The 53978-nt window shown below is 41.0% G+C and overlaps 1 protein-coding gene across 3 annotated transcripts; it reads left to right on the top strand.

Moving 5' to 3' along the window:
* The first annotated feature begins 420 nt into the window (after window positions 1-420).
* On the top strand, window positions 421-31661 carry OTC (ornithine transcarbamylase). Of its 3 annotated transcripts, XM_009686321.2 has the most exons (11): window positions 433-483; window positions 570-675; window positions 4764-4902; window positions 5487-5568; window positions 13300-13387; window positions 19328-19481; window positions 26855-26977; window positions 27797-27850; window positions 27963-28112; window positions 29204-29341; window positions 31394-31661. In XM_009686321.2, exons 2-11 carry the CDS (start codon window positions 599-601, stop codon window positions 31451-31453), a joined length of 1065 nt encoding a protein of 354 aa, XP_009684616.1. In that variant the 5' UTR covers window positions 433-483; window positions 570-598; the 3' UTR covers window positions 31454-31661. The 3 variants fall into 3 exon arrangements, with proteins under 3 accessions (XP_068772858.1, XP_009684616.1, XP_009684617.1); XM_068916757.1 differs by lacking the exon at window positions 26855-26977 and having other exon boundaries at window positions 421-483; XM_009686322.2 differs by lacking the exons at window positions 433-483; window positions 26855-26977 and having other exon boundaries at window positions 490-675.
* The last annotated feature ends 22317 nt before the right edge of the window (window positions 31662-53978 follow it).

Here is a 53978-nt window from a genome sequence, read left to right as displayed (position 1 = left end):
TGCAGCATGAAGTCTTACTTGACAGAAATATCTGAAGATAAAAATTTTAAATGGAATCACATCATTATTTAGGAATTGACCAACACTCAAATGTACAGAGAGCTTTAACATAAGGGGGTATGCAGGCCATAATATTTTAAATTGCTAGGCTCACTGAGTGCTGCTTAATGCAAGCATAGCACAATTTAAAGCTTATTCCAAAGAAACCTCAACAACAAAATTTGTTTTTAATATGATCATTGCCCATTCTTCTCTTGCCTTTTTCTGCTGGGGCATGTTCCTGTACAAGTATTTAACAAGCATGAAATTGCTAAGAAATGATATTGACACAGCTGTAATAGAATGGTCCCAGACAGACACACACAAACTGGGAGTTGTGCAATGGACCCTGTGAAAAATCCTTATCTGTAGAATTTGACCAACTAAAAGATTTAGTTTCAGCCCTCACCAGGCCCAGCCCCGACTGAAAAAATCAAAGATAAGGTTGTCGGTTCTTCCTACTACAGTGCATAGCAGTACAACTCATTCCCTGCCTCTTACGACCTCATTTCTCTTGACTTTATTTGCAGGACTAAGAGAAATCTAATACAAAAGGAAGATGCTTTTTAACTTGAGGAACTTCTTTGGTACTACAAATGTGTTGAAGAACAGCAAGCATCTGGTGCGACAATTTTGGTAAGCCTATCCTTTAGATTTCTCTGGCATTTGGTGACAGTCAGTCAGAAACCTAGAGATGAAAGCGCTTGAATTCTGTGAACAAGTAAGTGTTTCAGATAAAGGCTTCTGTTAGCCTATTTAGTCCCCCTTTGCCCTCTGAGGCAGCAAGTTCTGAGTCTTTGTGAGACCGGAGGATTTTCCTTTTAATATTTGTGAAATCTTGTTTATTATTTCTGTGGGGTTTAGCAGCACATGAAAAAGGTGTTTCTTCTTGAGTTCAGTGTACACTGCAGGTACTTGTAAACATAAATAACTATCTGAATAAAGTATAGGAAATTCTACTGTGTTTAGACAAGTGTTCAGACCAGTACTGGGGAGGAAATTCCCTCCCTGAAGCTGCAAGGTGAATCTCAACTTCAGCATTCATTTATCTGTATACACACTCGATGCATGCAGGAAGAGCAGTATGTGATAGGAACTTCAAAATTAATCACGTAGACCTGAAAACCTGACTTTGGATTCTTTCTTCAGTGGCATAGATTTGCCCATTCCCCGTGACTTCAGAAAAGTACCTATCACAATGTTTCGGTGAGCCGCTCCTAATGACAAGTCTCATTTCAATAATCAAGTTAAAATTAAAGACTTGAAGCTTAATTCCACATTCACATCAATTGGAAAACAAATGTTTTCCAATTTCCGTGATTCAGTTGCTACAGTTTTAAAGTGATCCTGAAGCCTGGGTGATACTTTCTTTGTGGATTTTCGGTTTCCACTGCTGGCAATTGGCGGGAAGTTTCTCTGGTTAACACAGATGATAAAAAAGCAATTGTGGAAAACAACTACAGTAAACCTGTTTTTCGGATAAAGTCAGCTAACTTACTAGGCTCTCCGTGTAATAATTGAATGTTACTTTTAGGGTTCTGTTTTCATACTTCATATCATATCATTAGCATAAGCTATCATCACTGTCTCTGAATATTACAAGTTAAGCACACAAAGGTTGATACTGCAGGATAACCCGGGATCTAGCAACCTATGCTCATGTTCCAAAGTAATTGCTGTCCCTACTCAGAAAGGAATAAACCAACTGTTTGGCCTTGCTATTCTGCCTGTTACATTTTAACTTTGGTATGTTATCTCATGCCCCTTCTCTGGAATTTATTTGTCCACTTCTGTCTCTATTTCAGAAGATGTGGATGGGAGGGAGGAGAACACATTTCTGAAGGTCATAGCAATAAAACAGCATCATCCTGGGAACACAGGAATGTTGTCAGGAAGGGATCTGTAGTCCAACTTTCTGGTTGCAGCATGACAACAGCAGATCAGGAGATCAGTTATGGATTTGCTTACCAAGTCTTGAAAATCTCCAGGGTTGGTAATTCCACATCCTCTGTGGGCAGGCTATTTTACTGCCATTTTATCTACCAGTGCAGCAGTTACAGAGATGGATGCTTCTCAATACACTTCTCAGGAGGGCTAAATAGTAAAACAAGAGGTCATGAACAGAAGTTGCTCTTTGGGAGGTTCAGATTAGACAGTCGCTGTAACTCCCTTGAAGTAACCATAGGCTGCAATTAGAAACTGAAAAGAGCAGTCCTGAGTACTAGAAACAATTCACTGAAGGGCATCAGAGTGACCAAGCAGCAATCAATTGCATAGACAAAAACAGTACAGGTGAGTATTTTTCGTTCTCCAAAACTGGACAAAGTAGCAAATCCTTTTATGTTCTGGCGGTGGGGGAAAACAAGAACACACAATTATGAAACTACATTTCCTACAGAATATACACATTAAAGTTAGAGCAAATCTCCTGTAAACCTGAGTTCTCAAGGACTGATTTCAATAGTTTGCCTTGGTAGGCTATTTTTCATTCTATGGCGGAAGCTGCCTGACACATATGAATGACCAACCTTTCTTCAAATGCCAGGTCTATTCCACTCTATGAGTATTAAATATAGAAGTGCAGGGAATCGTTTTGCTAGCCTTATATTTTGCTATCACTTCCACATTCCGGAATGGAGTGTTTGGGTGCTTTTTAACTTTTTCTAGGTTGTTTACCTCAATTTGAAGACAGATATGGAGACAGGCATGGAGAGAGAATTATAAGAGATATAGCAAAATATGTAATATTATCTCATTGAAGATTGTCATGGTGTCAGACTTACTCTTTACGGCTTGGAAATGTACATTATTACCTTAAGCATTAATGACAAATATTTATTACTGAAGTCATATATACAATTTAGACTGTATTTTACTTAAGAATCAAATTTCAGAGACGCTGTAAGAAAATACGTACGCAACATTACTCTAAACTTTGAAAGCAAGAAATCAATTCTTTTCTCTACTTAGTGCTGCAGTCAGGTCCAGCCCTCCAGCAGTTTGGGGCCTGTGTGAAGATTGGCTTCTGATTGTGTACATTGATGGGAATCTTTGTAGTGCTCTATGCTAGCTTAGCGGTGAATCCTCTGGTAGTCAGCCTAACCTCTGGAGCACATTGCCCTCATATATGACAGTATATACTGACTTCCAGTGGTATTAATCTCCAAGACATCTGCATTCCATGTTTTACTTCTTTAAATCTTGTCCATGCTTCTGCGGTTGCACATAAGCATTTTCACTGTGAAAAAAGTCTTCATCATGGAGGTGGTATCATGTGTAGCTACAGCACTTTTAAGGTGTCTAGATGGAAAATATACAGTATTTAAATGTTTTCAGGTAAAGGAAAAATCCTGCTATTTGTTTTGAAAAGTCATGCAATTTGTGCTGGGATGTCAAATGGACAGCGATAATGTGTATCATTACTTTGAGAGCTGTGTTCTTCCACATTTGGTTTCAGTTTGAGCCTATTCCACAAAATTCAAAGGAAAAAGAGTCCATCCTTCTAAGTTTACCTGAGAAAAATGCTAAAATCTCTAGAAGCCACCATAGGCCTATGTACTACCTGAGCTTTTGATTCATTAGAATTGACTTGGAGCATGAACAGAAATTATCATTTTTTTCCTGAGTTTTCCTGGCAATGGGCTCAAAGGCTTGATAATTGGCAGGTGTCATAACCGAGCCTGGCCTCAAAGATGAGCTGAAGAGGAGCCTGCTTGGAAATAAAAGAAAAAGTTGCTTTCAGCCAATTTGTGTTTCTTTGACTTCCGCTCTACCAGATCAGTTCAGAACTGAGGCCTTTAATTAAGAAGGTATGTTTAGCTTGTACCCATCCAAACTTTAGCAAGAGTACAGTACAAGCTGTGTTATTTTAAAGAGGGCTGTAGATACAGTGCCAGGGAAGGGGCTCAACTCTCCATTACTAACCTTAAGCCTCTGGAAATATTGACTTTAACTCCACTGTTTCATTAAGACATATCATCTAAGCTAACAGAAATCTCCTTCTGTGGGAGGTTATCAACATTCAGTTTCACTTGATTCTAAAACTAGCTTTTCACTTTCATACATCTGGCTGGATGCACTGCGCGCATACTGAATAAACACATTGCACGGACTCTGAATGTCATTTGTGTGACAGGAGAAAGGCCAGGGCCTGTGGCTATTTTCCTCTTTTTAAATTTGGTTACCTTATTCCCCAGTACCAGGTATGACCAAGAGATTTCATACACATTTGTAGAAATGCCATCTTTTATATGCATGAGAGTGGGATGTGGCAAGTGTCCTATCTATACACAAAGGCAGCAGAGAGAAAGAGCACTAAGATCAGTTCCCCGTATTTTGTAGCCCTGAAGGACAGCTATACAGTCTAGTCATAAGTCATTTCACTAAGCTCTGAATGGCTTTATGCATTTAGATTTGATTAGACAGCACACAGTCAAGTCATACACATATCAGAAGGCATAAGATACTACATCTAATGCACAGATTATGATACAGTTTGAGAGGCTGTTACTGCGGTCATCAATAGAGTAAATTGTGGCATGTTGCTTCTGTGTGACAGTAAAAATTATTCAAACTAATCAATGCAGGCCATCAAGTTTATCCAGCTGGGTCAAATGAGGGGAGTCAAATGAAACACATTTCAGCTGCTTGCTCATTGGCTTTAGCATGAGTACAATTTAGTGCCAAATGTCAAAAAGCATACTTTTGTTGCTCTTTTGATGCAGGTGTGGGCAACCAGCTCAAATGAATGTTCACCTGAAAGGCCGTGACCTCCTCACTCTACTGAATTATACATCAGATGAACTGAGGTATTTGCTATGGATGGCCTCAGATTTGAAACAAAGAATAAAGCACAAAGGAGAGGTAAAATGCTTTAACTGTCATTTAGGTCAGTCAGGTGGTGAAATAGAGGTTGTTATGAAAGATATTGATAATCAACAGTTCAGCTGGCTTGTCCTAAACATCATCACTTAACCCTTTAAATACTGTAAGTCATGTACCGCAAATCAAAGAACCTCCTGTAAAATGTTCAGAGTTACTCTTCAGATACTTCAGAGGACTTTGCTCATGAAAAGGTTACACAGCCTTATGCAGCTAATTGTTATTGGCTAGCCCCATTCATCCACATGTGGTGTACATACAGCACTAAATGGTGTAAGAACTAGAAGACAATTTCCTGTGCTGTACGTGGACAGAATTAGTATAAGAGCTCTCCTGAATGCTAATTCAAATCAAGCCCCAAAATGCAGTTGCTTTTTGCTCTGAATTAGTTCTTTCTCTCTGACCTTCCCCATTGCTAGTAACTTACTTGAAGGACAGGAGAACAAAACTATGGTAAAGAAATTTATAATTAAACTAATGATGGATTAAAATGTGAAAGAAGTGTTTCACACTGGGAAGTGTGTAATGAGTATAAAACTGAAATGCCTTTGATTCTTGTTTTCCAGTATTTGCCTTTGATGCAAGGAAAATCTTTGGCCATGATTTTTGAGAAGAGAAGCACAAGAACAAGACTATCTGCAGAAACAGGTGGGTCAGAGCAATGGTCAGGTTTATTTGAAACTCAGTACTGTGAATATGTATGTATGTACTGAAAAACACTACATAATTGTGTATTTTGGAGTTTCTACTCAGAAGAAGTCTAAAGTTGGAAACCATAAATGGGAAAAGAATGGCAGCTAATTGTGTTTCCCCCTGCCTGTTAATATCACAGGCAAATCCCTCTGATCACTGAAATTCCCCAAGATCGTTCCAAAATGAGATAGATCAGAAATAAAATAACAGGGAGAAGTAAAGTTTCCTGATGTAAGCTCCCAGTTATTTTGGCAAGATAAACTTTCCTAACATACATTTTAGTAAGCATCTCAAATTTAATCCTGAGCGAGCTCTAACAAATATCTTTATAATGTATTATGCATTACCGTTGTCACATTCCAGAGTATGCGTTCAGACTGGGAATCACAGTAATGCCTTGATGTAAATTAGGGAAAAAAGAAACCTAACATGATTACCAACAGGGGAAGATAACTTGATGGAGACTCCAGGATATTAGTCTAATAAGATCAGTCCCTGGAACATTATTCTTTCAGGATACAGTCCTGCAAATGCTGAAACACAAGCACATCTTTATTTATAAGGTAGTTGCTCTGAAGTCAATGGGACCACTGAAATAAATCATTCATGTGTTTTTGTGTAAGCAATATTGTCCCTGTGTTTTGTTGCTACACATTCTAACTTCACACCTCAGGAATCACTACGGGTTGGTGTCTGTCTTATGGGAACATTTTTACTCATCAGAGAAGGAGGACCTTGCCCTTCGCACGTTTAAATTGACACAACATCCCTTAGACTGACTTCTTCCTAGTGAGGGGACAGGAAATACACTGAGTATTCGTGTTTCTCTACAAGGTAGCCAGAATGTAAAAATAACGGGCGGAAGATGCAGATAGGTCATCTGCAACCAATTCTGAGTTTGCCTTCATGTGCTCTGTCACAATGCAGTGCTTTGATTGCTGATCCTGGTCTCTATATAGACTTGTTGCCTCCAGATAAGCAAGACAGGTATGGGTTTTTATCTTGACTTCCCTCCCTGTGAAACCAGCCCAGCTTTGAACTCTGGAGTTTTTAGGCCAGTTTATAACTGCCTGCCATCCCAGTATATGAGCAGGAAATCGTGAGTCCTCTGAACCTGTTTATCCCTCTTGCTTGTATATTCTGAGGGAAGCATTATTTAGTCCTTGACTTTTGAAGGCTTGTGGAAGGGAGACGCTCAGGAAAGTTCAAATGAATTAGCTTAAGGAGGGGGGTTAATGCACGTAAATTCATCCAAGGATTAAGCTCCAGTGAAAAAAGACCATTTATTTCTGAGTAAGAGCTTCCACAAGGGAGTTTAATGCAGTTTAACTTATATGAATTAACTGAAGGTGTGAAGTTAATGGGTCTTAAGTCCCTTAAGCCTGAAACTTTTCTTCGAAGGCAGACTCAAATTTTTTTCAGGCCATGGATATTCTATACATTTCAGCTGCATTTTAAGATATGTGACATCTTGACATCTCCCTTGGAATTTCTAACTGAAAGCAAATGTAGGGTCACACACTTTCCTTTGAGCTAAGTAAACTGATTTCATACCAATTTTCTAATGTCCAGTGAAAAATTGAAATGTTTATTTACAAAATGCACGAGTCGTCTCAAATAGCATTTCCCAAGAGCTGCACTTTCAAGATCTTGAAAAAGGTCACTAGTGGGACAAGGCTTTGGTGATCAGATTGATATGAATAAACTTTGCAACACTCAGGAACAATTAGATGAAAATCAATGTATTTCATTAAAAAGTAGAGTCTAGGAATGCATTGGTTACAAAATCTGCTCTGTGCACTGTCTCGGAGATTACTGCTATATATTAACACGGTGAAGGTCTTTTCAATAGTCCTGTTGTCCCTATGCCTCTAAAGAACTCCATATTTGAAAAATAAATAAACATTAATTTGTAATGTAGTGTAAAAAGAAGAGTTGACATTTGTGTGTTTTCTAACATATTGTGTCTCTAAATTCTGTTATTATGATGGCATTGGAACTGTACTGAATAATGTACTGATCCTTGTAGTATAATTCTCTGATGCCTTACTCTTTTGAACAAATATAATCCTGTCCTAATGAATATTTCTGAAACTCATATTATTTTTACATTTTTAAGACTAGTAATAGTCTTGTAAGTTTAATGAAGACCTACAGATAACTTCCACAGTGCATTGGCAAAACAAATCCATCCCGGGAAAGGTGATGGAACAGCTCATCCTGGAGGTCATCACTAAGCATCTGGAGGACAAGAAGGTGATCAGGAGTAGTCAGCATGGATTCACCAAAGGGAAATCATGCTTGACCAATCTGATAGCCTTCTATGACAGAATGACTGGCTGGGTAGATGAGGGCAGAGCAGTGGATGTTGTCTTTCTGGACTTCAGCAAGGCTTTTGACACTGTCTCCCATCACATCCTCCTAGGTAAGCTCAGGAAGTGTGGGCTAGATGAGTGGACGGTGAGGTGGCTTGAGAACTGGCTGGATGGCCGAGCTCAGAGGGTTGTGGTGAATGGCGCAGAGTCAAGTTGGAGGCCTGTGGCTAGTGGTGTCCCCCAGGGGTCAGTCCTGGGTCCAGTCTTGTTCAATATATTCATCAATGACCTGGAGGAAGGGACAGAGTGCACCCTCAGCAAGTTTGCTGATGATACTAAACTGGGGGGAGTGGCTGACACACCAGAAGACTGTGCTGCCATTCAGAGGGACCTGGACAGGCTGGAGAGGTGGGCGGAGAGGAACCTCCTGAAGTTCAACAAAGGCAAGTGCAGGGTGCTGCACCTAGGCAGGAATAATCCCATGCACCAGTACAGGCTGGGGACTGGCCTGTTGGAAAGTAGCTCTGCCGAGAAGGACCTGGGAGTGCTGGTGGACAACAAGTTAAACATGAGCCAGCAGTGTGCCCTTGTGGCCAAGAAGGCCAATGGGATCCTAGGGTGCATTAGGCAGAGTGTTGCCAGCAGGTCGAGGGAGGTGATCCTGCCCCTCTATTCAGCCCTGGTGAGGCCTCACCTGGAGTACTGTGTCCAGTTCTGGGCTCCCCAGTACAAGAGAGACATGGCACTCCTGGAGAGAGTCCAGCGGAGGGCTACCAAGATGATTAGAGGGCTGGAGCATCTCTCCTATGAAGAAAGACTGCAAGAGCTGGGCCTGTTCAGCCTGGAGAAGAGAAGATTGAGAGGGGATCTCATCAACGTGTACAAGTATCTGAAGGGGGAGTGTCAAGAGGATGAGGCCAGCCTCTTCTCCGTGGTGCCCAGCAACAGGACAAGAGGCAATGGGCAGAAACTGAACCACAGGAAGTTCCATCTGAACCTGAGAAAAAACTTCTTCACTGTGAGGGTGACAGAGCATTGGAACAGGTTGCCCAGAGGGGTGGTGGAGTCTCCTTCGCTGGAGATATTCAAAACCCGCCTGGATGTGATCCTGGGCAATATGCTCTAGGTGACCCTGCTTGAGCAGGGAGGTTGGACGAGATGATCTCCAGAGGTCCCTTCCAACCTAAACGATTCTGTGATTCTGTGATTCTGTGATTCTGTGAAATCCAGTTTTGCCGAGCCTGCTAAATTTATTACTGTCATTGACTATTATATTAGAAAATGGGTCATCTGTGCTCTTATAATGGAAAATATGTCATCTGTTTGCAGCCAGAATCCAAAATCCATTTTGTGTAAAATCTTGCATAATTTTTGAAAACAAAGGTATTCCACATGGTCATATATTACTTACAAAATAAACATTCTCAGGCATGGCATAAAGGTGAATGCCCTATTTTTGCTACAGCTTTGGTGTAAAACATGGTGGTTGTTACTGATAGTCTTAAAATACATAGCGGCAGTTACTTCTTTGTGAGAAAATTGGAAATAAATCCAACCATTTCACAGATGCTGAATGTAGACAATGTGTCACAAGGTAGAAATGGAGAGGAAACAATACAGGCAGAAAAGCTCTGTATACCTTCTTTCTTTGTGTACTGGAGACCCAGTTTCTAATACCCTTTATAGAGATGTACTGCCACTGGCTTTAGTGGTATTACTGCCAACTCACACTAGGATGAGAGGAAAATGAAGTCCATGTCTGAAGACTACTACATACAGTGACACAAATAGTTGCATCACTTCATGTATTCTAATGATGGTAGATGACCATCATTGCATGGCATCTGATATGATCGTATTACATGGCAGGAAATGAAAAGTCTGTTATTTAGTTAGAATGGCTAGTACTAGTTAGCTACGTTACAAAGTTAGATACGTTACAAAGAGGGCAAGAGGACTCCACTATCTTACTATCCACTTAGAAGTGTAGCTTTAAAAAAGTACCGTTAGGTTTTGGTCTTGAGAACTGTTCCTGTAATTGCTGGCTAAAGGGTTCTTTGTTATCAGTCTAGGCTGATAACAACTTTCTAGATTGTAAGTCCTAGCAGGCAGTGAGGAATCCAGGAAATCCAAATCCAGATGTCTTGCAATGTAAAAAAAGAAGGATTGTTCTTTGAGCTTGAGAAGATGGGTGTGTATGTCTCCTGGTGACGGAGAGGCAACCCCATAGCTGTGCATCCAGTGTGTGAACTAGGGGATTCGCTTAGGTCCCTTTATCCAACGTAATAGGTACAGATTGGCATGGAGATCTCACCACATGTTCATATCACCACCAGAACTCATGTCCTTAGTAAAAGCTTTTGCATAAGTCAGCTCAAGACTGCACCACAGCCTGAGGCGTAAGTTTGTTGCAGATGATGCAACAAAAATAAATATAAGCAGTTAGCATTTGGCTTTAAATATGGCCACCTTGCGATAAAGAAGAGGATTAGATATTCCATTTCAGCACAGCACTCAAGCCTGTGCTTGTTACTTGCTGAACAGGTGCCTGCACGTCTTCAGGAAGTTCTTCTACTAGTCCTCTGAATGCTAATCAAAGTGCAGGCTCTTTCTCTGCAGCGATATCCAAAGTTGGAGTACAGAGCTCCTGTATTTCCAGATGGAAAATTTTGGATGGAAATATGTTCTCAGGCCCTGCACAGATGTCTGGTTCATGAGCAGAAAATCCAGGTGGTAGCTCTGACTGGGTTACCTGATGTCTGACAATTCTGGATAAATGGTCTGATTCCTCTTTTCATACGTGGCTATCATTTATAGAAAGACAGGACACGTCCATGGGAGCCTGGGCTGTGAAGGATCTACCAAAATGTATGCATTTAGAAGCCTGAAGTGCAGAGCTGTTGTATTGTGTGGAACTTGTTGATATAAATCACTGGCATAATCATATGTGACTTTGAAAAAATAACTGCATAAAATCTGAGAAGTTACCACGGTTGACTTTTCATCCTTGAGGTCCTGACTTAAAAACCTGTCTTGAATAGATAGGCTTGAATAGATAAAAACCTTGTAATGTCCAGGCAACGGCTCATATTCACATTCTCATAAATATAGTGTTTGTGTCTGTGCTGCAGAAAGAAGATGAAAGTGTCTGGGGAAACCTAAAAAAAATTTCCTGCCTGATACCAAAAGGCTTCTGAAAAAAATCAAGAAAGGAGGGCAGTGCAACCAGCACATTTATAGTGAGCCAGCACATTTATAGTGAGTGTTTTTATAATGATAAATAATAATAACAGAATTAATAGTACTTCTTCCTAAAAACTTGCTGGGTCTGGCTGTAGTCATGGTGAATTGAGGCAACCCTTACTGATGACAAAGAGAAAGTAAAATCAGGCCCCTTCAGTAAAGTGAATATACGCAGGCTGGATAGTGGAGAGATTGGCCCTTCAGGTAGGGTCTGGAGCATTGTTATTTTTAATCTGATGTTAAGGGAAATTGGGGCATTCAAAAGGCAGTGATTTGCTAAGGTTATTTTTATCCTTTCGATTTTAAAATCTGACTATCTGAATCAATCTGAAGTGGCAGACCTCATCTCAGCCCTGCCGCCTGTGTGGGATGGACTTTAATAAGGAGTGCTCTGTGTTTGGGGTCTGGTTGTGGTGTGCTGACAGAGCGGTATGAAGGGCTGGACCACTGTCCTGCCCTGGCCTGGAGCCTGAGCTGAGTTCCTCGGTTTTATCTATGAAAAGTTTCAGTGTTCGTTCCTGTTTCAGTCATTTTTAAAGAGTGGTATCTATGAAAAGTTTCAGTGTTCGTTCCTGTTTCAGTCATTTTTAAAGAGTGGTAGCTGTGGGATCAACTAAATGCCCTATTGAAGCTGCAGTCCTAGCAAAGTTTGCAGTGCCATCTAATGGCTAGAACCAGCCCAAGCATCTTTTAACTTTTTTTCCTTTTATTTTTTTTTGGGGGGGGGGGGGGGTATGTAAGGGCCCAGAATTTGTTAGCACCTCCAAGAGATCACACTTCGCTAGGAGGAGGGGTCTCAGCTCTTCTGTGCTGTATGCAACTGTTCTCTTCACAGCAATAAAAATAATATAGGCTTCCTTCTAGATTTTTGTCATTGTTACTATAGAGGCCCACTCCTTTGCATGTTGCTGTCTCAACAAGATTGGTCTGTCCGTATCAGGATTCTTTAGAAATTTCCTCCATCGTGGAAATTAGAGACAGGGAAAGATCTCCCTGACCATTTATCTACCGGAAGTGAATTGTTTTCATGTGGAAAATCTTCGCCAATATACAGAAAGTGTCCTAGAGGGTTACCTAAAGCTTTGTACTTCCTCAGTTACAGAACCTTGTGTCCTGTGCAATGCCTGGGCTAAACCATTCCTAAGTCAAAAACCCTGAGGCCCAATACATGGCCACTATGGCCTTTACACAGAGACTCAGGACAGGAAGGCTTCGCGCTTCTACAAGGCAAAGGCATGGAGACTTGTGCACTGGTGACAAAAAGCATTTTTTTTCCCTGTTTGGGTCATCTGGTTGCTTAAAATAACTTTTTAGTGGTGGTATGATAGAGATGAGGCAGGGCAGAACCTGAGATTTGCACTTAGGGTGAAATTTACATTTGTCCAAACGTCTTTCCAGACTCCTTTTACGTTCCAGAAAGTGTTTTATATTCTTAAGTGGTGCTCGGGTCTTTCCCTGATTTCCTGTGCAGGAATGGAGTTCATTCTGTGGGCCTAATCCAGTTCCTTGGCTCACCTTATAAATTCTTTACTCTTGTAGGGCAGAGGGATACTGGCAGCGTCAGTGATAGATCCTTCTCTATCACATTGTAATTTTTAAGGCACTTTGTCAACTGTGGCCAAGCTCTTGAGTTTGTTATAGGGCATAAGGAAGCCTAAGGTTATCTAGGTGAGTGAATATACTTGCAGGGCTTTCCCATAGCTTCTTGCAATGATATGGAATTAGACCTACTGACTCAGAGGGACCTTCCTAGTTCTGTGATGCTAAGTACGTTGAAGCAGATGCTGTAGAAATTCAGCATGATGAATGGATTACCTAGCTCTTGACATGGAGCCATAGTAATGCCTTTGGCAATATGAGGCCTTGCAGCCTGAATGAGCGGTCCTCTGAAAAGGAATCAGAACTGATGCCTAAGGACTGTAGAAAGATATCGTACTTGGGAGGTTTTATTTTAGAATGCATTTAATTGTGTTTTGTGGAGTCTGACATCAAGTATTTGAAACATTCGCATGCCCTGCTGAGCTTTACTTTTGTTGCTGGAAATATCTTTTATGTGAGAAAGATTTTGAAACTTGGTCGTAAATATAAGGTTCTGGGGTATAATTTCTCTTATTTGCCCTCATTGCAGGATTTGCTCTCCTTGGAGGACATCCTTGCTTCCTTACAACACATGATATACATCTGGGCACTAATGAGAGTCTCACAGATACAGCAAGGTTGGTAAGATGTCATTTTCCTGATCGGTAGATGTATAAGGAAGTGTTCAGTCAGGCTGAAACCATTCTTGCATAATTTTAGAAGCTAATGTTTTCTTTCCATGAAATGTCAGGAGGCACTCCAAATTTCTTAATGTTTGCAGCTCAACTCACAGGATCTGTAGTTCAAAACGCCATCATTCCGTCTATCTTAGTTCTCCAAAACATCTCACAACACGAGATATATTTATCAAATTTGGTTTTATGGTGTGTAAATGAGGGTGACAACTCACACAAACAGAAATGTTTTACAAATCTCAGTTGTGTAGCTCCACTGATGACGGCACATAGCTCAAACAAGACTAGAGCATCCTGGTTCTGTTGCTTCTGGTGGAGCTAGAAGTACAGCTCACTGGAAATCAAAAAGCAAAGGCTTTATTTATCCCAGATATGCCAGCTGCTGGTGGACCTTAGCCTGCCGGAATGATAGGGTAGCAATGAAAACGACTGTAATCTCCCTTTTCGTCGGCGCCAAATGGGGCCAACGTTTTGCATCAGGTTCCTGATTCCATGTGCCCTCCTCCACTGCAGTACCCACTGTCAGGACTGCTGGGCTTCCTTCTCTTACCAGCAGCCCTGGAAAACCTTGATCATGCCCAGCCTCTTGTGCAGGCCCCTGCAGAAAGCAGACAGCACATGAGGTTATGAGGTTATTTTTTGCAGATGCTCTTACTGTTTTTCATAGCTCCATATATTAAAGATTAATTGAGCCAAAGTATTGTACCTCTTTCTAGGCCTGAGTTTGACTCAGTCAGGCTCAGCTTTTGGAAGGTTAGCAGTGTCTGAAAGGCCCTTTTTGTTCTGGTGAAAGACATGCAGTGTCAAGCTTCTCAAACTCAATTCGAAATATGCAATTGGCCAGCTGAGGATCCATTCCCTCTGCTGACTACTACAGATTTCATAGTCTTTAGTGGGTGAGATGGAGAACTATGTTGCTATTCAATCTGTGCTGATATTCAAAGAAAATGTAAGAAAAACAGCAAGCATTCAAACATTTGAAATTTTCCTTTCCTGCCTTTCACTGCTGAAGTGTAGGACATAAGTATATTGATGGTAACAAGCCAAATTTCAGTCTCTTGAGCCTTGAAAATACTACATCTCACTCCCTGCTAGAAGCATAACATTGCCAATACCAAAATAAGCTGTAACTACAGTGTTTAGATGTTTCAGCAAAAGTGTGCCCCACTGTCTTGATTTAATAACTACAAGTTTAAGTTTATAAAATTCAAAAAGTCATGGGAACTCGTGGGTCCACAGAGGGTCCAGACTAACCTTAGAGTTGACAGTCAAATCTGAGGTACGTTAGGCCACTGTGTCCACGTGGCCAGTTCAGCAGAATTCAAACACTGCCAGTGGATTCAAACGCATCCCCTCAAAAGAAATTCTTCATACAACGTGGGACATTGCCTTAGGTTAAGCAGGACAACTATAGCTTCATCATAGTGTGCCATTCAAAATTTTCAGAGCGCATGTATACCTGCTACAACTCTGTTGGCATAAGACATGGAGGATTTTTCAAGTCACATGTGTATAGCTTACTATGTCATATTAGAGGTAAACGCCGCACATTGATGTAAATGGGTATTAATCTCAAAGTGTCTTCCTGTGGTGCAGGGGAAGCCACAGTGGGGAGATGGGAGGCCATACTGGGAGATGGGACCTGCACCCTAACAGGGTGGAAAGATTAACATCAGCTATTTGCACCAGCTAAAGGGAACTGAAATTGAGAAGGAACTGGACACATCAGAGCGGTGAGGAATGAAGGAGAAAGTGCAGAGGTGTCCCATTTGGGAAGGAGTGACTTCAGGCTCCACGGCAAAATGATATGGAGGGATTGCAGTGCTGCCAAAAATGAATGGGGAAGCCAAAGGAAGGGATAATTTACCAGGGACGATGTGAAATTTCACTGTGGCATTTGTGGATGTGAAGGAAAGGACAAATGGTGAGAGTCTTCAGAGCAGTGTGTTGGGGCACTGTGAGGCTGGTGGCTCCTGGCAGGGCCAGACCTCGCAGTCCGGGCCTGTCCCACCACCTCACCAGCGAGCAGGGCAGGCAGGGCAGCCCCAGCCCTGGGCACTGGCATCTCTGCAGGGATGGTCCAGGCCGTCACCCATGGGTCGGAACTGGGATCAGCGCAGGCACAGGTGCAGTGCAGTAGGAGCTGTAGCTCCCAAGGGAAGGGGGTGGGCCCTGGCTGAGGCTTCTACAGCACTGTCTGAGCTCCTATTTATGACCCTGACCTGGGCATTTTACTCCTCCATTGAGACACAGCACTGATCTACCACAGTGGCATGAGGGCTAACTGCTTTCCCAAGACCTTGCAGAGCCCCCCACACTCTGCTTTACTTCTGCTCTCATTAGCAAAATCACTCCCCCTCTATTCAGCCCTGGGGAGGCCTCACCTGGAGTACTGTGTCCAATTCTGGGCTCCCCAGTACAAGAGAGACATGGCACTACTGGAGAGAGTCCAGCGGAGGGCTACAAAGGTGATGAAGTGACTGGAGCATCTCTCCTGTGAGGAAAGGCTGAGAGAGCTGGGACTGTTCAACCTAGAGAAGAGAAGACTGAGGGAGGATCTCATCAATGTGTACAAGTATCTGAAGGGAGGGTGTCGAGAGGATGGGGCCAGCCTCTTCTCCGTGGTGCCCAGGACAGGACAAGAGGCAACGGGCACAAACAGAAGCACAGGAAGTTCCGTCTCAACATGAGGAAAAACTTCTTTCCTGTGAGGATGACAGAGCATTGGAGCAGGTTGCCCAGAGAGGCTGTGGAGTCTCCTTCGCTGGAGATATCCAAAACCCGTCTGGACGCGATCCTGTGCAATATGCTCTAGATGACCCTGGTTGAGCAGGGAGTTGGACTAGATGATCTCCAGAGGTCCCTTCCAACCTTGGCGATTCTGTGATTTGCATAATGAAGACTGATGTGTTTACCCAAAAGAACAACCTGAGTATTCATTGCTTGGCGTTTCCTGTGAATGAAGGATGACGTGCCAACCTCATTCAGTTAATGTGAGAATAAAAGAAGAATGCCTGTATAAACCCACAGGGTATTTTGAATGTTTACAGCTTTGTGTCTGGGGCTCTAAAGGCCTTAAAGGTGCTTGAGATTGAGACTTAAAGCAAAGGGGACATAGGGCTATAAAGGTCCCAAGTTTTTATTATAATTGCTGCTGGTAAGTTTTGATAGCATTTCTGCTGTGAACGTGTTCTTAGTGACTTACTATCTGGCCATAATACAGTTCTTACATGCTTCACAAAACATTTACATTTACACTGACACACGAGCAAAAATGCACCACCCATTAAGGAGCTCTAAGCCTTTCAGTGCTGTTCAGCATAACGTGAAATGAAATGAGTACTGTATCTGTATTTTCTACTGTAAAGCAGTTGCTTTGGACATCTCTGTAGCTCAGTGGCTTTAAGGTTCATCAACAGTGCCAAAGAGCTCATGGGATGTTTTAACAGTACACTGGGATTATTGTGGGACAAATCTCTGCACCCAAAGGGAATGGGTTTTACCTTTTTGGGCTTTCTCACCAGTTACTGAGAACATAGTGTGCAGTATAGCCCTGTAAAGTATCAATAACAATGAAGTAGTCTTGTTAGAAAATTAAACCTTTGAATTAGTGCATACTTTCAAGAAAAAAAATACGGTATCCAAACCTTGGATAGCAATAATCTACCCAAAATGTATGCAAATGACCCTAATTCACAGTACTATGTTAACAAATTTAGAGATCAACAGCAATGGAAAAAAAATGTCTGTATATGTGTTTAATTCTGGAGTTCTCAGAGGATACACCTGAGTAATGTTTTCCAGCTTTCCACTGTAGAAATGACACTTATTTTGAGAAGATAGAAATGCAGCATTCCAATATACTCACATATTTCCAAGCTCTGGGATTTTGAAACTAATAGGCTCACAATCTTTTAAAAAGGAAAAAAGAAAAAAAAAGAACTTGTAGTTAGTGATAACAGAGGAACCTTGATCACTCCCTCAAGTGCAAGGTAACTGATAATATCAGTCACCTGAGGAGCCTGTGTTTACTCCTCTGACCTTTCAAAACTTCATCTTCACTAAAGACTCTTCTTTAGCCAAGTCTTTTTTCCTAAGCAATCCCAGCCTTGCGCTGTTTCCTTCAAATTGATTTGGTTACAGGAGACCATCAGATGAGGTCTAGTTTTTTTTTGACTGGGTTCAATTTGATTTTGATTTCGCAAAGGATAAGTCCAGTTTCCACTGGGTTTCCCCCTATAATATACCATCTAGAAATGCTGGCAAAAGGACTGCCTGATGTCTTGCATTAAGTGCCCAAAAATTCTCATATCTACTATCAACAGAATAAGCAAGAAAATTCAGCAGTGGTCATCGATTATGACTGCATTTGCTCAATGAAGTACACTGCAAAGGAAGCATCCTTCTGGAATTCTTTACCAGCCATGCAGGGTAGGAATTAGTTGACCTACCTAATGTTCTAAAAAGCTGTCTAAGATAAATGGGCAATTTCCCAGTGCAACTTCTTCTTCTTCTGGGCTATAGAGGGAATAGTTATGTCAATTTATGGTGGATACCTATTAAATGGCCAACAATAGGGACTGTGCATCCCATCTTTGATGACTTGTTCAAATCAGAACAGGTTGGCCATAGTTCAAGCTAGATTAAACAAAAAAAAAAATTAGAAACTTGTGAGCTAGGAAGAAATAACTGCACAAATAATAACTATTGCAATACCTTAAACTCCAGTAAATACTCTGTTCAGTTCCTCCTTTTCACTTCCAGCTTTCATTAGTGATCTTTTTCTTCAGAGATAGTTCCACAGGGAATCCTCTAATGTTGTATAGGAGTTTTGCTTGTGTAATAGAAAAAAAATTGTTACTGACTTTATCAGGAGGTTCCTCTGGGTAAAGACTATGCTGTTTGCACCCATATTTCCACAGGAGGAGAAATCAGAATCCTTGGAGGCTAATCAGAAAGGTGGATATTGCAGAAGTTTTTCCATACTCTTCTATTCAATCTCTTTCTTGTTTTGTTTTAAGGTCCAATTAGAGATAATATTAAAACATACAAAACACTACTACAAAGTCATGCTTCAGGGCCCGATTATAGCACAGAAATGCAGAGCTAAGCCTCAGTTCATATTTAATTTATCTGAAAATTCAAAACATACTGAGTATGCTATGCTAATCCACTATGCTAATCTCTGAGTTTTTCACACTTTGGCAAATCAGATAAGGCCAGAGAGGTGCAGTGATTCCTGCATGCCCTTATCCATATACTGAGTTTAAAACTTTGATGTTACTTGAATGCTGATACCATTTGTGTCAATATGCAAGTGTGTAGATAGGAGAAAGAATGACCTGGTGTTGTTGGCCTTCTGTTTTAGTTTCCATTGAGATCTGTAAAGAATTGTGGTAATCTGAGACAGATCTATTTAGTCCTAATAGTCACATGGGTTGGGTTACCATACAAACTAAAACATTCGGTCAATGCCACATTTGTTCTTTGCCAGAAGATTGAAGAAATGTTACACTTTATCTCTCCCCAAGTTACTAAGTACTTCAAATATTACATTATCAAGCCATTTGTTATTTTATTTCAGTTAACATTTGTAAATGCTGTATCTGTAGCTACAATCAAAAACTAAAGAGAAAAAACATTGAATATAGGAACAGTTTTCATTTATTTATTATAGTTGGTTAATAAGTAAAACTGCTTACTTATTAGCAGTTTTTAAACGTGTGCATTTAAGTGTGTTATGTAGGCATCATAAATTATTCAGATAGCTGGAAAAATTTGATTCATTACAAGTTCTTTTTAATATTTATGTGTTACACATAGAAGAGTGCAACAGACATATATTTATTATATTTAACTTAGATGTTTTCTGCCATCCTCTAGGGTGCTTTCCAGCATGACAAATGCAATCCTGGCTCGAGTTTATAAGCATACTGATCTGGACCTAATGACAAAAGAAGCCACAGTCCCAATAATTAATGGGTTGTCTGACTCATACCATCCTCTCCAGATTCTGGCTGATTACCTTACTCTTCAGGTAACAATATACGCCCTGTTTAATAACAATTTTTGCTAAATCTTGGTCTCAGTAAGTATTTGGGAAAGTCAGGTTCAAAAACATTCATTCCTGGGTTTTTTTTTTTTAACTGGTAATTATACAACACTTGTTATTTAAAGAGATTTTCATTGAGCAACATAATTAAGGACCTACTTAATTTAAAACAATTACCTGGTCCTATCAGCTGTAGTGGGACTGAAGTTAAGCATAAAATTAAGCACTCCATTGGAATTAGGCCACAATTCAAGCAATGCATGGTGGGGTTTATGTGGTAAGATAAATGTGAGGTGCTGACTCAACCAAAGCCAACAAAAGCTTTGCCACGGACTTCAAAAAACTCAGTAGTTCGCTCTTGATTCTGCACTCACCTGTGAATGGTTTGAAAGAAATCATTATCCATACATTAGGAAACTGGCTGAACAAATTGACTGAAAAGCAAACTGATGCTACCAGTGCAAATCCCTGATGTTCAGGCACCTAAACCTGTTTAAACTTTGTTCATATCAATCAGTTAACATATCAGCTAACAAAGATCACATTTTGTAGTTCTAATCTGATGTAATATTTTATTTGACAGCTCCATAGCATTTTACCCATATAATACCAAATATTTATCTGTGAATGAAAGGACTATGTTGTTTTACAATCAATTGAGGAACCAGCTTATAAAAAAAAAGATGGGTGTACTGTAGATCTGCTTGACAACTTTGATGAACTCCTCTGACCTTGTTTACTATCTGACTGAATAAAAATCACACTGCTTGAAAAGGGAGGGTAGGAGTAATTTTCTGCTTTTTTCAGCTGTGTTTCTCAGCCTTCAAAGACTCTGCTATGGGACATTCAGTATGTGGCAAAGATCTAGTGAGAGAAGTAACAAAATATTCATGCTTTAAATGCTGGAAAATCTGTTCAGTGAAAATTGCTCTCTTCTTACTTTAATTATTATCTTTCTTAAAATATTCAACATTATAAGTGAAAAGACTAGGGAAAAATGGTAAACTCGGGACTAAAATGCATCACATACCTCAGAGTAAGGTACATTTGGGATGATTACATTAAACCGGCCTGAGTGAACTGTTCAAATGATGCAAGACAATAAGCCAAAATGAGAACTTCATAAGTCATAAAAAGTCATTTTATTTAAACACTGAGTGTAACTGTAAAACAGAAGGATCTTAAGGTTGTGTTTTTGGGGATTTTCTATCTTGCAAATACCTTAGTTGTTAGCACATTACCACTTGTGAGTAGCAAGCTTCAGCAATGATCTGCAACTCATGACTATTGAGTAAATAGCCCCTAAAACTGGATTCATCCCACTGAGCATTATCCCATCAGAGCACTGAGCATCTCAGTCACCCTCTACGGATGCATCTCTTTCTCCACTGATCTTCATGGCAAACCTGTGGAGATTAGCAAAATGAATACATGTCCTGTTGATCATCCTCTGCTCCTCTTCTATTGTGTCCCTAAGCAGACCAGCCATGATGTAGAAGCTCCAAGTGAACATGTCCCAATGGGCTGGATTTTGGTTTTGGTTTGTATACCTAGAACAGTAGCAGCAGCAAGCGACTATCTTATTGTATCAAACGCTGGAAAGTGAGTCTTTAGAAAGAGTGTCCCTACTTAGTTTACATAATGAGGAAACAGAACAGCAATGGCTGGTACTCAAACCAAAAAAAGCATCCAACCTGGACAGGCAGCATGATTAGGTGAGTATTCACAGAAATCTCAAGGAATGATTTATCTTTCAGATAGTCATGGCAGTTTTTTCTAAATTTGCAGCACTTTGCAGTGCCCAATAAGCAGATTGCTCCCTCCAACCATTCCCGTCTCTCCCCTTCTCTTTCCAGCATGTCCTTTAGCCCAGTGTTTGTCAGGAGCTCTTTATAAGGCACTTAGATGGCTGCCCCACTTCATCAGGGACATTCTGCGCTGCTGGTTAATGACCCTCTTTTCCACTGTTGCTTTCTTACCCAGGACAGAACAGGCAGACAGGGAGCGGGGCTCTGCGCAGCACGCTGTGCGTATGGTCACTTCCCCTTCCTGACCAGGCCTTCTGCTGCCTCCGTTCTTCTCTGCATTGTCTCCTGAGATGGAGAACCCTGGTCTTTCAGCCAGTAACACTTGTAATAAGACAGCGTTGTAATGATATAATGAAGAGTTCACAGAAGTAGGAGTAACACTCAAAGAAGTGGGAGCCATAGCATCCAGTTAATCCTCACCACAGCCAAACTTCTCATGGAATTTTCTCCGGGGTAAAAACATATGTTATCTGAGCATTGCCTGCAAGAAGATTAATACAGGGATGTTGGATAGTACCATTGATTCTTTAAATGAGCTAAAAGTTTATATATAACATTTTGAGTGCTTTCCTGCAATGCAAAGGAAATGTACTTGATGTATAAATACATGCAAAATACAGTAGTGACACAGACTGCCTTATATCGCCTATAAACTGCAGAATTTATGCAGCTGTTTTGTTTTATGACTCTTTAAAAATATTTCTTCCTTATCTCTGTAAATATTTTTCTGTCTGGATCTGCCCCTCCCTGCTGTTAGTATGGACCCAAAATGCACTTTTATTTTCTCTTCTTTTTCTTCTTCTTCTAGGACTTCAATGTTTGCCAGTGGATCTCTAAGTGCAGTCTGACCCTCTTCATCTTTAGCACATTTTTACTCTTCCTTTTTCTAAATCCTATTAATTTTGTTATCTGCCTTCTTGAATCCTCTCGAAGCACTTTCTCCTCCATCTGCAACTGCCTAGTTTCCCTTTTCATTTTATCAGAATATTTTCTGGCTTATGCACCATGGCTTCTCATTATCTTTTCACAGCTGTACTGTAGTGAGTTTTGTTGTTGTTGCTTTAGTCAATTTTGTTACAGGAGCACTCCCAAACAGTGCAGCCGGTGTATTTTTCAGGGCTGCTTCTTATTTTGTATTCAGGATATTCTTGTCAGATCATAAACTGTGCTTCTGTCATGAATATGGGGGGAGATTCTTCAGATCCAACATCCTCTTGTTCTGTGCCTTCTTCCTGAGCAACAGGACCCCACACACATTAGCTAACTAAGCTGGTCTCCCCTTTCCTATGGTCGGTATTAATGCCCTCTCCAGTGACACAAGTAATGCCGAGAGGTATGTTTTTCTTGGCATACCTATGACCTTCTTTCTTAAAAGCTTTCTTGAGCTGAGTTTGCTCTTGAGGTGAGTTATAACCCAGTACAAATGACTGTAAACAATTTGCCATTTGATTTTGAGAACTTGGGGATTTGGCCTTTAAAGACTATGGGTTTGTGTGCTGGTACTGTGCCATTTTACTCTGCTGTCTGTGCTAAAGGCCCGTAACAGCCACTTTGTTAGTCCGTCAATGCCTCTCCATCCACTGAGTGGAGGCTGTGGCTCATTAACTCTGTTCTGTGAAGCCTGGCTGAGGGGCAGCATCACACAATTCGTATTCTGGGAACAAACCGTGTATTGACATTGATTCAATTGATATTAATGTCACCGGCCAAATCAGCTAACTTGCAGCTGACTGCAAAATGGCCTGACTGGTCATTAGAGAGGATCCATATGCTACTGATTCCTTATGTCGCTGGTCTGAAGTGAACTAATTTTCTTTTTAGAAAAGAAGTGGTTAGTATAATAACAAAGATTTTGGCAGGGAGAGTCTGAATTCTGCCGTTAGTTTAAATACGACTTATAGTTGCTGTGATTTCTTTGTCTGCTTAGCATCACCCATATGAAGTTGGCCATTTTGGGGTCTCGAGAGTGTAAACAAGAGATTTGAGTCTGCTTGTCCATCTCTGTCCTTACTGAACTGCTTTGTGTCAGTCTTAGTGATAATGAATGTTGTGTAATTCAATAATACCCCTTTGTAAATTTTGTTTTTCTCTTACAATATTATTTTTCTGATTCTGGTCATCTCATTTCCAAACATGATGTAGAAAATTATATAGGTCCTTCTAGCTTGTCAATGTTCTTTGCTACCTTTTAAAGTAAATCAGTGGTTCCTTTTTAAATAGTATAACAAATTACAGTGTTGCCCAGTTGGAAGAGGACTGCCATATATTCTCTCTCAACTTCTCTGTCCTCAATCTGTGACCTAAAGAGCTCAGATTTTATAGTTCCTAAATTCATCGCCATCATCGTAATTATTCTGACAATTAGAAATCCCAGGTAAGATCCACAGTGATCCTCTAGAATATACTGTGTCAGTAACCATAACAAGCACAGAGCTAGGAGTAAGATGACTGGCCCAGCGTCTCCCTTCAGCTCAGTTTGAGAGCTGATCGATGCCAGGTTGTCCAGTTTCTCATTTACTGGATTGCACTGCTTCCTTAAGCACTACAGCTTTGACTAGTCCCTTGCTTTCCATTTTTAGTTTTGACAAATTATCAATTCATTATTGAAAAGTTTTTTGTAATTAAGGCTGTTATGACTGATGCTGTCAAGCATCTCTGAAGCAACCTACACTGATGTCAGAGTTTCAGCCTAGCTAGAAATAGGTCCAGAAAGAGAGTCAGACCTGAAAGTTCTTAATTAACTAAACTAGTCGTCTTTGAGCACACAGCAACGCTAAATCATTGTGTATGCTTATTCTTTCCCAGGGTTTTTCTGATACACAGCAACCATGGGTAAGAACAGAACGAAACATAGTAAAATAAGCATGAGCATGAGAAAGTTGATTGTAAAGTCAATATTAATCATTTAGCAGGTTTTTTTCATATGAATAGCAAAGCCAAGTTTTATTGTGCTGCGGAAACTGTCATCGGTTTGCCAAACAGGCATTCAGAAGGTAGAAGGGCTCTAGGCTTTCTAAATACATTGTTTTTTGTGTGATTTCACTGAAAGTCTAAATATGCTGAAGTCACATCCCAAATATAAAGGGATGTAAACTGCAGAACACCCAAGCAGATAAAATGCCTACATCAGTATAATAGGGTTTGGAAAAATTGGGCAGGGATGCAAGGGGAAACATATCTTCAGAGGCCCAGGCAATCTGAGTGCATTGTAAAGATTCTGGTTTAACCTAGATTGTGACCATTGTGGCAAACCACTTTTAGCAGGATTTCCTCTGTGCAGTTGTATATGCAGACACGATAAAACAGAGAAATAAAATGTATGTCTCACACACAGTAGCTTTTATATTACCTCAGAGCTCCCTGGTTCTGATCAGCACAATCATCTCATCTTTCTCTCAGTCATTCTTGGAAGTTGAGGATGTATGAATGTATGTACTACAGTCACAATCACAGTGTGCTGGCTTTAAATGAAGAGGTTTGAGTTACAACAGCAGTGTACCAGTGGCAGCATGACGCCTTCTCACAGGATATAAAATAGGCTCCACTGGCACACACCGAGCTTGATTCTGCCTTGGCTAGGGCTTCTTCCGTTAGCTAAATATCTTCATTAAGACTTACTCAGCTATGTACGCTCTGTGTAGCAGTCACTGCAGACGTGGCTTTGCAATTTACAGTGCAGATTATGAGGGTTATTATATGGCCATTTCCAGTTCTTTGAACTTTATGCGGACCAGCTTGGGAAAATAGACAAAAATATTTAATATGTGTTCTGCTTCTTTCAATGCAGAGTAACAGCTGGTAATAACGTGGAAGTTATTTAACATACCAGTATATCTGTGACTCACTAGTCAGTGCTTTGAACAGTACAGGCTGAGATGTCTATTTTTAAATAGTGAGATCAAATGAAGACAGGGTTGTCTGATTTGCTCCTGGTTGTGGGTTCATGCCTCAGCTATCGCTAACTCCTAACTGGAAATGACCTCTTAAACAAATGCCTTAGTTTTGTCCTTATCCTATGATCATCATTGCTAGTAAAATGGTAATTTTGCTAGGGAGAGAATACCAAGGATACTACAAGAAATGAACAAACCGACAAGGAATGGCTTACTACCAAAGGCTGGGAAGGCAGTCAGTCTGAAATCAGGCACCAGCATGACTGCCCTTAAACTATAGGCAGCTTAAGGGTCTATGAGGTTTAGATTGCAATTGCATTTTAGTGTCATTAAATATTCTGAAGGCTATTATTTTTGACTCAAAATTGCGGTCACTGGCAGAAATGACAATAGGTTTCTCCTGGAACAGCTTCACAAATATTTGTTTAGGAGAAGCTGCTGCCAAGAGAGGAGGGGGTAGTTCGAGCCCCTCTTCTGTTCAGTCTTTTGGCATCTTTGCTGAGGCTGTCTACAAGCTTGCCAGTTAGTACAGCTCTAATGCTTATCCTCTCTGACAAGCATTGAATCGTGTCACACAGAGTGCTGAAAGCTGGTCTGGCTTCCAGTTACTACAGTGCAATAGTAGTATGGCCCAGCTTTGAATTGGTGGCCTGAGAATAAAAGGCTCTCTATCATGTCTTTAGTCTTTTGAGTCATAAGATGGAGCTGTGGAGAGCAGGCATGTAGAAGTAATTGGTTACATCTTTACATATTTTCTGGTATCAACTTAAGTGCATACAAATATGCATATTTAAAACAAACCTTTCTGAAGGGCCTCAAATTGTTCTCGTCTGGAAATGCACAACTCCTGTTACTCTTGTTCCTCCTTAGGCCTTATCTGTCATAGGCTAGAGAGTCAGGGTAGTTGTACATGTACAGAGTGCAATCAGGTAAAGCTACAGTTAGCACTGTAATGCTGTTTCAAGTTAGGATAATCAATTTAGTAATCTTAATAGTCTTAATAGTCACTGCATTCCTTGGCTATCCAGATGAGAGCCAACTCTGAAGTCAGATGATGGAGACAATGAAGACGATGGAGCTAGCCATGAGTGAGACAGATGCTTTTGAAGTATTGCTGCTGCTGCTGCCTGGTACAGCTGTAGCGCTTAAAATGCACCTTAAGGGCATGGCCACTTTGTAGAAGGAAACATGGTGTGGAGATAGTTAAGACAGAGCAAACCTGAATAGGGGTAATTAGATAGCTTTGGGCAAGGCTGGGAGGAGCTTGGTCACTAGAACGAAGTTAGCAATTCCTACCATTCAGTGATACCTATGAGCACCAGCCCATGGCTGCAGCTTTGTTACTGAAATCACTACTCTGTCTGCCAGGCTAGGCCTCACCGTATGGCATACGAGTCAACGTGCCCCTCATCAGAGAAAGCTGCAACACTCAGGTCTTCATAGAAGACAAGACATGGGGGGCTTCCCCTTGCTGACCATCTTGCAGCTGCCACAAGTCCATTTAGTGTTATAGTCCCATGTTGACAGCAGCTAGTGTCTAGAGGTAGCCAGCCTTCCTTGGGTGAGACTGATCTGATCAATCCCGTCTTCTGCCTGCGGCCTCAGCCTGCTTAGCTCCCCTGGACTGTAACCTGGGGCTCTGTGATTCGGTTGGCAGGAGCACTATGGTGGTCTGAATGGGCTCACGGTTGCCTGGATCGGGGATGGAAACAACGTCCTCAGTTCCATCATGACGAGTGCTGCAAAGCTGGGAATGCATCTCCGAGTCGCAACTCCCAAAGTAAGAAAGCTGTGTGCATGCAGAAAGGAGGTCAAACTTTGCCCATACCCATGTCAGCCACTTGGATACTTCGCAAAAGCCTTGGCTAGGGGTGCTTGCCTGCATCTTGAGCGTCAGCTTTATATAAGAACAGAGATTCAGAATCTTGATTCAGTTATTTTGATGCAAAACAGGAGTAACTATACTGAGTCCAACTTCAGAAGGGCTGAGGGGAAATCATGATTACAGTATAAATCTTGGGGCTCTGTGGAGGAAGAAAATTCCATTTGAGAAAGTATTGCAAAATCCTCAAATTTCTCACCAAAGAAAAATGTAAAAGTCATTGCAGATTGGTGGAAGTGTTTTAAATTTAGCTTTTTAGAATGCTGCATTGTAATATAATATAAAATATAAAACAAAGATTCAGTTTAGAACAAAAAAATTAATGATCTGGAGGCATTTCATAGAATCACAGAATGGTTGCGGTTGGAAGGGGCCTCTGGAGACGGTCTAGTCCAACCGCCCGCGTGCAAACAAGGTCACCTAGAGCACCTTGCCCAGGGTTGTGTCCAGACGCCTTTTGAATATCTCCAAGGAAGGCGACTCCACTTTCATTCTATAACTGCTTAAATAGGTGTTTTTCCACCTTATCAGAGCACTTCCTCCCAGTGTGGGAAGAACTTTCAGCAAAATCAACATAATTTCCTGAAGCTTCACAGTTCTGACTGACATGCCTCTTCCAATGGAAAATAGTTCTATTAGCATTCTTCTAGCCAGTTTTAGTAATCATTAATGTTTATATATATGTTCTGTAATGTTATCTATCATCTCTTTTGGCAGGGCTTTGAACCAGACCTCAGAATAACTAGAATAACTGAACAGTACTCCAGAGAGGTATGAGCCTAAGATATAGCCTAATACAGTAGCTTGAATAGAATTTATTTTATGCTATAAATGAAGTTAAACTTCCTTGCTTTCCTGATCTTCCTTATTTTATTCACATCAGTATGGTACCAAGTTACTTCTTACAACAGATCCTTTGGAAGCTGCAAATGGTGCCAATGTCTTGATTACAGATACATGGATAAGCATGGGACAAGAAGAGGAAAAGAAAGAAAGACTAAAGGCATTTCAAGGTTATCAGATTACAATGCAGGTAAAAGTTCAGGTTTATTTTTTTGTTGATGCTTTCATAGATTACATTTGTAAAAATCAACACCAGCAAAGCAAGGGTTTGGCATTTCTTTGACTGGGGCCATTGACTAACCACGTGCAAACCTCACTCCATCTTGAAAAACTCACAAAGACACTGAGGTTAGAGTTAGTCTCATATTCTTCCCATGGCTTGGCCCCTCTCAGAGCTTCCCAATGATATCTAACTCCAGAACAGGACCAGTGCAGGAGAGCTAACCCTTTACTTCTTTATGACATAAAAACCTGTAAACATTACATAAAAAAATATTTCTAACTTTATATTTTCTCTTTGCCACCAGAAAAGATTCCTTATGCTTTATTTCTAATGAGCAGCTCACAGATTAATTCTTAAAGTCCGTAGCCTGGGCAGGACTTTTGTGTACATCTGTAAATGGATGAAGTATTAAATATATATGTCCTTAAAAATTATCTAGCTGAAATACTTATATGAACAAAAACAATTAAGAAAATGTGAAGTCATAAAGTATTTATTGTTGAAGATAAAAAGGACATTTTCCTTGCTAGTAGAATTACTGTTTTAATTGACTGCGTTTTAATGCAAGCTCACAAAGTACTATTAACAGGTATGTCTCTGAACTGGCTTAACATGCTTTAAATCATTGTTCAGATATTAGATCAATATATTATGAGTGACAATATCAAAAGAACTGATCATAGCCTTTTAAATCATGGTTAAATATGCTCTTGGTGCGATTACCCGTAGTATTACATTACTATATGGCATTCCAATACAGATTGCACGTTATTGATCCACTAAGTCACTACAGCTTTTACTCCCCTACTAAAGCCAAAGTAGCAGTGAAAATTTGGCTTTCATGAAGTCAGCACTGAACTCTTATTGACTTGAATGGGGAGATTCCCTCCTTATTCACAGATGAGCAGTTCTTTTGATGTCACTGGAATTCTTCTGAGTTCATCATGAAAGTCACTAGAGCAGGAGATAATATAAAATGTGTTAACTTTTTTACTAGCTAAAGATTTCATTAATGCCCTAGCATATTCCTTTATTTGTATATGTTTTTTGATCGACAGACTGCAAAATCTGCTGCTTCCAACTGGACATTTTTACACTGTTTACCCAGAAAACCAGATGAAGTTGACGATGAAGTATTTTATTCTCCACAGTCACTGGTTTTCCAGGAGGCTGAAAACAGAAAATGGACAATTATGGTAAGAAAGGAAGATTAAAATCTAGTTAGAGGTTCGGTCAGCCTTTGTTCTGCCTTTCACTACAGGTTTGGTATGAGCTTGCTTCCTCAATAAACTGTAAGCATTAATACATATATTTCAAATGCACTCTACAGCACATCACAGTTTTGACTGTAGGCATGTTATGTGTGTGTAGCACAAATGCTTTTGGCTACAAATGTGACCTATTTTGATCATAATCTGCTGTTACTTGACCCAGTTTTTATCACCAAGTGAAATCTACAGTATAAATTGTAACTTTTGTATTTAATTCACTGAGTTTACTATAATGATTGACTTAGTTCCTCCATTTTAAAGCTCACTAAATGCCGATGTCCCAAGGACTGGTCTTAGCGACTACAATTTCCCTTAAAGCAGATGATGCTGGAGATCCTGCAGTTTTCTCTCAAGAAAAGCTGCCACTGAGAACAGTGGAAACTTTCCCTGAGAAAGCACTCTTAGAGGAAAACTTTCAAGGCCCTTGAAATATAGGGACCCTCAATTATGGCCTGCATAACACTGTGTGTTCCATGGGAACCACAGAGGACATTTGGCGTTTAATATAAACCATAACTCCACTCTCAATATTTCTAGGATTTCAGAAAATTATTCTCGGACCTCAGTAGCCTGTTATTTATTGTTGGCTTTAGAAACATCGTGTTGACAAAAGCTAGTGAAAACTTTCAGAGCAGTGAAAAAAACAGAAATGGCATTAGCATAGCTCTCAGAGAAGCTCTACCGTTGCTCCAAGTGAATATGTGGTTGAATATTATATTTCCCAAAAATGAAGATTTTGGACTTAATCAGAGTTATTAACAAACGTGTATTAAATTCAATGCACACTTTTGGCCTTAAAATTCTGAAAAGCCCTCACATTATTGATTTTCATTTTGAAATGTTTCTGAATACCCTGATTTTTTTTAAAGGACACAAAACCTTTATTTTGTATTCAAGCTGCATATTTTGTTTGGGTAAAAAAAAGGTATAGTTTTACTTTATCAAGCTAAGAAGAAGACTGTATAGGTCTTCTTTCTATGTTAGTTTCAAGTGTTTTCAGCTCAGCCAGCAAACAGAAAAACTAATTATTTGCTCAGCTGTAGTTCTAAGCAGGGTTGAGTGCAGCTATGACATGGGTAGCAGTGGGGGGCTGCACAGCCATATGTTCAGTCCCCCACTGCGTGCCTGGGACTACATGTCACACTGAGCAGTGCTAAAGGGAAAGGAAAGACAGGCAACAAGACCACAACCGCCAGAGGGCTCTTGTAAATCCAATTGTGGGCCAAAACACCAATTTGCAGTCTGATCTTGCTGTGAAATCACAACAGTGTGAACTAGGTAATGTCTTGGCAAAACCAGGCAAAGCACAGGGTGTTGCATATACAGATATGGGGAGGAAAGGAAAGCAGCTGCTTCAACATTGTTTTATTTAGCTGGTGTTTCCATTGCTCTCATTTCACCATGACTGCCATGCCCAAGGTTTGTTGGAGTGTGTATGAAGTATTATAAGGGGGCAGGAGGGGAAGATGTCAAACCATCAACCTCAGCTAGGATTTTCCGGGTTTAACTGCGAAAAAATACAACTGAACTGGGTTAAATTTCAAAGTCCTTATTCAGGTATGACTATCTTTGGTGCTAATGGAGCTTCTGTTGAAACCTGCAAGGGCACCTACATGCTGTTTGGGTACCTACAACATCTCCTAGGAGTAGCTGAGGATACAAAGAGATACAAAAGAGCCTTAGTGTTTGGTCTAAACATGCTTTGTCTGAATTTCTCCTTTGTGATCCATTAATATATTTTGTCCGCACTGAGAAAACCTATCAGCTACAAAACAGAACACCCTAAAAGATTTTTCAGGTCTTTCCTGATTCATCATCAGAAGTGCTAGCAAATAAATCTAAGTGTGCAGGTTTTGTCAGGACAATAATTTTCAGCACAAGACTTCAGAGATAGAAAATACTTTCCCCTTATTTATTTTTATGGAGTATCTGTTTCCAATGTGATTGGATTTTTTTTTTCTTTTTTCCCTCTTCTAGGCTGTCATGGTTTCCCTGCTGACAGATTACTCACCACAGCTACAAAAGCCTACATTTTGATGCTTGGACTCCTGCCAAGAGACAATGTTCCTTGTCGGCAGAATATTCTGGTCCGCAAATACATAGATCTCCTTCAGAAAAGATCAAGACAATGAATGATTCTTTAATAAAACGATATAGTTGGCTCTGCAGAACTGTATAATATTGCATTACATTTGTGAAAATTTTTGAGACAATAAACACCACGGTCAAAGTTCCTTTTTATCTAGATGCTCTAAGTGTATGTACCTTTTCTAGCAATCAGCATCTCTGAAAGTTTTCAAGGTTATACTTTAATGATTCTCTCTACCAGTGTCATAGGCATATCGTAGGCTAACATAGTTGTATTAACACTAATATAGAGTAACATGACAGGCATAGACTTCCCCCTAAACTCATCCGCTTAATTGCTGCTCCCAGGCAGCGTGCACAGGGAACCAATGCTTTCCTGTTTGTCTTGGGTTCCTGGCACTTCCTGGGCATGCTGGCTCCCGTGCCTGTCCTGCAGCCCACTGCCAAGCCCTGCTCCCTTTTGACACCAAAAATGAAGGGCCCTTGTCAGTATTATTGTCCTCAGTGCCGTTCCTGTGGGCTGGCACTGGAGGATCTTGCTGCGGAGCTGGAATGGAGCAGCTTCCACAGAGCTGGATGCGGAGGAGAGAGACGGCTGGGAGGAATTGGTCAATTCTTTGTCCATCTCCCTCTGACCTTCACTCCCTAAACGGAATTTTGGCAAAAGACGCAAGTTTTCTATTTCTATTTCTCTAAGCAAATGTGAGACACCATATAAGAGGATGCTGTACCGCTCCTTTGTAGAAAGAATTTGCTGCATTTCATCCACCATTATAATGTCATGCACATTTCAGCTAATCCCTCTCAGCAGTAAACAGGTTCATGACAACTATAGTGTTTATGATGGCTGGATGTGTGTGCTTAGTATTTTAGGTAAAGCTTTGTGTACTGTTAAAAAACACCTCTTTGTTGTTGTTAAGAAGTGTCAAGAATATGTTGATTCTTTTTCACTGTAATACTTGAACAATATTTGTGATTTTTTAAAACGCTGTAAATTAGTTTCCCTTTTCTGACCAGCTGCAAAGCATTATTTAATTCATTTCAAATTTTGAGGTCACTGCTGGGCCACACATGTCACATGAAACAAAAATAAAAAAGCATTCGTTTATCTACCCACTTACGACTGATTCATAGTTTTCACAGGCGTTTGTGTGTCTCTTGTTAAAATTAATATTTTCCATTACAGCATTACAAGAGTTTCAATAATCTAGTGATTATTTACACTTCAGCAAAGATCTAGCTGCAGTAATGATGGAGAAGTAGGGCATTTGCTAGAAATTAATGTCTTACTATGCAGTTTAGCATGTATATGTAGCACAGTATATTTCTGATTGCCTTAGGTTCCAGTTCAGCAAGATACTTAACTGTATGCTTGATCTTCTACGAGCTAATGAACTGTTCAAGTGCCGAGCATTGTGCATATCTTCACTAACCTGATTTTAATGGTAGTTGAGAGGAAGACAACTCATTTTGCTTGTCCTTTCATAGCAATCACACACAGTTTTATCGTCTTGATTAATGTACTGTCAATGAAGTCAGGCAGATTTATAATAACATAGAGTGGAGTGGCAGATTTATAATGAGAGGGAGTGGTTTTGTTAAGTATTTCACAGTGAACAGATTACAAATTATCTGCTAGTCTTTTGCTTTTCTGTGCTCTGATTAATGTACATCTAGGTTATCACAGGCTCTTTTTATACTTAAGAATCCCAGCAGGATGCCAGACCTCAGAATTCTCCCTGACATTTTTAAAACACATGCGTAGTTCTGCTGTGTTGCATGTGAGTAGCAGAGTCCAACATTTTCAGAGGGTTTCCTATAATTCTATTCCTCTGTGAACATACACATGAAAGAAGGATAGTCCTGGCACTGCCCCTTGCACAAATTGCTTACATTGCGTCTGTGCAGCTATTCTGATGCTTTGTAGAAGTACTGAGTGGACTTGACGCACACACACAGAGCAACTGCCCATTGTGTAGAAGCGCTGAACTTACTACGCGTTTATGTGCAGGCAATGTGCAGTTTGCGTGGTGTGTGCTGGGAGCCAGACATGTCCCAGTGGATCAGGTTTACTGAACACATGCAGACTGTCTGCACAGTGCACGCAGAATAGATCTGACACTTGCTGGAAGCGTTGGGTTGGTACCAAATAGGCATGTACCTTCCTGCCCCAGGGGCCCCAGACATATGGTTCCCTTAAGGATTCCTGTTCTGCCCCAAGGGACTCTTACTGCTTCTTACTGCTGTAAAAGTCAGACCAGCGCTGGGAGACCTACTCCACTGCTGCAGGTTACATATTCTGGGATTGCCACATGGTAGCTGTGGTAGCGTGCCAGGTACTATTATTATGTCTTCCAGACGTCTCATGAATTCATTACTTGAATTTACAAGAGATGACTACAAATGGGGTGAGTAAAGGAAACGGCAATAACATGGAAGTATTTTCTAGGGAAAAAAAAGTCAGTTATTACCATTCAAAGGGCTTAAAACAAATGCATAACAGGTAGCAGTCACTAATAGCTTACAGTGTCTTTCATTACATTTATTACTCTTTAATCAGTAGGACTGCTGTTTTAATTGCTGAGTGTACTTGAAGGACAGTTGTTTTTTTCCCTCCCTCATTTCACATAGAAGCTCATGGCTGGCAAAGATACAGCCCAGATCTTCCTTCCCCAAAAGCCCCCACTCTTCTGCTTCACCTAGCGAGCAGTCCTGGGCTAGTTCAGGTCTGTCTGATCTTCCCCCCATCTGACTCACGTAACACCCCTTTGCTCTAATACCTCAGCTCCACACATCAGCAGTGCTGTGCTCTGGTCTCTCTCCAGGATCCCGCTCTGGCAAGGGCAGCTGCCTGCTTAATCTGTCACCCACTGCCCAGCTGCACTTGGAGGCACTGGGGTGGCCAAAGGACAAAGCCCTGCTGCCACCTGGGGAGGGATCAGCCCCTCTCCCCTGCAGAGGTCGTCCCTGCTGTGGGGTGGTTTTGGCTGCCCTGCGTTCAGCTGCATCCAGACCTCATGCCTGGATAGGCACCGTGAGTGAGTTGTGTCCTGAGAGGGTATCTGCATACTGACTTTGGTGCCCAAAGCCTAAACACAGCTGGTATTAAGTCTGGCTGTGACATGACCAGGTTATGTCTGATTAACCCTGAGGCCCTGATGAGAGGGTCTGGTGCCAGGAGATTGTTCTCTAATGCCATCGCCGACACCAGAGGTCCTCTGGGATGTCCACATAGGCCTGGCAGAAGTGACACAGGACACCTAGAGCAGAAGCTGCGGGCCAGCCAGGAGCTGTCAAATGGCTCTGGAGTCCTGTGCTTTGGCACCTGACCCACTCCCTCAGTATCTTCATGGTCCTTTGGAATAGAAGATTACTTCCGATCTACACTTAGAGGTACAAATGCAGTATCACTTATTAACTTTTTATGCGCTCTGTAAGCTCTTGCTCTATAGCCTGTTACCAACAGTGGTGGGATTCTTTGGTTACCTTTATTTGATCATGTGAAAGTGATCTGTCATTAATTTGAGATTCAGTTGAGAATAAGAAACAAAATGCTCCTATACACTTTGTTCAAAGAACAAGGACTACAGCTTCTTCCTGTGTAATTCTTCATGTATAAAGCTAACAGTATAGCACAGTAGCTATATCAGGTAAAGCATAGGACACAATTTAGGGGGCTGGAAAAAGAATTTGCAAGTGATTAAAATCTCTGAGAATATGAAAAACAGTAAGCTTAGAAAGGACTCAGTGGGGTACCTGGACAATCAGGAGGGAACAAAGAAGTCTAAGAATTCTGAAGCAGAATTAAATATTTTCTTTGCATCAGTTTCAATCAGAAATGACATTGGGAAAATATCTATAGCAGAATTACTCATTTTCAGGTGGTGAAGGCAGTCTCCTGTGAGAAGCTGTGCTGCTAAAAGGACAGTGCAGGACTAGCTAGATGTATTAAATAGCAAGAAGAAACCCGTGTTTGGCTCATGAAGACCTCCAGAACTCTCGGATTTATGTTTATCCAGTATAAGACAGACTGGTGCTAACTTACATGTTAATGTCACCATAGTTAATTATTTCACCGTCTTTCAAATTCTGCAAGCAAGAGAGGAAAAGTTTCATGAAGGTTTAAACAGTGCAACGAGCTGATCGTTCAGTGTAGGGAGCGCTTTCATGCCTGAATTGAAGCATACTGATCTTAGTTTTGTTTTCCAGAAATGCAAAATAACTTTTGAAAGTCTGAAAAACACTGCTCTGCAGACAAAGAGAAAGGTACATTCTTTCTTTTCTGTTTCCCACTACTCAGTTAATCACTTGGTTAATGTTTTGAGTAAATTAACAGTGATTTTTGATCATTTCACCATGGCTGTTTAACCAGATGCCTTTCAAGAGCAGAGCCCAGAATTTCCGGGTAATGCCCAAGGTTATATGTGCAGAGATGCTTCATAAGCCACAATAAACATTTTATTCAGCCGAACATTTGCTGTCATGATTAATGGATATGGTTGTTTGCAAGGCTATTTGGTTCTTACACAATCTTGTTATTACGAACTCTTTGAAAAAAAAAACGAACCTTTGTGGCCTCTGCAAATGTTGATGATACCTCTCATGAGTATGTGCGTAAAGGATTTTCTCTCGGGGCACGCAATCTGAGGTGACTCCGTTCATAAAACAGGTCTTTCACAACCCCAGTCAAAGCATTCTCTGATACTACCAAATCACTTGGAAAGCTCATTGTGGTCTTCATGACATACTAGAGGACTGCTTACTTCTACTGCTCTCTAATGGGCCTATTTTAAGGGAACTGGCACCTATGTAAAGTAGGCTCTAACACTAGCATAAAATACCTAGAAAGAGGGATAAGCAGCAAAGTAGCAAATTTTGTTGACTGATGTTACTTGGTTTAGTCAAGACTTAAGGTAAACTGTGAGGAATTGCAGAGAGAGTGGAAGAGCAGTACAGAAGGGCAGATGCAGATGGAGCTAAGTGATTTAAAAGCAAAATAATACTCATTGAAAGGAAAAAGCAAAACTCCCACAGAGCATGGGGCTTCTCAGCTCCCTCTCCAGGCCACAGCCAACATATCTGATGATCTCTGACCTGACTGACTTCTGTCCCTGCAGCATCGCCAGCTGAGACCTTTGCCCTCCATCCAAACGTGAGACGGGTGTACCCCATGAGACATGCTGCGGTCCTGCCCCAGGGCTGTTCAGGCTGCGGGGTGTATGAGAGCGTGCTGAGGCTCCCTTGCTGCTTGCCAGGCCCGATTCCCAGCTGGTAGGAAGGGGCATGTGCGGAGCTAGATGCCCACTCGGCTTCCAGCCCGCCTGTTCTCGCTGCCTGGCCTGTGAGAGGCACCTCCATGGCCATCAGCAGCGGTGTGACCAGAAAGCCCAGGCCTTTCACAGGGATCAGCAACCTCTCTGTATGTCCCAGGGTGGTGCCCTCATTTCTGAATGCAAAGGTCAAAACACCCAGGCCGATGCCAAAAATGCTGACTCAGCACTGTTAAAACGTTTCCTTTGGGGTGGCCTCACATAACGTATACAGACATCTGGCAAGAAACAAATTATTTTCACAGTATGCAAAACAGGGTAGGCTTTTCCACATTGCTTCCTGTACTGTGCTGCAGGTGAATTTGGCCTAGGTGCTTATTGTGTTAAAGAGTTACTTCTGATGAACTGTCAGTCACCAATTCTCTACCAGTGCTCAGGGCTAGCTGTAAGTCTTATTTAGGTAACAAAGGAAGAGAAAGTCTCTGAGAACCTGAAACAACAAATGCCAAAGAGTCTAGCGTGCATGCAGAAAAATTAGCCTACTGAATTCAAGCATAGGCAGCCGCACAGCTTTTGCTTAGATGTCCCCATGGGGCTCTAAAAGACCCAGGTTAGACACGCAGGTGGGAGACTGCTGGCCTTACGTATTGTTCGTCCCTAGAGCAGTCTACCACAGTTACTGGTGGCATAAGGCTGTTGTGGGAATTTGCATCCCGGGAGGCCCTCCTCAGTGCCCAGGACATGCAAACTGCAAGGGCAGGCTTCAGCAGCAAAACTCCCAAAACCAGCTGTGCTGGCAGTGGCTGCACTGGTGATGGCACCTGCCACAAGCTGCTGAGGCTGATTGCCCTCCCAGGCTGCATCTTCATGGGAGCAAGGTCTGCGGTTGGCGTTCAAACCTGCCAGTGCAGGACACCCGCAAGGACTGCGTCTGACAGACGGTGCATTGCACTTTCCTGTACAAACTAGACTATTCTCCAACTGATATCCTTTGAAGGATAGTTGCTTACTTTGGGAATTTAACTAATTGAAAAGACATGTCTCCCTGGGCCACATAATCCCAGCGTGAGTCATGAGCAGGCTTTCAAGTCCTACTCAGGAGCTCAGATTTCTGACTTAAACCCCAGAGTAGTTTTAGAGGGATTTTGGAGGACCAGCCACATGCACTTCCCAGGGGTGTTTCCTGCCTAGCAGCCAGGCAGCACTGACAAGCGGCTGGCTCCTCTTGGGCACAGCCACGTCTGAGGGAAGCAGGGGCAGGAGCCACGGGGTTCTTCTGAAGTGCTTTAAACTCAGACTTCAAGCAATAAAATGTCTTAATTCTAATCCAGCAATTACGTAATACACCTCATGTGATAACGCATTGCATGCGCCTCCTAGGCATATAATCCTATAATATACAGTTATTGATAGCATCATCTACAAAGGAAGCCGAGAGGGCTTTTAGATCCCCCTCTCTGTTCTTCTGTGCTCTGACATAACTGGGTTTCTTTTAAGTCTATTTGTAACCCTGAATTTCCTGTGTTTTGCATAATCATGATGCGCCGACATTTTACTGTAAATTGCTTATACTTTCATGCAATAAGACAAATTTTTAAAGGCGTAGCCAAATAATTTGTTTTTGAGGTGAGCTCTGAAGGAAGCAAGGGTAGCCGCATGTAATTTGTCTCCTACCAACTTTATTGAGTCCCTCACTTTCAGAAAAGCTAACAATTCCATTCAAAAATAATTCCATTAGACATGAAATATCAGAGCTCTGAATCACTGGGCTTTTCAGAATATCAGTTCACAGCAGGAGTGCATCTGAAAACCATACCAGAGACAGGAGTTTAATTCTTATTGCAGCACTAGAGAGGAAAATGCAATCAAAAACAGCTATAACAAGTTGCAATACTGCAGAACTATCTACTTAGCTAGTTGCCTTCCTGGGAAAAGGAGATCATGAGATTATAGTTATTCTTCCAACAGTACTGCTGATTTGGTCAGGGTAGTAAGCAGGATTCACAAGACTGCAATCAACAGCTCAGGGAAACGTGTTAAATTCCACTGAAAGAATGTATTGCAGGGACCATGCACACGTTGCTTTTAAGTATCCATATAGCAGGATAATAACTGGTTCTACTGAAGAAAAGCTTTTCTGATGCTCCAAGAAAACAGTGAGTGAAATCTGATTCAGAGGTATATAAAGGCAGAAAGGGTTTTGAATTTTGGGGGCAGTTCGTTTTTCCCAGTTTGCAGTTTTTAGCTCTGACTACATCAAAAAGCCACCTGTTCCCCATTTTCTTCTCTGCAACTAGACATAACAACTCTATTTTAATATAAAGGACTACAGAAACTTTCCACAAAAGTGGACCTGATCATTGCCATTTAGCCAGAGCAGTTGTTTCTTTTGTAACTTTTAGAACTTGTCCCATTTTGAAATAGGATAAAACTATTATCCAGGATCATGTTGATTGCTAATACTCAGGACCAGGATGGATTTTCTTTCTCTCTCCCATTGCAGAGATAGACAGAAGAAGGATAACATTATCCTGAATGTGGTATGTCGCAAGTGACAGTAACTGGAGCCCTGCTGAGTTGCCAGGGTGATTTATAGACGTGGGATCTGATCTTCAGGAGAGGCTCACAGAAATTGCATGGACCTCTAGCACTCTGAAAACTAGCACATAATACCTGGCTCCAAAGTACCTGTGCAAAATAAGTGTCAAAGGCTGTTACGAAAAATGCAGTAGAACCTTTTAGAAGGCAGCACGTTAGGGTTGTTCAGCCAAGGTCTAGGTGTCTAAGGAAGGTCAGCTGCAGAATATGGGGCTTTCATGGCCTGCCTGGAAAGCCTTTACATCCTAAATGTAGCAGGAGTCTGAACCATCTCTGAAACAGGTAGCTAGTGCCTTTCCTTGAAGCAGTCCACTTTTTCAACTAGTTGATGGAGAGCTAATATTCACAGAGATGTCTGGTTGCCTAATTCTGTGATAAAGGCAGAGAATGTGTGTTATGATGGCTGTCTGAAGGAGCAAACATGGGAGCAGGAGGACATGCTTAATAAAACCTCTGGGTAAAATGATGACAGTTTTGTCGGCTTTAGTTGCAATTGCCAGTATCAAAATACTTCGTCAAGTTGATTTTTCATTATAGAGCTCAGTCTTTTGCTAGGAAGCTTTTAAATTCTCTCCCAGCTTTTTTTCAGCAGGCTGCTGAGGAGAACAGGTCTCTTTTAATGCAGGTTAAATCTAGTGAGTGGACAGAGAGCTGAGGGCATACAAATTTTGGGGATCCTCTTTCCCAGGCACCTAAGCTCTGCAGCCTGGGCTCCCAGCCTGACCGTCCTAGAGCCACCTCCAGTGTTTGGCATGGAGGTATTTGTCAGGGGACTGTCCTGTAGCTAGGATCCTCTTTTCCATTTTTCAGAGGCTCTCAGCATGGCAAGAATTATCACAATCCTCTGTGAAATGGACTGAACTGTCTTCCTCTGCCCTTTCCCATCTGTCAGTCGCAGCATCTGAACACATCTCTCAGCTTCCCAGGGCCCAGGAGTGGTATACAGTTTGAAACAAAGACCTCTAATGAGAGATTTTTAAGGAAAAACACCCTTCAAGAATGGAAACAATGTATTGCTCCATTCATGTCATGTATTGTCTATAGCCTTCAACAAAAGGAGAGAAGTGACCCTGCATTTGCTAGTGACAGAAAGTTTTTGGAACGGAAAGAGAACCACAGGAGATGTTTGGATCTACAGAGGAATGTTTGCGTGGCAAAGAGGTAGGTGTTCAGTTTTACAGAAGACATTGCTAAAAACATTTATGCTTTATTTCCTATATCTGTGCCAAACTGTAAGGATGCATTCAGCATTTCATTGTAATTCCCCATCCTTTTTTTTTTTTTAAACCCAAGTCTCTGCATCAGTGTTGGCATTGTCTTCTCAGAAGGAAATCAAAGAGGGGTGCCCTTCTGGTCTCTGAATGCCGGTTTGCATTCAAGGTGGAGGACACTAACCAGTGGCACGAGACTCTTCGAGCATGAAAATAGACCTAGTGCAGTAGTCCATGCAAAGAGTGGTTCCCACCTCCATCCTAGCAAATAAATCACAAAGGTGCTCCATGCCTCCCTGGAGCTATGTATATGCTATGCTGTACCCACAGCCACAGTGAAAGGGGCTTTTCTTCCACTTGAACTGACCTTTGGCAAACATTTCCCTTTCAATTAAGATCTGAAATACCCTTGCAGACTGTTTTGGCTGGAGACAGAAGGGAGAAGGAGCTCTAAAGACATTCACACACAAGTCAGCACGAAGAATAATTACCTGAATTCATAAGGTTAATTCCAGTCTAGACTAAGGCACAGAGATGTCATCTAGAGGTCTACACAGGAGAACAATACGTTTGTCTTTCCACACTCTCTGTTCTCTCTGTGCTGTTTGCTTACTATATACTGTGAATATTTCTGTCATGGACTGTTAAGCAATTACTGTGTCTGAGCATTAGGCTTTCTTTCTTCATGTCATTATCAGTTTTATAACCCAGTGTGAGCCTCCAGGGAATGGGGCTTTGACTGTGGCTTGACCTGGCTGGAATAAACGGAAAGTCTCCTGTGAACTGCAGTTTGGGCGTGGGGTGTTTGGCATTAGGGAAGTCATTGCTTGAGTGAACTAAAGAAAATTTATTAAAAACATAGATGAAAAACTTACGAACTGCAAACTTAAAGGTCAGGTCCAGAGTAACTTAATATACAGTCTCAGTAAAAAGGGCCATGATAGCTGACAGAGGTAAAAGTTAAACATCGGATTAATCAGGATAGGAATTTCAGAGGGTTGCACTGGGAAGAATAGACTGATGTAATGTTCCTGTTCAGCCTCCACATATTTTTGCAAATTCTTGCTAAGGGGCTGATAGTGCAGGCCCTTTTCTCTCTCTACTTTTCCTTTCAAACCTAGCAGTCTCCCTGGGCAGCCTTGGGCCCAGAGTATCCTTGGTCAGCCTTGTGTTCAGCAAGACCAAATTACTGACTCAAAGCTGGCTATGTAATGTGCTGTGGTGAAATGCGTGGATTTTCACAGCACAGTTATTTGGGTTTTGTGGCACAGGCACTTTAAGATAGCTATACTAATGCTTTGTTATTGTTAAGATGGCCAAGGGTTACAAGCTTGGTTTGTAAAGAGAAATAATATCCTTCAAGACAGGGCTCTTACCAAGCAACTCTCATCTGCTTCTGTGCCATGGTAACTGAAATGGGACAAACACTGGCCTAGTGCTCATGTACTTCTTGGTGGCTGGTACATATGCTAGATGCTATCTCTTCTTCCTCAGCCACTGGTCCACATCTTCTTTAGGTCCTAAACTTCCTAACTGACCTTGGTGCCATCAGTTTTATAGGCCTTGCTGAAACCTTTTCTTTCCTTGCCTTTGCTGGTTCTGCCCTTCTCAAGGTCTCTTTCTGTTTGTCTGGTCATTCCTTTAATATTTCTTTTCAATAGCTGCTTATATGCCTCTCCTTTCTTCCTTTGAAAGCAGAATCTTATAGTACCTGGGTCATCTTCTCTGCATCCTGACTCTAGGTAATCTTAGGCACTTATAAGAGTGACTCATTAATGTGGAAGTCGCATTATGTGGCTAAAAATTCAATATCCTTTGTATCTTACCCCGTTTCCCTTAGTACCTGCCATCTATTGACCATTCTTCTTGTCTTCCAGGTCCAGTGTAAGGTGACAGCCTACGTTATATGCTATGCCCAACACGGTGTTCACAATAGTCCGTTGTGGTGGAAATTTATGAATCCTTCCTTCTCTTGGCCTTCCTAGTATCAAAACTATTTACATACAAGGCATGTGCACTGATGAAGTGATCTCCTTTCCTGTTTAATTGCTTTTTTCTCTCTCTGCTGATCTCATCATTACAATTACATCAAGCACAAATATTCTCTGTTCACTTTCCAGACCTCTATCTGTTTATTTACTTTAATGCCTTCTTGATTCATGTCCTTTACAATGCCTGAAGCTCCAACCTTATCTGCCTGAATGTCTAATTTCCCACTGAGTATATGTGTGCTCTCTTCATCGTGGAAGGAGGGCCCTTCTGATATTAGTCTTTAAAATCTGCATCTGATCATTTTCTAAGCCTTTTTGTTTTTGTTGTGTTGCCTGCACAACAGTGACAATTAAGCATGATTGTGCAGACAGCCAAGGAAATAAAAAAACCTATTCTGTGCATGTTTTTGCCCACGTATTTACATGTATGTGACTGAACTATTCATGGATATTGCATAGTCTATTTAAATAGGACCAAAATATGTAAGAAAGAAGCAGTGTGATCATGTGCATAAAGAACTGGACTGTGATTTGGGAACTTAACTTTGATACCAGCTCTGTTACTGCTCTGACATGCCCTGAGACCTTGGAAAACTCACCTGCTTGTGCCTCAGTTTCTCCATCTTTGAAATAGCAGTAATTTTGCTTATCCTGTTTACAAAGTGCTTTGAGAGCTAGTAATAAAATACGCTATGTAATAACCATATAGTGTTGCTTTTCCTGTCCCACTCGCTCTCATTATTTGTCACATCAACTGGTGTCATCTGCTGCTGAAATAGATCATAGGCTTCTGAAGGATTCCTACATTTTTCACAGCGTGCTGGTAGGGGTGTTTCTGTGCTCCTTAACTTTCAGGTACTAATGCAGCACAAACAACAATTATATTAAAGGCACCCACCTGGAGCTACGGACAATGCCACAAAAGGGAACGCTAAGTGTCTGCACAACATAATGTGGGTCTAAAGCAATTTCTCGTGACGTTTTATAGCCTGATGGTTGCCTGAAAGAGACTCCATATGGGATGTAAATTGCATGTGTTGCTGCCATATGCTTGGGGAAGCAAGACCCATTTGTTCTTTTAGAAAGGAGACGCCTGCTGAATTCAGACAAGAAAGCAGACACACATCATGTTCATCCCAGCTTGAGTTAGGACTGTAGCAGCTCTTTATTCTTTTTCTTTTGAGCGCTGCATAAAGCTCTGTTTGGTGTAGCTGAGCTTCTATCAAAGGGAATTAGTGTATTATTTTTGAAGGGATGTAACAGATCCTGCTTGAAAACTGTATTTTCACTCTATGGAAAAAAATGTGAGCTACCTCATTTAACACATCAAGCCAAATTTAGGCATAAGCCTAGCTCCACGAATTTCCTCTGACTACAGGCGTGTTCCAGTCACTTAGCTGACGGCTGAATTTGGCTTAGGATGCTCATTAGTACATTGGGTTGCTATTTAAAAGCTCAAAAGTTTCTATTTAATTATTTCAAGATTGTTACCCTTCTCTAACAATTCACAGGAAAGATAGATAGAGTGGGTAGGGTTTATTATCTGGGTTTTCTCTATTCTCTGTTTCTCTGTTCTAACACCCTCTAATTTTTAGGGATTCTTGTTCATTATTTGAGTCCTGCACTGGTTTTATTGCTATGCATAAATACAAGAAATAGCAACTGAGCAGGCACTGAAACTGCCAGACTATGAAAATCTTCTTTAATAAAATGCACAAGACACCGATCTTACCTGACCCCTGCTGTAATACTAAAAATAACAATTTTTGTTTGAAACCACAGAAATCTGAAAGGAACAATGCAATAGTTGAGGGCCTTAAGAGAATCTATGATTTTGTAATATTATCTTTCTCACATTGTTTTTTTGCTTGGCACTGAGCTTTAGGTGTCACGAAGCAGGAGCAGCATGATCCTCAGAGGATATTTTCACTCAGGAGAAAATTGCCAGGCTGCCAGATTTAAAGTTTTCAGAAGATCCATGTATAAGATTAAAAGAAAACGGTTTTACTTCCAAAATATCTCCCACGCTGGTGTGAGCCAAGTCAGTAGGGCTTGCAACTACTCAGCAGCTGTGTCAAACATAGATGCCACAGGCCACATAGCCCTGACCTAACTTCAGACCTAACTGCAGATACCTGTGTATGCACTAGGCGTGCCAGATACCCTTATAGTCTGTGGCTAGAAATAGGCACTTCTGGGAGAGATACATTTCATTCTAATGTAGATATCCAAAATGGGTGAGATATAATGTGTCTTAGAACTGCTTGTTGCTTTCTCCCAGCTATAAATAAAGTATACATGACTATCTCACATACAGACATCTCAAGTGAGAGAAATCCCATTCACAGTGTTTCAATTCAGGCACCTGAAGTTAATGGCCGTTTTCAAAACATGTGTGAATGACCTTCCCTCAGGTCAAAAAGTACATGTGCAACACAGCTCAGAATAAAGGTTAAGACTTAGTTTGCACGCTAGTCACATCTCTGCTTCTGACGCTCTCTAGCATGTAGCCATCTCTCTCACTGCTTATTTTTTGATGATATGACCAAATGAACATTTTTACTGTGAATATTTGAAAGAGTCGTTCACTATATTTAATTTATATACTGATGAAAGTTATAAACCATGAAATAGCCTAGTCTTATATCATCCGTATTTCCACTTTCCAGCAGGGCTTTGAATATGTTTCCCGTGAAGAAATTTCAGGAAGTTTACCACCTCTAGGCAAGGGTCTTCCTGTTCTTTAACCTACATGTAGACCACCAACAGAGAGCATTACACTAATCGAAGCATTTAAAAGGTAGAAAAGAGAAAGCAAGCCAGACTGTGAAAAAAGTCCCTGGAAGAGAAAAAATAGTAAAAAGCCCCACAATAAATGAGAAAAAGAAAAAGCGACTACAATGGTTAAAAGAAAGTTTTCCAGTGACACTGCTGAACGGAGCTTTTGAGGCATTTTGATGCTGCAGTGCAGTGCAGAGATCTCAGGCCACGTCATATGTTGTGCTCCTTCACTCCTAGTTCAGTGATGCACTCAGCATTGCTGTCTCTCTCATGACTGCACTAAAACTAGGGGCAGTCAGAAACCAGACATCCCATCCGCTGGAAAACTCCATGGCTTCAAAATTTTGTTTAATTCTGAATAAGTAAAAGTTCTCTATTGTGGAATTTTTCATGGAGGGAAACATACAAAATTTAAGGACAAAATGTTTTCTTTCAACTTGATCAATTAGACTTCATTTTGCATTTATGTAAAATAGCAGTATAATATAAAGGTAAAAGTGAAAAGGTAAGAGCTGAACATTTCAACATGTCCTGCAAATATTTTAATGAAAGCCATATGTACCAGTTAAAAAACTTCAGTTTTGTCAAACCAGCATTTTCCAACGGGGAAAAAAAATCCCTCTAGAAAATCTCTGCCATGTGTTTTCAATGTGTTCCCCTAGTATTGAAAATTAGGTATTTGCCAGTCAAAAATATGTATTTTGTCATGCTCCTCCTTCGATTTCCTTTCTGGAAGAAAGAATGTCATCTAGTGATTTATGGAAGCCTGTGAAGACCAGCTGACTTTTTTCCAGTGGAGGCAAGTCTAAAGATTTTTCATCTCTGTCTCATTTCAGGATTTAGGCTTCAGGGAAAAAGGTAGAGCTGGTAGGAAACTGAGCAGGGAGGGACTGTAAAATGGCAATGTTGGATGTTTGCAGATGAGTAAAGGTTGCGCTCACTATTTAAAACCAGGCCGAGCTGAACTTCAAGTATTTGTATCACATCATCCTTTACCGTTATTCCCTTTTCAACACATTGTGGGATGTGAGGGTCAGGCCTCTGTTGCATTCGCACCTGAAAGAGGCAACATCATACTCCGCAAGCAAGCAAAATGGCAGATCATTCAGGAAAGTCAATATTCCTCTGTTTCTCTCTGGGTCATTGGTCCCCTCCTCAGCGGTCTCTTTAGTAATAGATTAATACAGTAAAATAATGTATGTGGCTGAGCACTTATGAAACTCTAATAGCCTGCTTAGGCCAGAAAATGAGCTAGTGTACTGCTCGACAATTCAGCAACTACTAATCATCATTTTGGTTTCCTTTGGGAAGAAACAGCAATTAGAGGAAAGTCACATCACACTGACTTAACAAAGTATTCAAAATGCTTTTATCAAGTAGATAATATTTTACAAATAGATTTGTAAATACATCCCTGGGCAAGGAAATTCAAATCAAGACTTAATTTAGGAAACAACTCCTTTGATTAAAAAAATATGTTCCTGAAAACAGCTGGAGCCATTTGCTGAGATAAATCAGATGCTACTCCCAACTTTTATGGGTTGCTAAACCCATGAAATATATGCTATGTCTAGGATCTGTTAGCTACATTCTTGTGCTATGAACTCAGATATTGTAGTTTTGCAACAAAGAAAAATGATGAGCCCAGCATGCAATGGCAAAGCCATATCTTCTTTTTTTTGTTCTTACTGATTAGAGCTGGGAGAAGACTGTACTGGTGAGCACTCTTGAGCCCTCTGACTTTCCCCATATTAAGGCATGAGCTGAAAACAGCCCGGCTTTTCTATGGCTTCCTCTTCCTCTTTTCTTTGACTTCACTTGCATTTGGCTTCTCCACATTCTCACACTTAGTTCTAGAGAAAATTGACTAAAACAAGGGTGTGGGAGTTATAAACTGCAGAATTAGCTCTTCTGAGGAGAGAAATATGAAGGAAATATCAATTAGCTTTTTTAAGGTAGAGCAGAAGATTCACTAGCTGTGAGAAGGACCTAGAAAGAATAATGGATTTTCAGGAATGCTGCCTCAAGGGATGGTGTCAGGCACCCATTAAGCCCTTTGTGCCTCTAGCATCTCCAAGTTTATGATATATGCATCTTCTCTTCTGAACAATGCTAACTTATCTAAAGGAAAAAAATCACTTATTGTAAAGATGAACAACAGGTTGCAAAAACAACAGAAGAGGCACTGTATTGTACGGTTTTCCTCCCTCCTCCCCTCCCCCCCAGGACAGGGCATCTACATCCAATCGCACTAAAGACATTTTCTCACAGATTAACAATTGTGTCCGAAGGCACTCAGAAGCCACAGGGACATGAGGAGTGTGATGCAATGGTCAACTGAAGATGCACAGAGGCTCAACAACGAGGCTTATGTAAGCAATAAATACAGCTGCATATTAATAAATACAAAAGGCAGGTGTCAAAATACAAATGAGGCACCACAAAAGCGTAAAAGAAATGCTTTGCTGTTTTGCTCTTGCTTTTTACGACCTAACTTCAGAGCTCACAGAAAGCTTCACTTCCAAGCATCGCTGGAAAAGAGGTGACGAAAATGATCTGCCCAGTTCAGACTGTTTTAACGTTTTACTTTCCTGAACTGCTGTGTTTCTTGGGGTGTGGTGGCTGTAAAGGTATAGGACTGCTGTACTTCAGGGACAGCACTGATTGCCAGCGAGATACACACTGTTTTCTTATGAGCATTTTCCCTCTTCTTCTGTTGTTTTGCTTAGTCTCTGTTACTAGTCATGTTACAGTAGTTCCTCTGCTAATCTGTAAACTGATTTGAAATTCTTCCAGTTGAATTATCAGCCAAAATTCAAAGTGTTGCTTTTGTTGGCAGCTAGGAGGAAAATCACAACATGACTTTATAGAAAAAACCGCTAGCCTACTATTCCCACTCTCTCCTTTTTTTTTCTTTTGGCCTGGATAGCAAGTAATGGCAAATACGTTATTAACATTCATGGGCACAGTATTTCCTCTGTGATGTCTGCAGGTGATATTCTATTCAATTCATGATTTCAATTCTCAACTTTCAGACTAATTCTTTCTAGTCAGAAAGTCCTCTAACTTAGGCTAAGGAGGAAAGGATTTATTCTGAAAAGTTTTTTAAAAAGCCCTTTTAGCCAGTTGAACTATTATATATTTTTTTAAAAAGCTATTTCTTCCCTATTTTCCTTTTTCTATCCGTAGTGACTACTAAGCAGGCTTTTTTTAATGGAAATGTGCAATCTGCTAGTGACTGATGTAACGAAAAGTACCACAGGTGAGCTATGATACACTTACAGTGAGGACATGATTTTCTCCATTTTTGTGTTTAACGCAAAAAAATCCCACATTTAACTAAATGTTAAAAACAAATAAGATAGTTTAGGCCAATCAATATTTACATAAGAGATGGGTGTAAAGGTAGCATGGATTAAATAAAAAAAAGAATCAACCAGTTACAGAAGTGATCTATCCATTTGGTAGCTTGGGTTGAGATGTCACATCAGCTTCTAGAGCTAATGGCACCTTGTAGTGCAAGCGTGGAACTGCCTGTTCTTGAAGAGGCCAAGAAATAGGGTGTACCTTATACAGAAAACAGCCTAATAAGGATAAATGTATGTGCCTATATTCCACCATTTCTTTCTCTCACCCACTCAACCCCACATTCACAAACCAACACACACGCATATTCTCCTAAGGTTTTTGCATATTGCACATTGACTTATTTTGATAGCTAGAAAAAGCAAGCAGCTCTAAAGGTCAGAGTAGTGGTATTTTTATTCCAGCTACTGGAACAAGGAAACTTAAGAAACACTCTTACAATCCGTACTAACAACAGCAAAGAGTACTAACAATAGACTGCATTCTCTAAAGAAAGATCAGGGCAAAGGGTGTATTTTGAAACACATGTAGGAGGGAAGAATAGCATTTTATAAGCCAGATCATTTCTGCGATGTGATCATTATAGAAAAGATATTTTTTAAAACTCACAGAAACCAAGAAAAGGGAGAGCTCCATATCCTTCCACAGTTCCTCCTCCTAGGCTGGAAAGAAGGCAACATTTGACATATTTCTGATAATGAGTTGTGTGCAGTTGTTCTCATATGGGTACAGCTAAAGCACCAAAAAGCCCAAAGCAGATGGCAGGCGCGGGGGTGGGGAGTGGATTGCTGAGATTCCAAGAGGAATAAAAAAGAGAGTCGCTGGTTACTAGGAGAACTACAAATGTGTATGGGCACAGATTCATGCATTTTTTAGCCACTCTTTGCTGCACAAGTATATGGGACATGAGCAGTCTGGAGGCGTATTGGTTAGTGGGGAGAAATATGGTGGGACAATAATACTCTAAAATGATTAATATGGCCATGGTGAGAGCTGCCATTTATATCTCGTTATTCTTCTCCCATGTGTTATGAGTCATCTGGCACAACAGAAACTGAGAGCGGATTACAGTGGAGTATGAAGTGCTCAGGACTGGTTACTGTCAAAGTTACATAGGCCACGCTTGCACTGTGGGCACTGTGGTTCACCTCCTCTTTCAGTTAGAAGAGCATGCACAGCGTGTCACTGCTCCTTTCTGGCCTGCACATGCAGGTTTTCCTCCAGTGGAATTTGGGGTGAGGGGCAGGAGACTGGTGCACATCTAAGTCTTGACTCAGCCTTGGGCCTGGAAGTGGACAGAAGGCACACGAAGATCCAGAAACTGGGAAATAACCTAGCTCCCACAGTAAAGACGTGGAACGGAGCTAGAGGGAGGAGGAATCACATCACTGTTCATATTTACATCCCTACTATCAAGATGTTTGTGCATGAGCATAAAAATGTAGCAATCAAAAAGGTCAGAAGGAATTTGTTAGAGTTAATGTTCTGCTGGAACATTTGGTAAGGAGAAAGAAGGACTTAATCCTATTTTGCATCCCCTTTCCTCTGTTCTCAGCATCTAAAATATCCAGTCAGGAGTCCTAGGCAGCATCAGTCCTTTGTCACCAAAGACAGCAGGAGGAACTTACACACAAAGATTCGAAGATTAGGATCACAACTTCACATAAAATGCTCATTATCAAGGGTACACACCAAAGCTTGGAGATCCATCCATGAAAATAACACTCCAAATGAAATCATTGTGGAGAAGGGCGATCTGAGCACATGCCAGCCCACGCAGTGAGGCAAGGCGAGGGCTGCACAGTGTCAACAAGCACAGCACGATCTGCGCTCAAGGCACTGACCTTGCTGGGGCTTTGAACTCAGTGTGGGCCATCCTTACATGAGATCCCATGTCATGTTCTGTAACACCAAATGTCCTTTTCTTACTTGCTGCATGTTTGGCAGAGGAACTCCTACTTAGTCCTGTACGTTCCCAACACCAGAAATGTGTCTATTGACAGGTATTTGTGGAAGGCACTACTGAGTCCCCATGTGGTGCGCGGTTTCTGATGATGTTATTTCAGAAGATCCAGGGATATGGACTATACACAGAATATTACCCCAGGAATGTCAACAGCACTAGGGTCAAGTGGTGTCCTGCAGCTACTTGGAAGTGAAAAGGCAATCATTCATTTTCTCTTAGTGCTCACACTTAGGAACTTGTCCTGGTCACTATTCTCTTTGTCTTCCCATCTCATTCCCGTACCAGATGGTTTATCGTGTTTTAAATTAATTCATAAGATTTCTAGGATAGAGAACGTATCTTGCTGTGCTTGCAGTGAGTACATCTGGCATTTCCTAACTTTCAAGTGCTTGACTTCACAACCTAAATAAATACAGCTTTTGTATATCAGTATTTCTAATATATTTATATCACTACATTATATTTATACAAATAATGTGTCATTAAATGCTGAAAGAAAGTAAATTGAAATGCAAAATGTAGAGAGAGGAGGATATAAAAATTATAATACTAGAAAATTACAATATATTCACAAGACGACTGAATTAGACGTTGCAGCAGTAACTGTAAATCTAGCATTTTTAACTTTCAAATGTCTGACTTTGCAGCTTGAATCTTCTTAAAGTAAGGTTTTTATTAAAGTTTTTACACGTTTTTTACATAATTTCTCAGATCTTTTCTATATAATGTAAATTGGTAAAAAACAAAGTTATATGTAACTATAGTAAACCACTGCCATTGTGAGATGGATTTGAACCCCAGGCACAGACATATGGAGTAGGACTCAGCCCCAGACCTAGACAATTGAATTTGGGTTTTGCTAGAATAGCTGTCTATATGTGAGCCACCTACAGTTACAGCCAATGGGGTCTAGAGAGCTACCTTAAAATGGACGCATTTAGTGCTTTCACGGTTCTGCAGGTTCTACTGAATTGTACTGGTTAGTTCTCTGTCATCAACTGCAATAGGAGCTGAGACACCTACTCCACCTGCAGATGCCAGTATTGTAGACAACTATATCTAAGCATCTGAATGTAGAGAGGAATACAAGGATTTGAATCTGTTCCCTAAACTCCGGGGTATCCTGAGAAGAGTGTGCATTGTATGGTTTTGCTGCTGCCATAACCTGTCATCAGAGTGCAGATGATGGCAAGGGAGCAGGTTTTTCCCAGAGATGAAAAGTAAGGGTGATTTTTTTTTGACAATATACTTTTAACAATTAATAAGCTAGAGCTTGCTAAGAATTCCACTTCTACAGTCAAAAGGCTTTGCTCCTGCTGAATATCCAGCCCACCACAAAGAGCAAATATATGAAAGTTTCTCATGAAAAGTCACGATGGTCTTTTGTAATAGAAAGCACTAAGCAATGTAAACTGACAGGGCCCTTTTCCATTCCTCCTGAAATAATCAAGAAGTGACACAGGCATTTAAGAGGGAATAATGAGGACAGAGTTGCTTATCACAGATACAATGCCATTTAAATGGTTGCCGAACAGGCAAATCATCTTGGAACTTGTTTCTTCTGTTGTGCCAAGTCTGCGTGTTGGCTTATGTGATGTTCATTGAGTCTGAAATGCAAAATCAGCTGCTCTGACTGCAACTCTATGAGCTATTTTCAGAAGGCATTAATGAGATTTTGCTTTGGGATTATCTATTCAGACCAGAAGGCCCGAGAAGGAAAGAAGCAACAAATGCTCTCTAGCAACAGTACAAGCACATCTACATGAAACAGAAGTTCAGGTTTACCAAGAACAAAAAAAAAGATTAAAAATTAATTTAAATGGGGCATCACCCGAGTGGGTACAGATCTGGTCCTGTGCTGAATTAGACGCATGACTGCCCTTCACAGTTGTGCTACAGGCAAGATTTCTGTAACACTGGACAATATGATATTCTATCATGTGTCTTCCCATCTGATGAAGACATTATTTTGTGTTCTCACAATGTGCACAGCTGACAGGTGGTCATTTCCATGACTATGTCATCCAGAAACATCACCTGATATATAATCATGCCTGTATCCTTTTTTACTGTATGTGGAACTTTCACCTCGTTGTGTTCAGTCCAGAGACGTGACTTTGGCAAGTTGTAATCATCTTTTCATTAATGGTGTATTCTGCCACACACAACCATAGACGCTGAATTCATCTGCTACTTGTGGAGATTTGGAGCCAAGGGTACATAGCTTTGGATTTCTACTGGGGCTCTCGGTTTTTATTGTAGCTTCCTGCAATCAGAGGATTTGAGACCTCCTAAGCTGCTTCCAGATCACTATGTTTAAGAGCTACTAATGATAGTTTTCATATTTTTGTTACTAGGCATTTGCGTAAGCAGGCTGTGCTGTGGAGGAACAAGGTTTGAGAACCAGAACAGACTCATGGTTCTGCCATAGCAGTGGCAGATCAGGCTGAATCAGAAGACACTTTTTCCAAGCTCTTTCAGCACACCAGGTATACACAGCTTATTTTTCTTCATCCATAGCCTGTACAGACCCAGGTCCAGACAACGATTCGGATGACTGGAAGGTGCGCTAAACAGTGTGCTCCCAGTAGAAGTACCCTGTTAAGCTGTTTGTCCATGATGCTGAACTGAAGCCATGGCTGAGCACAATTAGGGAATGAGCCCATCAAGGCACTGGGGCCAGGATACCTGTGCTTGTATTAACTACTCCTGCGGGTCCTTTTTCCAGATCCACCCACTGTCCAAATGCCCTAGTTTAGCTTTTTAAATGGACTCTTCTGAAATCACTTCAGCTTTCCTGATGGACATTTTTCCAGTTTATATCCTGAAGCAATAGTCATTACTCATGTCTGCCTGTCTTGTAACTACTTAATGGTTGAGTCCTCAGAAGCCCCCTGGGAATGGTCCTGACATTCTCTGTTTCTGCTTCTCAGCTGCCAAGTTGCAAGCTCTGGAAGCAGCGGCCACATTATAATGGAGGAATTTGCTAGACTGCCTATTAGAAAAGGGCACTGTGACCCCTGAAGAAGGATTATTGGAGTGCTATAAGAAATTCAATAATCTTAGTCATAAAATATATGTGGGTTAAAAATCCACAGGTCTTTGTTTATATATTGTGTTTTAGGCAGTGCAGAGAGCTGCCCATAGTGTGCTATTAAAATATAGTTAGGCAGACTACTATATACTAATGGAAAACTATAACAGTGATAGCAGAAGAGCGATGATGTGGAACCAAATCAAACCATGTATTTTGTAACAGCTTAAATGTACACTGACTCTAACTGATTACTA

Source organism: Struthio camelus, chromosome 1, assembly GCF_040807025.1.
Source record: "Struthio camelus isolate bStrCam1 chromosome 1, bStrCam1.hap1, whole genome shotgun sequence".
Taxonomy (NCBI): Eukaryota; Metazoa; Chordata; class Aves; order Struthioniformes; family Struthionidae; genus Struthio; species Struthio camelus.
Note: the sequence above shows the minus strand (reverse complement) of the source record. Positions and strands in the feature narration are given on the sequence as shown.

Coding starts and splice junctions, on each gene's coding strand:
- OTC (XM_009686321.2), top strand. CDS start 599: ATGCTTTTTAACTTGAGGAACTTCTTTGGTACTACAAATGTGTTGAAG. Junction 19,482..26,854: donor CTGATTACCTTACTCTTCAG/GTAACAATATAC, acceptor TTCGGTTGGCAG/GAGCACTATGGTGGTCTGAA. Junction 28,113..29,203: donor GTTATCAGATTACAATGCAG/GTAAAAGTTCAG, acceptor TTTGATCGACAG/ACTGCAAAATCTGCTGCTTC.